The sequence below is a fragment of the Glandiceps talaboti genome, chromosome 13 (genome assembly GCF_964340395.1).
Source record: "Glandiceps talaboti chromosome 13, keGlaTala1.1, whole genome shotgun sequence".
Taxonomy (NCBI): Eukaryota; Metazoa; Hemichordata; class Enteropneusta; family Spengelidae; genus Glandiceps; species Glandiceps talaboti.
In genome coordinates, this window is record NC_135561.1 from 435,960 (window position 1) to 508,048 (window position 72,089).

The 72,089-nt window shown below is 37.7% G+C and overlaps 2 protein-coding genes across 3 annotated transcripts; both read right to left on the bottom strand.

The window, feature by feature from the left end:
• Positions 1 to 18,529: 18,529 nt before the first annotated feature.
• LOC144444862 (frizzled-7-like) lies at positions 18,530 to 19,075 on the bottom strand. Its single transcript, XM_078134413.1, has one exon. The coding sequence runs from the start codon at positions 19,073 to 19,075 to the stop codon at positions 18,530 to 18,532; it is 546 nt and encodes a 181-aa protein (XP_077990539.1).
• A 1,690-nt stretch (positions 19,076 to 20,765) lies between these two features.
• LOC144444162 (cullin-associated NEDD8-dissociated protein 1-like) lies at positions 20,766 to 54,895 on the bottom strand. 2 transcript variants are annotated; one of them, XM_078133573.1, is made up of 36 exons: positions 54,716 to 54,895; positions 52,447 to 52,548; positions 51,505 to 51,572; positions 51,049 to 51,161; positions 50,321 to 50,421; positions 49,033 to 49,099; positions 48,124 to 48,222; positions 47,536 to 47,662; positions 47,031 to 47,139; positions 45,932 to 45,988; positions 44,294 to 44,397; positions 43,547 to 43,701; positions 42,981 to 43,095; positions 42,168 to 42,353; positions 41,071 to 41,182; positions 40,367 to 40,460; positions 39,473 to 39,590; positions 38,464 to 38,629; positions 37,853 to 37,952; positions 37,517 to 37,602; positions 36,123 to 36,237; positions 35,240 to 35,325; positions 34,249 to 34,323; positions 33,990 to 34,085; positions 33,046 to 33,113; positions 32,293 to 32,387; positions 30,674 to 30,777; positions 27,519 to 27,586; positions 27,248 to 27,362; positions 26,830 to 26,904; positions 25,875 to 26,063; positions 25,480 to 25,551; positions 24,857 to 24,967; positions 24,176 to 24,236; positions 22,936 to 23,082; positions 20,766 to 22,307 (listed from the first exon to the last, which is right to left on the bottom strand). In XM_078133573.1, exons 1-36 carry the CDS (start codon positions 54,755 to 54,757, stop codon positions 22,177 to 22,179), a joined length of 3,729 nt encoding a protein of 1,242 aa, XP_077989699.1. In that variant the 5' UTR covers positions 54,758 to 54,895; the 3' UTR covers positions 20,766 to 22,176. The 2 variants fall into 2 exon arrangements, with proteins under 2 accessions (XP_077989699.1, XP_077989700.1); XM_078133574.1 differs by having other exon boundaries at positions 54,663 to 54,744.
• Positions 54,896 to 72,089: the final 17,194 nt, after the last annotated feature.

Here is a 72,089-nt window from a genome sequence, read left to right on the forward strand (position 1 = left end):
TTATTTAATTTCTTAAAAGCGCACTACACTACATCTCAGAGCTCTTTACACAACAAAGAGGATTGCATATAAAAGGTACCAAACAATAAAAAATAAAAAATTGACATATAATAAAGTACTAAAATGTGTCATACAAAAAAAATGAAAAATAATTAATTATTAATTATAAACTAAACTATATTAACTATAAAACTTTTTCATACACTTTTGGTTGTAGAGTTATTTCAGGATTTAAAACCACATAAATTTCACAAAGTTAAAAATTGAAATTTGATTGGTCCATTTTTGCCTCATGGGACTTTAGCAGACATGCATATGTATTAGATGAACACTTAACATTCATGAATCCTAAGTGTGCATTACTGATAAATACTCACATGATATTATATTATATTACTTATAGCTACCTGCAGTAATCATTAGCTGCACCCTGGCCTTGTACATCGGCCCATCCATGAAACATAGCAGGATTACCCACATCATATATATCATACCGTCTTGGTGCAGGAGTTAGTTTCTGATCTACAAAATATTCAAAATTACACAAATACAACAAACAGGACACACTTGTTATTGAATTACAGTCACAAATGTAGAAATTCTTACACACCCATATTGAAATCACTGGCCTGCTGTCACACATACAGTAAATCTTGCACACTGCTACATTTTACAGTCGACAATGCAAAACTTTAACAACTGTTATTTGCAGTTGCAGCACTGAAGTTGTACACACTGGTATATATTATGTTTTATTGCAGTCACAGTTGCAGCATATTGTATACACCTGTATTATCCTGCAGTCACAAATACAGCAACTTTACACACCTATCAATTGTGCAGCAAATTGTATACACCTGTATTATCCTGCAGTCACAAATACAGCAACTTTACACATCTATCAATTGTGCAGCAAATTGTATACACCTGTATTATCCTGCAGTCACAAATACAGCAACTTTACGCATCTATCAATTGTGCAGCAAATCGTATACACCTGTATTATCCTGCAGTCACAAATACAGCAACTTTACACATCTATCAATTGTGCAGCAAATCCAATATACCTGCATTCTATTGTGGTCACAAATACAGTAACTTTACATACCTGTAAATTGCACTGCACTCAGTTGCAGCACATTCTACATACATGTAGTTACAGATGCAGCAAATCTCGCCCACTAATACATGTATGTATTGTATTGCAATCACAGGAGCAGTATTGAAAGGCTTCAACACACCTGTTTTGCACTCAGTCAAAGATGCAGCAAATCTTGCTGACCAATGTATTGTAGAGCAGTGTTCAGTTTCAGTCAATCTTAGACACCTGTATTGTACATACTGCTTTCACAAATAACTCAGATCTCATACATCTTAATTGTAATTTCAAATTACCTGTTAGACCATCTTTTTCATGTTTTTTGACAGACTTGACATTGTTGTTAGGTAGACAGATGAATTCCCCAGAAGCATCAGTAGGAATTTCTTTAAAAATCAGTTTAATAGCAGTAGATATATTGGTATCATTGTGTATCAATCCATCGTCTGGCTTTTCTGGAATATGAATATAACGATACATTATAAGTCCTTAAACGAAGAAACACTCAACTCTACAGCTGAATCGATTTGAATTGATTTTGATTCTATGAAGGAAAGAAATTTAACTTGTAAAAACCTACCTGTTACTGAAGTCCATATTTCTTTGTACAGTACATTGACATTGCCAAAGTCATAAGTGTAAATGCATTACCAACTAGATGACAGTGGACCACAGCAAAATTGTATATTAGTTGACTATTCTCTAGCCAAATGCCTATCACTTCAGTAACAGTGTAATATTAACAGCTTCTTGTTACTTTCCTAAGTTCTTAAAATTATACATTTGTTATAAAATTTTCTGATGCACACATATATAATCTGAAGTTATTAATTTGAGAAATAACAGATTGATGATACTATGCTATCAATATTTCTAGGGGTGTCGATATAAGAATCAGTGAGACAAAAACAACTGGCTACCCTACCATGTTTTGTCAGCTATTTTTCCAGGGATTTGTTTTGAAATTCTTTGTCATTATATTTCCATCAAGGGACAGATTTAAGAGTCTCATTCCTTAGTTTTAATACCGTCTACTATTCAATATTTTACCTACTTTTCAAATAAACTACATCCCTGAACAACATAATTATATATGTAAACAAGTGATCTTGCAAGTAAACACTTACCATTATCTGTCATATCTTCAGTTGATGCAGTACTAAATGTAAAGAATCTATGCATACCATCTTGATAACCATCCCAGCCCCACAATTCTACTGAGTATTGTGTCCCAGGTTCAAGATTGGTTATTTCATAGCTAAGATTATTTGCATTCACAGTTTTTGCATCTCCCCAGTCCTGGGATACCTAAGTAAACAAATTCATCCGATACACATTATGAGTATCAGTGTAATGAATTGAATATACATCACTCACTTTTCAAATTAAGTTTTGCGTGTCCATAGATTTAATTTGCATTGTTTCAAAATTGACTTTTGCACATTTACATATTCCATTTTGTTCTATTTCAAAATTATGCTCTGCATGTTCACAGCTTAGTTTGCATTGTTTCAAATTAAATTTTGCATGTGAAAAATATGTTTTAATTGTTGTCAAAACATATTATAAGGTGTTTCTTTTTTAGAAAAGTGCTGGAAATTTGTTTAATCTTGTCACTTAAGGGCCACTGTATTTCTTAGCAAGCATGGAAATATGACATAAATTACCTCTTTAAGCCGCAACTCGTAATGAATGATAGAGTCAGAGCCATCAGTTGGTGCTTCCCATTTCAAGACATAGCTGGTCGGTAAAAGAGAATTATCTGGACTTGTTATGAGTGGTGGAGATGCCTTGGCTGGGGAGATTGACACAAAAAACAGTTAATGAAGAAACAAAGAGAAAGAAATTAAAATGACTAATTTTAATTTATTTAATTATTATGTCTTCTATCACTACACTACATTACTATATTGTAGTTACATTAAATAGTATCCCATAATATTCTTCATTCAGCCACGGTAAATATGAATGACCTAAGGGGCCATGTCAATATCAGTTGCTAGGTGAGTAGAAATAATTATTTTCTGGCTGAATGAAGAAAAATATCTGAGAATAATATAATCATACCTCCTCAAGCTTAATTTGTGAAAAATCTGGAAGTAATGGCAGTTTTGAACGAGTTGACTTATATATTTTGATCACCGCAGAACCAATGATAACTTATAGGTTAGACAACGGTTCTCATGATGCTGAATGACAAGGGTGTGTAATTAATATTATTTTGTTCCTGCAAAAACTAAAAGTGTATAGTATAATAGTCTTATATCACTAAAATTTATGTTTTTTGTTTTTATCTCAAATATGGCGCAGTCTGGGAAATGTTATACTATTAGGCTAGTTTAGATAAATTGAGTAACACCACCTAACAGCTAAATATAAATTAATTACAAATGAAATTTTAGTATAATAAACCAAAATATCAAGTACATGCTCCGTGTTCTCAATATCATAAGACTGGCAATACGAGAACTAGTGTTTAGTTAGTGTTGACCATTAAAGTTCATAAAAGCATTTGAATGGGTAATGATATACATTATTACAATGTCGGTGTTTATACCAATGTAGGGTAATGATATACATTATTACAATGTCGGTGTTTATACCAACATAGCGTAAATCTTGGTAATTATATACAAATTAAAGCTTTAAATTCGTGTAGTTTGATACATATAGTAATGATAACCTGTTGGATGTTACTTGTTGATGTAGCTTTTATATCCGGCATTCTATCTTTATATCTGGCCCAGTATACTTACGGGGTATGGTAGTTGTGAAGTGGTAGGGCACTGACCCAGTATACTTACGGGGTATGGTAGTTGTGAATTGGTAGGGCACTGACCCAGTATACTTACAGGGTATGGTAGTTGTGAAGTGGTAGGGCACTGACCCAGTATACTTACGGGGTATGGTAGTTGTGAAGTGGTAGGGCACTGACCCAGTATACTTACGGGGTATGGTAGTTGTGAAGTGGTAGGACACTGGCCCAGTATACTTACGGGGTATGATAGTTGTGAAGTGGTAGGGCACTGACCCAGTATACTTACGGGGTATGGTAGTTGTGAAGTGGTAGGGCACTGACCCAGTATACTTACGGGGTATGGTAGTTGTGAAGTGGTAGGACACTGACCCAGTATACTTACGGGGTATGGTAGTTGTGAAGTGGTAGGGCACTGACCCAGTATACTTACAGGGTATGGTAGTTGTGAATTGGTAGGGCACTGACCCAGTATACTTACGGGGTATGGTAGTTGTGAAGTGGTAGGGCACTGACCCAGTATACTTACGGGGTATGGTAGTTGTGAAGTGGTAGGGCACTGACCCAGTATACTTACGTGGTATGGTAGTTGTGAAGTGGTAGGGCACTGACCCAGTATACTTACAGGGTATGGTAGTTGTGAATTGGTAGGGCACTGACCTAGTATACTTACAGGGTATGGTAGTTGTGAAGTGGTAGGGCACTGACCCAGTATACTTACGGGGTATGGTAGTTGTGAAGTGGTAGGGCACTGACCCAGTATACTTACGTGGTATGGTAGTTGTGAAGTGGTAGGGCACTGACCCAATATACTTACGTGGTATGGTAGTTGTGAAGTGGTAGGGCACTGACCCAGTATACTTACGTGGTATGGTAGTTGTGAAGTGGTAGGGCACTGGCCCAGTATACTTACGTGGTATGGTAGTTGTGAAGTGGTAGGGCACTGACCCAGTATACTTACAGGGTATGGTAGTTGTGAAGTGGTATGGCACTGACCCAGTATACTTACGGGGTATGGTAGTTGTGAATTGGTAGGGCACTGACCCAGTATACTTACAGGGTATGGTAGTTGTGAAGTGGTAGGGCACTGACCCAGTATACTTACGGGGTATGGTAGTTGTGAATTGGTAGGGCACTGACCCAGTATACTTACAGGGTATGGTAGTTGTGAAGTGGTAGGGCACTGACCCAGTATACTTACGGGGTATGGTAGTTGTGAAGTGGTAGGGCACTGACCCAGTATACTTACGGGGTATGGTAGTTGTGAAGTGGTAGGACACTGGCCCAGTATACTTACGGGGTATGATAGTTGTGAAGTGGTAGGGCACTGACCCAGTATACTTACGGGGTATGGTTGTTGTGAAGTGGTAGGGCACTGACCCAGTATACTTACGGGGTATGGTAGTTGTGAAGTGGTAGGACACTGACCCAGTATACTTACGGGGTATGGTAGTTGTGAAGTGGTAGGGCACTGACCCAGTATACTTACAGGGTATGGTAGTTGTGAATTGGTAGGGCACTGACCCAGTATACTTACGGGGTATGGTAGTTGTGAAGTGGTAGGGCACTGACCCAGTATACTTACGGGGTATGGTAGTTGTGAAGTGGTAGGGCACTGACCCAGTATACTTACGTGGTATGGTAGTTGTGAAGTGGTAGGGCACTGACCCAGTATACTTACAGGGTATGGTAGTTGTGAATTGGTAGGGCACTGACCTAGTATACTTACAGGGTATGGTAGTTGTGAAGTGGTAGGGCACTGACCCAGTATACTTACGGGGTATGGTAGTTGTGAAGTGGTAGGGCACTGACCCAGTATACTTACGTGGTATGGTAGTTGTGAAGTGGTAGGGCACTGACCCAGTATACTTACGTGGTATGGTAGTTGTGAAGTGGTAGGGCACTGACCCAGTATACTTACGTGGTATGGTAGTTGTGAAGTGGTAGGGCACTGGCCCAGTATACTTACGTGGTATGGTAGTTGTGAAGTGGTAGGGCACTGACCCAGTATACTTACAGGGTATGGTAGTTGTGAAGTGGTATGGCACTGACCCAGTATACTTACGGGGTATGGTAGTTGTGAATTGGTAGGGCACTGACCCAGTATACTTACAGGGTATGGTAGTTGTGAAGTGGTAGGGCACTGACCCAGTATACTTACAGGGTATGGTAGTTGTCAAGTGGTAGGGCACTGACCCAGTATACTTACGGGGTATGGTAGTTGTGAAGTGGTAGGGCACTGACCCAGTATACTTACGGGGTATGGTAGTTGTGAAGTGGTAGGGCACTGACCCAGTATACTTACAGGGTATGGTAGTTGTGAAGTGGTAGGGCACTGACCCAGTATACTTACGGGGTATGGTAGTTGTGAATTGGTAGGGCACTGGCCCAGTATACTTACGGGGTATGGTAGTTGTGAAGTGGTAGGGCACTGACCCAGTATACTTACGGGGTATGGTAGTTGTGAATTGGTAGGGCACTGGCCCAGTATACTTACGGGGTATGGTAGTTGTGAAGTGGTAGGGCACTGACCCAGTATACTTACGTGGTATGGTAGTTGTGAATTGGTAGGGCACTGACCCAGTATACTTACAGGGTATGGTAGTTGTGAAGTGGTAGGGCACTGACCCAGTATACTTACAGGGTATGGTAGTTGTGAAGTGGTAGGGCACTGACCCAGTATACTTACGGGGTATGGTAGTTGTGAAGTGGTAGGGCACTGACCCAGTATACTTACGGGGTATGGTAGTTGTGAAGTGGTAGGGCACTGACCCAGTATACTTACGGGGTATGGTAGTTGTGAAGTGGTAGGGCACTGACCCAGTATACTTACGGGGTATGGTAGTTGTGAAGTGGTATGGCACTGACCCAGTATACTTACGGGGTATGGTAGTTGTGAAGTGGTAGGGCACTGACCCAGTATACTTACAGGGTATGGTAGTTGTGAAGTGGTAGGGCACTGACCCAGTATACTTACGGGGTATGGTAGTTGTGAAGTGGTAGGGCACTGACCCAGTATACTTACGGGGTATGGTAGTTGTGAAGTGGTAGGGCACTGACCCAGTATACTTACGGGGTATGGTAGTTGTGAAGTGGTGGGGCACTGACCCAGTATACTTACGGGGTATGGTAGTTGTGAAGTGGTAGGGCACTGACCCAGTATACTTACGGGGTATGGTAGTTGTGAAGTGGTAGGACACTGACCCAGTATACTTACAGGGTATGGTAGTTGTGAAGTGGTAGGGCACTGACCCAGTATACTTACGGGGTATGGTAGTTGTGAATTGGTAGGGCACTGACCCAGTATACTTACGGGGTATGGTAGTTGTGAAGTGGTAGGGCACTGACCCAGTATACTTACGGGGTATGGTAGTTGTGAAGTGGTAGGGCACTGACCCAGTATACTTACGGGGTATGGTAGTTGTGAATTGGTAGGGCACTGACCCAGTATACTTACAGGGTATGGTAGTTGTGAAGTGGTAGGGCACTGACCCAGTATACTTACAGGGTATGGTAGTTGTGAAGTGGTAGGGCACTGACCCAGTATACTTACGGGGTATGGTAGTTGTGAAGTGGTAGGGCGCTGACCCAGTATACTTACAGGGTATGGTAGTTGTGAAGTGGTAGGGCACTGAGTAGTGACCAATACCCTTGCTATTCACTGCTGCCACTTTCACCGTATATGTAGTGTTTGGATTTAAACCAGCCATGTGGAACGTGTTACCTGATGATTTAATAGTTCAATGTGTTATTCCATGTATTAAGTGGATAATCAAAAGTCTAAGATCATGTCTATGCTGTTCTATTGTATTCTATTGTATTATGTTATTATTCACTTATGTCGTCAAACAAAGGTCCAGTAATTCTAAACCTAGCTGCGTATGTATATAGAGCAGAGGTTTTATTAAAGGAATTCTGCTAATTTGTTTTCTGTACACTTCCGTGATATTTTGTAATCTAGTACTGGAATTTTTTTTTTTTTTGCGATATGGGCTGGAGGCCTTAAGAAGCAATAAACCATTATTGTTTATATATATTCTATTCTGTTGTATTGTATTGTATCGTATTGTATTGTATTGTGTTGTTTTGTATTGTATTGAATTGTATTGTATTGTATTGTATTGTATTGTATTGTATCATATTGTATTGTATTGTATCATATTGTATTGTGGTGTTTTGTATTGTATCATATTGTATTGTATTGTATCATATTGTATTGTATTGTATCATATTGTACTGTATTATATCATATTGTATTGTATTGTGTTGTATTGTTTTGTATTGAATTGTATTGTATTGTATCATATTGTATTGCATCATATTGTATTGTGGTGTTTTGTATTGTATCATATTGTATTGTGTTGTATTGTTTTGTATTGAATTGTATTGTATTGTATCATATTGTATTGTATTGTATTGTGTCGTATTGTATTGTATTGCATTGCATTGGATGGTATTGTTTTGTTTTGTATTGCATTGTATTGTATTGCATTGTTATGTTAGACTATTCTATTCTATTCTCTCTATTCTTTATTTGCTCTTCTCTTTTCTTCCCTTCCCTTCCACTACATCTATTCCATTTTAGTCCATTCTATTCCATTCTATTCTATTCTATTCTATTCATAACCAATACCACTGTGCACTGACATGTCCACCTATGTCATGTATTGACATAACAGAATAGAAGTGTCTCAGTAACATCAATACCACTCTTCTCTGGTGATGTTATAATAATTTACTGATCTGTGATGTATACTTACCCATCTCAAACTTTCTTTCCTGGTGCCCAGACTTTATTCGGATTATGTATCCAGTCACTGGAACGTCATTGTGGTTTTCAGTGACTTCAACAACAACACCATTGTGAGATAAATCTGTAAACTTGACATCCAGTGGAGGGTAAGGTCCTATGGGATAACACATTGTGAGATCAAATCAGTAAACTTGACATCCAGTGGAGGGTATTATGGGATAACACATTGTGAGATAAATCTGTAAACTTGACATCCAGTGGAGGGTATTATGGAATAACATAAATCATGCATATCACAATTAATTGGGTTTAACTTTAAAGAGGAACAAAGATTCGTCCTAACAGCTCACAACTTCTCTAAAATGGGAAAATGAATAAAGTTTTAAAATTACTCATGGGCTGACATCTGTTCACTTGGGTAGGGAATTCTGGGTATGGTGCCCATTCTAATGTCATCAAGAGCATATAGTGACTTTATGTATAGTTGTTTCCTACCCTACAGTTCGACAAGGTAGAAAGACTGATAGAAATTTAGAGTACTGGTGATATGAGCATGATAAATACATAATGCCCAGAATTTCCCCCACACCAGTGTACAGGGGTGGTAGTTGCTACAAGTTATCATTTAATTACTGGGGTCGATGAACTTTGTGTTAGATAGAGGGTCAGAGTTCAAGGTTTTCACAGTTCGACATGTTGATATATATATATATGCAGTGATGAATACTTACATAGGGAAATTACTATAATTTTGTGATGTGGTACTTTTACAACATATATGGCTGTAGATAGACAGTTTATCGAGTCGGAGGTGGCATTTCAAAGTGGCAGGAATGAGTGATGAAATCCTAGGTCATAGGTCATCATGATTAGACTTCATACCCATACTTAGATAGGAAGGTGCATTTGTATGATAGCACACATTTCCAAATTGTTACAGTGGCTTCTGTTTACTAAGTCCATACACTAGTAATCCATTGATGAGTATAGATCATACAAACCCTTTACAGAATCAATATATGTCTGTCAATGGATGAACTTGATTTTTTTGTTTAGAAATTGTCAACATTGTCTGCTATACTATAATGTCAGGATTAGCTTGGTGTTGATAACTGACCCTGAAGGTCAAGGTCAAGGTCATAAGAGAAAACTTGCACTTGATAATATGAGGAAGCATGCACTTGCTTGGAGTTTCTATGTTAAAACTGAGGTGTGTAGTAAATGTTAATTTACCATGAATATGACTGCCATTCAGTCAATTTGCATCTCTCACAAAACAAAGTGACATGCCCATGTTTCACCTGTGTACCAAGTTTGAATGAAATTGAATATTGCATATCAGAGAAATAATGTGTTATGGACAGGTGGATGGACTGAACCCATTATAATAGTTCCTGTGGGCGGATAAAAATGAAATACCCAGCAATAAATGAATAAATAAATGAATAAATGTATACATGCATGAATGCATACATACATACATACATACATACATACATACATACATACATACATACATACATACATACATCTTCCATTTTTATGTATGATAGCTCTCCAAGGCGATTGAGCACTCTACTTGGCGAAAGAAGAATGAAACTCTATGTACATACATACATACATACATACATATACATACATACATACATACATACATACATACATACATACATACATACATACATACATACATACATACATACATCTTCCATTTTTATGTATGATAGCTCTCCAAGGCGATTGAGCACTCTACTTGGCGAAAGAAGAATGAAACTCTATGTACATACATACATACATACATACATATACATACATACATACCAGGGTTCTCCACAATTTAGAAAAATACAGGGGCGCCCTAATTGGGTGTAAATGTGTCATTTATTGTAATTGCCGTCTGTCTAGGGATGACCTCAGTGTTGACCTCTTTGGTATGACATCATCGTTTAGTATGTTAATGTAAGAGTAAGCCCTGTACTGCGCATGTGCATGAATTTACTTTTCATTGTAAACTTTCAATCGGTCGTGTGTGGAGCTGCTCAGTATTTTGGGGCAATAATTTCTCTCATATGTCCCTCCGACTTTGTACCACTTGTCGCAAACCTATCCAGGGCCACCAGGGACTAAGTGGGAAGCTTTGTTCTGTCAACATGTCAGGGAATTCAAGCGATAATATGGAAGGGGCGGACGTCAATTTAGCAGGTCCGAGTACAAGTACCAGCGACCAGGCCAACGGAGGCAAGCATAAGTCAACAGCCAAGTCATCTAAGGACAGGCTAACCAGCCGAGACGACGGTGCAGGTATACAGAGACAGGTTGACAGGTTGGCGGACCAAATGAAAATATTAACCGAGCATGTAATGGGGAACACCACATCACCCAAGGAGGAGGTAGACCGACCTCACAACTCCGGTACTCGCTACGATCGCCCTTCGATGAAAGATCTACGTAAAGAAAAAGTTTTACAACGTTCAGTAGCGAAATTGCTCACGCTAGAAAAAGACTCATCATCTTCTACCGTAGATTCAACGGCATCATCGACACAAGATTTCAGCGACTCCGAGTCAAGCGATGTACAATCGAATACAAATTCGCGCACATTCAAGACAAGCAGGAAATGTAGCAATACTAAAAGGAGCGGGAAACCAACGACGCGACGCCAATCGGCAAGTGCGGCCTCATGTAAAAACAAAGGTAAGACTATGAAAAGTGGAGCTCAAAGGAGGTCATCTGACAGGGTAAAGAAATATGTACCTTGGCCACACGAGTTTGTTCAGGACCCCAACCCGGGTCAGTTAGACGAAATTAGATATGAGGATCTGTCATTAACTCAGTTCGTTATAGGCGAGCTAGAAATCATTCAATCCGCGACTTTGACCAGAAATGAAGCTAAGCACAGACTCGCACATCTGCAAGATCTCATGACAGATGCATTATTATACCCGTGGGATCGTGTACGTAAATTTCACAGTATCATTTTGCATGCCCTCGAATTACGTCAACTACATTGGGGTGATAGTTTCGACAACATACATGCAAAATTTGTTCGGAACCCACCAACTAATAGTAATAGTAACACTAATAATAATACAGTTACGCACGTATCCACAACATCCGGGTATCAGAAGAAAACACGCGTACTACGATACTGTGCAGCATATCAGTCGAACACGTGTGCTTTCAGCAAAGATCACACAGTGGACGGACAGTTGGAAAAACACGTCTGTTCAGCCTGTTTACGCTTCAGACGTCTGGAAAAACGTCACACTTCATTAGATTGTCCTTACAACGACAAATCGTTCAGAGAACAACAACACAAAGACAAAACAATCAAGGAATGACAATCGGAGAACAATAACATTGAGAGTAGTAGTATGAACATTAACGAGTCTGTTAATTTTTTTGACAGTTTAAGTATACAATAGACACCGGTGGAAAGATAAACAACAAGGCGGAGCCGCGTTGTTTATCTTTCCACCGGTGTCTATTGTACTTATGCCCGACAAGTTCACAGGATGGCAGGATTAGTCCATCTCACCCTTGCTAGACTAGATTAAGATAAAGTACACACTGTCTCACCCCTTGCCAGGCTAGGTGATGATAATAACTGAGATAAAAGTGTACACATTCGGGTGAGGACACACACAGCATGCAGTGTTCACGGCGAAGAAATAAGCCATACAACATTCACAAGCCCTGATATGACTGAACAACGAGACGTGTCTAATATTATAGTGTAGCTCATCTGAAGATCTGTGTAAAATTCGTTTTTTAAATGTTTACCGTTTCTTTTGAATGGTAACAGTTGTGCCCTTCATCCTTAAACCCTTACTGTGCAGTCACTACTCCATTCATGGTACAGTAGTAAAACTAGTATGACTTATTTTTAATACTACTCGCCACAACTATTTTTCTCCGTAATTAAGTTCTCCTCGTAATTTTGGCAAATTATTTTGGTCCGGGTCGTACTCTTGCATTTCATTCTTGAGACCATGGAGGCTCCCCTTCTATACTTCCATGTGCAGGCATATGGTTTTTGACTTTGCCGGACTGGTTTTACTTGAACTACAAAGGTCAACCCAATTCACACCTTCTAAGTCCCCCTTTGTCTTACACTATCCAATACTGATAAGACTTCAGCGGCAACTCAGACAAGGAGGTGGTTATAACCCGCTACACAAACTTTAATATTAGCTCCGGTAGAGGACTGCTAATCCCGTACATGTCAAACAATGTGTCAACATTATGACAGATAAAGGGCATAAAATGTGTTAGTGACTCTGGTTTTACTTTTTGTGATAAGATTCGTACAAGGGATGAGTTAGATTTTAATTTCCAATCAACTCACTTGCCACTTGGTAGGGTGAGTAGTGTTTCTGATTTTTATTTTGATTTCCAGTCCACTCCTTCACAAATTTTGAGTGGGGAGACAAATTCACATACTAGTTACTGTTGTGATGCTGGTTGTAAGGAAGGCAACCAGTCATCAGGGGAAGTAGTATCTTCCGTACCTCCAAATGCAGCAAAGTTTATAAATAGTGTTTCACCGTCAAGTTTCAACAGTAATTCTGCAACTTTTGATGGAGACTTTTACTTTGAAGACAGTCTTTCAGTAAGACCCTGCATTACTACTAATGACAGTAACACTAGTTTGCCGGTGTGTGGCAAGCACAATGATTTTTACAGTGACATTTTTAATGGCATATTCCATGTTCCTAGTTTAATACCTCAAGTGTTTACACCCTTTTGTGGTGAGAGTTCATATTTTCTTAACAACACCGGTTGCAATGTTAGTCACTTAAGTACAGTTAAGGGTCATAGTATGATTCATAATAGGCAGTCAGCCGGTCCAGCTAGCAATCAGGCGCGCACATCACTTAGCGAGTCTACATGCGGGCAAAGTGTCTCGCGTCGTAACCAGCCCCCCATTTCACCAGGTACACCAAACCCAAGCTTTTTGTATCCCAAGTACAAGAACCGTAGTATGGAAAACCTAACTTTACATGTTCAGTTTCCAGAGTTACCCAGCTGGATAGCACCACCATCTGTTACTTGGCCACCTGCACAAAATATTTCCATAGCATGGCTACGTGATGTGCATTATCAAGTGTTACAGTTGGGAAAACCCAATTTCTTAGGTGCTCGTTTACCAGTACACAGTGGATTAAATATTCCGGAATGGCGTTCTTGTCTCCGGGGTTATCCAGATTATGGGGTGATAGAATTTTTAGAGTTCGGTTGGCCAGTCAATTACACTTCCCCTTACTTACCAAAGACTACTAACCGCAATCATGCATCTTCTTTGAATTTTGCAGAGCACATTGACAAATTTATTTGCAAGGAGGTTACTTTAGGTGCCACAGCAGGCCCCTTCTCAGATAACCCACTCAAATTGCCCATTGCTACCTCACCCCTCTCTTCAGTACCCAAGAAAGGGAAAGATGAACGCAGGATGGTAATGGATTTGAGCTTTCCACATGGTACTTCAGTAAACGATGGTATTCCCCATGACACATTTTTAGGCCAACCTTCCCACCTAACTTATCCTAATATTGATGCACTTTCAGATATCATTCGTGACCTGGGCCCAGGTTGTCTATTGTTCAAGCTGGATTTGCGAAGAGCATACCGCCAATTACCCGTTGACCCGCGCGATTTTCACTTGCTGGGATTCACCTGGAGGGGGTCACTTTTCATTGACACTAAGCTGCCCTTTGGGCTGAGGTCAGCAGCAATGGCCTGTCAAAGGACAACTAATGCTATCATTTATATCTTTCAGCAGTTGGGATTCAAGGCCATTAATTTCTTAGATGATTTTTGTGGAGCAGACTTGCCACACCGTGCACATTCAGCTTTCCTTGCTTTCCGTAGACTTTTAGTACAGCTAGGAGTGGAAGAGGCAGTGGACAAAGCAGTAGCCCCTACAACTTCTCTGTCTTTCATTGGCATTTCAGTGGACACCGTTACAATGACCTTGCGAGTAACTGAAGACCGACTTACCGAGATCAAACAATTGTTGGTCATTTGGTTAGATCGGAAGAAGTGCACAAGAAGAGAACTGCAAGTTTTAATAGGCAAACTGTCATTTGTTGCAGGTTGTGTCCGGCCAGGAAGGCTCTTTATGAGCCGCATGTTAGCAACTTTAAGGTCAGTTCATTCTTCTAGGCACCACATTTTCCTCAATGGACAATTTCGGAAGGACTTGCAGTGGTGGTACTTGTTTATATGTCGTTACAACGGTGTGTCTATCATACCTGATAAGGCTTGGTCAACAGCAGATAGTATAGTGGCTACTGACGCATGCCTCTCTGGTTGTGGTGGCATTACTCATAACCAGTTCTTTCACTGTGCTTTCCCAGATTTTATAGCAGCACAGCACTTGGGTATTCACTGCTTGGAAGCACTTACCATTGTCGCCGCGGCGCGTTTGTGGGGCAACAACTGGGCAGGGCGCCGTATACTTGTATTTTGCGATAACATGGACGTGGTACTGGTCCTGAATTCTGGCAAAGCACGCGACTCCTTTTTGCTCACTGCAGCCCGCGAACTTTGGTTTTTAGCGGCACTTAACGAGTTTGAACTCAAAGCAGTTCATCTGCGTGGTTCGGACAATAGATTAGCAGATTGCCTTTCTCGCTGGCATTTAAGTAATTCATATGCTAGGTCATTTTTAAATAGCACTAGGCACCTAGGGCTAGCAGAAGTGAATATTCCCACTGATCACTTTCGCTTTTGCAATCCGTTTTAATCTCATTGCAGACAGGAAACATCAATTACAGCTGTTGCAAGAGGACTTGCGGCTTACTAGGTTAGCAGCTTTCAGACCGGGGACTCGTCGCAACCTGGTTACCCAGTTTCATGCATTTGGACTATTCTGTTCACATTTTGATTTCAAACCACTTCCAGCATCATCTGAGACACTCTCATTATATGCACAATTTCTCTCTCGTTCATTCCGTAACCCAGCATCTATTGGTAACTATTTGGCTGGTGTCAAGACTTTGCACATTTTACTGGGCCATCCAGTTGATTCATTCTTGGCTTTAGAACTGAAATTAACATTGGCAGGGCTGAAGAAATCCAGCACGCACACGCCATTGCAAAAATTACCTATTACTCCTGCCATGTTAGCCAATATCCTTAAGTTGATTGATCGTTCTGACACTTTTTACTCAGCTGTCTGGTGTGCAATAATAACAGGCTTTTTTACTTTTCTTCGCAAGTCTAATCTTGTACCACTTTCACAGAAAGGTTTTGACCCTTCTCGGCATCTTTGCCGAAAAGACATTGATGTTCAAAGGGACTTTGTTATGATCGCTATTCGTTGGTCCAAGACACTTCAATGTCACGAACGCATTTTATTGCTGCCCTTAGCACGCATTTCAGGCAGCGCACTTTGCCCAGTGTCGGCGTTCAAGTGTTTATTTAGTAAGGTACAGGCGGCTGGTGAAGCGCCAGCTTTTACCTTCCTCAAAAAAGGGAAGCTTGTTCCACTTACACAAGGTATGCTCTCGCGCGCTTTCAGCAAACTGATACAAATGCTTGGGGAGGACCCACGTCTGTACTCTCTGCACAGCTTGCGGCGGGGTGGCGCAACACTGGCCTTCGAGGCCGGGGTACCGACTGACCTTATTAAGCTTCATGGCGACTGGCGGTCAGAGGCGTACACCTCTTATATCAGGGTACCTTTGCAAGCACGCCTGTCGGTTTCCAAGTGTATGGCAGGTCTGGCATGTACTCAACTAGCGCAATAGTAGCATTCTCGGTTGTGGACACTGTCTGTCCCTTATTAAGACTTTAAGTCCAGTGCACAGCTATGTATTATATGTAAATGAGATGTTATTGCAGTTTGCACAACCAAATTTGAGTGGGTCAGTTTGGGTGACGTCGTTTAGTCACAGTGTTTGTAATTCGTTAGGGTTTAGGTAGACTTTCTACCCCCTTTTTAGAGAGTTCATTTTGAAAAAAGAATTGTTTGTTAATTGCATTATGTCACAGGGTCATACCGCACACAGTTGGATTGCACGGCAAGCCAAACTACATACCTTAGCCTTACTCAGGCCCTAGCCAGCTTAAACTATACACTAACACCAGCAGTGCAGCCACGGCCTCATCAATAACAAAATTTCATTTAAAATATATATTTTTGGCGGCTGTTTGTCTGGTGGAGTTCATAATTAAACTTCTTGAACTTCCGGTATTTGCCGCCAAACTTACACCAGTATCCGTGTCATTCATTTAACTGCACCTTCTTTACCTTAGGAGGGTAATTGGGTGTAAATGTGTCATTTATTGTAATTGCCGTCTGTCTAGGGATGACCTCAGTGTTGACCTCTTTGGTATGACATCATCGTTTAGTATGTTAATGTAAGAGTAAGCCCTGTACTGCGCATGTGCATGAATTTACTTTTCATTGTAAACTTTCAACCCACCCACCCACTGCCATCATAACCGGTAAGAGCAATGTATTTGTAGGGTGACAAATTTTGAAAGATTTATATTTCTGAGATTATTCAGACTTTTGCCATGTATTGGTACTTTTGCCATGTATTGGATTTGGTGGAGTTCATAATTAAACTTCTTGAACTTCCGGTATTTGCCGCCAAACTTACACCAGTATCCGTGTCATTCATTTAACTGCACCTTCTTTACCTTAGGAGGGTAATTTGCATATTTATTTGCATATCATTAGCATATTTCCAGATCATAATATTAGGAAGTGAAAAAAGTTTCCAAAATCAAAAACTCCTATTTTATTCATTCAGCAAACTAAAATGTACTGAAATGTATTGTAATCACCAATTTCCAAACCTTTCACATAATTCACAATGTAAAAATTTCAGGAAGGAGGTTGACAGTTACACAAACGATGTTATAGTAATGTTGGCAAGCATGTTTTACACACAGGAGTGACAACACATGGCATTGTTGATGTACATGTATGCACCTCTAGGCTAGCTATCACTTAGTTTTGAGTTGTTGGTTTCACCTTGTAAATGTGCATGTCATTCATAAAAATTAATTGAAAACAATTCATTTTCCTTTATTTCTCTAAAATTTGATATCCTTTTAATTTTCATGAATGGAAAATGATTTTTCATCCAAATTTGCCGGAAATACGTACATTTTTAATGTGACGAATTTGGGCTAAGAATAACCGAATACGTTCAGTGCAAATGTACAGTAACAAACATGGCTGCCACTTCGGAGCTACCTCGTGGTACTACGATCGCGATTCACATCCAAACGTGATCATTTAGGACATAAATTTTACCATGGAACCGTACCGGAGTAGTTATTTCTAAAGAACATGTATAAATTTTAGGATTTTGTTCGTATTTATCGATACAATACGAAAATTGCCGTGACATCGTACATCGTATGCGTACTGTATTACGTATACGGGAAGGCTTGGAAATTACCGGCTTGATATACCCGGCCATAGAAACTACCAACGTACCGTCTTCTACTTTACGACGGTACTACATTTACTGTTTTTGTTTCGGCTACCATTGTTATAATCAAGGCGATAAATAAGTTCATAAATGATGATAGACGCAGTGTCGCTGTTTACTTCCTTCATTAACGGCATTGAATAGAATCTCTTGAAGACGTTCACACCAAAACAAAGGGGCGCTGAACGCAAACAGAGGGGCGGTCCATGAAAACAGAGGGGCGGTGCGCCCCTCAAAAACCCCTCGTGGAGAACACTGCATACATACATACATACATACATACATACATACATACATACATACATACATACATATCATTCTATTTTCACTGTTGACTGCAAAAGATAATTTCTGATTGTAAGATATGTATTGATTCAATTTTAGTATATATCAAGTAATTATATTTACCGTGTATCAATTGTCATGTACTGTTATGTTAAGCTGTATTGTCTTGTCATATTTTAAAATTACGCTAATATGTTAATACTGTGGTTGTTCTCAATAACATGCTTACTTGCTGATGGATCATAACAATGGTACGTTGAAGAATCCATCCTTGATGGCAGTGAACTGCAATCCAAGGTTTCAGGCCATTGGAAGCCAAATCTATTCATCAGAGCGACGCATCCCGATCTGGCTTGTTGACACAGTTCTGCACATGGTGGATACACAACATTGGCATAACATCTTGGTGAGTACATGGCACACAGGAAGTCTCTCAGGTATGGGGAACATTCCACTTTGACAAGAGGAAAGAACTGATGAACCTCAAGACCAGCATCTTCTTGAATACGATGGTTTAAAAAGTTTGGGAAACCAGCGTGAGTGTAGTTATGGAGATCTTTACATAGTGGTATTGTAATCTCTTCACATGTCCTAAATCTGACAAAATCTGTTGATTGGGGACTTTGCTCACTAGTAGACAGACCGGTGTCACTTGATACAATCAACAGGTGGCTCTTTCTAACAAAGTGAAAAAACAACAATATTGTACACTGTTTGAGAAAGAACATGGCTGTATCAAATGTATGGTAGCACTGTGGTGTAGGACAGACTATCGTGACATGTTATGCTGCTCACATCGATCTGAAAGACATAACATGGCTTATCTTATCTCTGAAAGTACCATAGTGATTTAGCAAACAACAGGAAGTCTCCAGTCAGTTGATAAACGGTTGTCAAGGTTGCTACAGCTATTACTAAATATTTTCAAAAACTGAACAACAGTTTGTGTATTGCACTACTTGCTTTGTGTACAAGCTCTGACATACTGTAACAAGATGTGAACTAAAAATTCCAAAGATTGTAGTTTGTCAAGGCTGAAGATATTCAATTGCAAAAATCATTTAATCAAACAGTTAATTATTCAGATCATACAAATTGTACTTCTTTCCAATATTATTGTACTTCAAATGAATTTCATGTATAATTAATCTCACGTTAATTTTGAATCAGTTGCATATTTTTAATATTAGAGTTTATACCCTTTAGCTGTCAAAATGTTGACTCGGTTTTTGACATGTACAGGATTAGCAGTCGTCTACTGGAGCTAATATCAAAGTCTGTGTAGCAGGTTATAACCAACTCCTTGTCTGAGTTGCTGTTGAAGTCTTATCAGTATTGGATAGTGTAAGACAAAGAGGATTTAGAAGGTGTGAATTGGGTTGACCTTTGTAGTTCAAGTAAACCAGTCCAACAAAGTCAGAAACCATATGCCTGGACATGGAAGTATAGAAGGGGAGCCTCCCTGGAGAATGAAATGCAAGAGTATGGCCCGGACCAAAATAGTTTGCCAAAATTATGAGAACCTCATTACGGAGAAAAAGAGTTGTGGAGAGCAAGTGGTATTAAAAATAAGTCATACTACTGCACCATGAATGGAGTAGTGACTGCACAGTAAGGAGGACACAACTATTACCATTCAAAAGAAACGGTAAACATTTAAAAAAGAATATTACACAGTCTTCATATGAGCATGGAGGTATAAGGGGAGAATGTTGTATGGCTTATTTGTTTCGCCATGAACACCCGGGGGGGGGGGGGGGGGGGGGGGGGTGTACTCCCACCTATTGGGTATGTGCCGCCCTTTGGGGTAGGGTTTTTCGCTCTTTGGTCTGACATGGGTACTGTCTTTTGAGAGCTAATGAGTCTAAAATGGGGTCCACATTTCACAATTTTTTATTTTGTTTGGTCTAAAATGGGGTCCTGGAAGGAGCTCCTTAATAAATTCTGGACGAGTTCAGGATTCCCCCCTTCTAATTCACTGGTTGAGATAGCATGCACACCCCCCCTGAAACGCTTGGTTCTAGATATCACCCCATAATGCATTGTTACGGTACCTGCGCATGCGCAAAATTGCATCCTTCGTTCAACCATGCATTCAACATTGGTCTAAAACGGGGTATTGGTTTTGGGTCAAAATTGGTCTAAAATGGGGTCTGGGGTTGACAGCATTGGCCACACACCCCTACCAGATCTGGCCAGGGGTACCCCAACATATGCAACTCCAAATTTTAGAAATGTTCTGCCTGCAGATAAAAGGAAAGTTTATGTCTAACACATATCTGATGAAGTGTGATTCATGTCTATGGTTATCCATAGACCCTCCACCCATATGTATTGGTGGAGGGTCTATGGGTTATCTATGGACTTACAAATGTTTATATTTAGTTACACCGAGTCAATTTCTTTGGAGTACACCATTTTTTTATTTAACCTTTTTCATTGGTTGTTGACCAAGTACATTATTTCACTCAAGAAGAGAGTCCACTACATCTAGTATTTTGCAAAATTGTGATGTCATATACAAAATCTGTCAACTGTAACAAATTTTACTAACGTGCAAACTTATCATCCTGTTCACACTTTTGAATACAATATAAGCCATAAAACCTGGAACAGACTATCATCTAGCCTGATAACAATCATACAATCTGTCACAACAACAATGTATGCACAATTGTTACAGTTTGATCCTTTTTAAGGGTGTGAATCACACAAAGGAAATGTAGCAATGTTGGTACGAATTTTATGCCAGATAGTGAAATGAAGCAATGTTCATAAGATTTTTGTTATGCCAGACATAATACTCTGTTTCAGGTATCATATAAAATGTATCCGCCATCAATGATGTACTTTTGTCATACATATTTCCTATTGTGGGTAGATAGGTATACATCATACTCCTGATAACATTGCTATTTAGCAAAAGGACGAGATTGTTTGAAACAAAGAGAGGACACTTCAGACAATTTTAAAAGTAAATTTTGCTGAAGACTTTTGTGTGAATCTGATAATTACACTCTAACTAATTTACTTTGTGTGTTGCTCATTTCTACTCTATCAGAAATGTTGTTTTACTTATGCTAGGGGGTCAGATCAGTTGCCAGGTGTCATTGTTTTTTACTTATCTATGCTACTAGAAATGTTATTTTACTTATGCTAGGGGGTCAGATCACAGATGCCAGGTGTCAATGCTTTTACTCATCTATGCTACTAGAAATGTTGTTTTACTTATGCTGGGGGGGGGGGGGGAGGGTTCAGATCATATTGCATTATGGGATAGAACTCCCAGCACTGTGCCAAATATTTGCTATCTGTCAGTCACAACACTTTTGCAAATTTTTTCTAACTCTAAATTTTTTGTGCAAATTTGAGTGTCATGCTTTTCCTTCAAAACTCACAAAATAGCTGTCGATCAGTAAATATATTCCTATTTTTGAGGCCAATATAGTTTTTAGCTTCTAAGAATTTTCAGGTTATGTAGTACATTTAATTTAAAGTGAAATTTCCCTACATTTCAGCATTATTTGTCACTACGTTTGCAAAAGACTGATTTCTTAGCAAACTGTGAGTTCTCAGTTTTTCACTATTCAGCTAAACTTGACACTATAATCACTACTGATGTCAAAAGACCGTTTTTCACTGACTGCTGACTGATTCCATAACTAACATACAGTTCAGCACCCTACACCAGCAGTCAATGAAAACAACAACAAAAAACTGTACAGTAAAAAGGGCAAAACTCAAAAAAGTTCAAAGTGTCTGAATGAAACATTACTATGCTAAAATTCTGCATTCTAGTATATTTTTTTGAATTGTCTAGAGCTCATATCTAACTGGTGTCCATAAGTGAGTCGGTACTGACACTTGCAGCAGCATCTTTTTGAATACTATCAAACATAGTTGACATCTCGGGACTGGACCGAATCTGAGACACAAACTCATTCATCAATGGATTTTTGTCTGAAATAAACAAAGACAGAAAATGAAGACAAGTTAGAACTAAGAGAGTTAATGACCAAACAAGTAGATTTTATTACCAAACATTCTTCTTCATTCAGCAAAGGAATATTTAAAGTGATCAATAGGGCTTTGTCACCATGCACCAAAGACAAGTAATGATATTAATCTACATCACAAGTACTATCAGTCTCAACAGTTTTATATACTGTGATAGCAAGCCCAAAATATACGCTGCATATAACTTTATTGTATTGCTATTTCACATGTAAGAACACAATACTGTATCACTTGTGAAAATGACTTGTTTATGCCCCACCATCCACTATGTGTTGATAATCAGATTACTCTCACTGGTGCATAGGTCTTTATTTTTTTAAGCATGCTGTCATAGTTTGACTGCCCTCACTGGTGATGCCATGTACTTCATGTGTTTAACGCCCCATCATCTGGGACAGCCATCAATTCAGTCACAAGTACCATTAGCATACTGTACATTTACAATGATGGCAGATGGACTGCACTTATTTAATTAGTTTGCCCTCACTGGTAAGGATGTTATTTACTTTGATAATTAGATTGCCCTCACTGGTGAAAATGGTGATTACTTTGTTTTGTTTTTAAAACTCACCACTATCTGGGATAGCCATCAATGCTGCCACAGCTCTCATTGCTGACCTCTTTAGTTCATCTTGTTTTTCAAATTCCTGTTTGACAGAGTTGGCTTTCACCTTTGTTGTACAAGTTGCCCTTAGAGGCTCTATCAACCTGTCCAGACCTGTAAACAGAAATCAAGTTGTGAATTATTAAATATCATATTTAAACAAGGTTGTCAGTGGTAGAGTGGAGTGATTAGCTTGTATATCTCTTATGCCTCATACACCACTGCAGATATGGTTCAAACAAGCCCACAATCAACCATGTTGAATGGTGATGCTCAGTTTGACCCTACCAAATCGTACACTTTTCTCAGTGTACTCCTGCAGTAGGGCACCATGGCACTACACAAGTGGCAGCCAGTCATATCTCAATTTCTGAATTGGATTACAAGTATAATTTACATATGGCTGCCATTCAGCCATTATCACAAAGGTGATGAAACAAAGAAATTTGATGTACCTGACATATGGGTGTAGACACTCAAATGAGGCCTCTATCTATTAAATTTCCAGAGTTAGTGGGCAAATTTGAAATTTTAGAATAATTATGGCCGCCATTCAATCATTATCATTATGGTCGCAAAACAAAGTAAGGTGACATATGTGGACTACTGTATCTGACATTTGTGCCAGGTTTGCTTGAAATTAGCATAACCAAAGTGCTCAAAGTGTACATGTACACATCTGACACACTGGTTATCTGACCTTGAAGATAAGGGTCAAGGTCTCATTAGAAAGCTTACCATAGATATTATGGATGTAGACACTGAAGTGAGGTCTCTATCTATTGAGATTTTGGAGCTAGTGGGCAAAATGTGAATTTTTATGACAAATATGTCCCCCATTCAACCATAATCGCAAAGGTTGTGAACAAAGTGACATTCATATGCTGACTGTATCATCTGACATTTGTGCTGGGTTTGTATGTCTGAGATAATGGGGATAATGGATGGATGGGCACAAACATGGACAGGCAGAGGATCCCAACATAGCAATCACCATACATACGCAGAATATACTCAAGAGTGCAAACATAATATCTAGATACATGTACTGTGTTCAAGAATTCAAACTGTATTTAGTATGTGAGATAAGGGAGTATATCAACAGTGTATACTGAAGTAGCTATGTTGGAGGTAGACACATTTGAAAGATTAAGTATACTTACGTTGCAGTATAACACTTGGGCTGAGAAAAGAGAATTATACTTACGTTGCAGTATAGCACTTGGGCTGAGAAAAGAGAGTCTGGCTAACATTAGATAAGTAAGCATCTGAAAAAATAAAAAAATAAATAATATTGTGTCAGTTATCATATCATACCATATGTATAGCAAGGTATACACTTCTGACTTGCTGCCAACAATGTAGCCAAGTAGATGAAAGTGACCAATCAGCTCTGGGGTTATACCAGTCAATGTTTCAAGACATTGATGTTTCACATGCTATTGTTTTTACACATTAAAATCACCATACCATAGACTGAAACCCACCCACCTCTCCATCCAGTGTTTTCTTAGGCTAATAGCCACACAATACAAATCAAACAAAGGTTGTAAAGACAATGCCGGCTACTTTCTTTGCATCCCAGATGGGCCCATTCGGTAATGTCCGGCATGTGGACATCCTTGTGATTTTGGCTATTTGTGTATTAATCATAATAGAAAATGATTCAACTATATATTTCATTTTCATTGAGTGTGAAATAAGTACATTATCATTCTTCAAGACAAAGAGTTTAAGACTTCGTTTTCATTTTCTATACTTCACCCCACTATAACTTATAAGTATCAATCAATGTACACACATAATCTTATCAAACCAGAGAATTTACAATATTGGCCAGCTCATTTGGAAGTTTCAATCAGATGAAAGAAATCAGACATAAGTTTACCTTGATATCGTAGTGGTCTTTGAGACCGTCTTCTACGTGGTTAAGAAATTCAAATATGTCTATCCTGTCTAGACATGCATCTAACAGTGTGTACATACATTCAAAGGCAGCCTGTAGATGAGAGAAAATACAATTATTATCCAAGACACAAACAGTCAAATTTTACCAGCACATTGTTGTGATATTGATGGACTACTGACATCAATGGTTTGCCATCTCATTTACCACATCCATTTCAAGAAGGACATGAGATACATCTGCTTGCAAGAGCTTTCTAATTTTTACATCGATCTACTATCGTTCCTGTTCAGTGTCATAAAACGTTACATCGCACTGGATTATGGTGCTATACAAATACCTTGATTGATTGATTGATTGATTGATTGATACAGATTCATCGCAACCAAGATGTCATAATAAAATTCCCTACATTACTGCCTGGGGGAGCATTTTGTAAACATATATATATCAATCCTAGGGAAGAGGCTCCAGTTGTATAAGTTATGAGTTCTGTCCTCCATTGTCTACAGGTACAGGTTTTATCACAAAGTCTTTCCAACACATGATTATTTTCAGACACAATTCATACATACTTGAGTAATGATATACACATATAAACTGACCTTCCTGATGTCCAAGCCATCATCTACTGTATGTTTAAATGGACCCATCTCTACTTCACGAATCAGGTCTTTCTGTAAGAGAAATCCAAACATCAACTGAGTGTTAATGTTATCTGTGTTATTGATACGTACGTAACAATCCATGTGCAAGTGTGTAGTGATAGCAAAGAGTTGTCTGATTAACAGTTTGCCTTCATAGTGTTTGATAAGGTAAACTTTACTGAATATAAATGGAGGAACTTGTCACAAGTGGATCGTGTGTTAGCACACCTTGTGTTAGGCAAACTGGGAGGGTTGGAAAGATCAGTGTTGTATTCTACAATATCGGTCACAATGCATTACTCCTGTAAACAGACAATCTTGGATTACAGAATAGAATTTGTCTAAAGACTTACCCTGACTTTAGTTTCATTGTAGAGGTGTGGTAGGATATCATCCAGTAAGTCTCTGATAAGTGATGGTTTATTATGTGCAGCTGAGTTAAATGTTACCAATGCCACACGTCTTACGTTCAGATCTTTATCTTGCATGGTATTCAGGAAATCAGCTATGCAGTTTTTCAACAGTGAATCTACAGGCTGTGACTTCACAAACAAAGAAAAACAGAGAGGTTATTTTAGATCAAAAAACCATCAGGATGGAGGAATATAATCTTGTTGTTCTCGATAAGACTTCACTCTACAGTCACCATCCTCTTCCCATACCTTATTGACAAAATGAATTTTGAAGGAATGGTAAGGTTTCCGTCAACATCACCAAAGTTTATCATACTACGCTAATAAATAAATGACAAAATATTTGGTCTTTTAAAAACTGCAATTTTCCCAGTATTTCCCAGTACGTGCTGAACATTCCCTGGTCTGTAACTAAAGACTGGGGTCAAAAATCAGGGAAGAAGACATGACATCGACATCATAAATTCTCACTGATTCCCCTAAGCTAATTCTCTTGCTAGACATCCAGCTTACCACTCTCTGAAATGCTTGTTTTTCAATCTTCGAATAACCTGTGCAGTCTAAAAGGGGTATTGAGCTTAGCACCCCCTGAAATGCTTGTTTTTCAATCTTTGAATAACCTGTGCAGTCTAAAAGGGGTATTGAGCTTACCACCCCCTGAAATGCTTGTTTTTTAATCTTTGAATAACCTGTGCAGTATAAAAGGGGTATTGAGCTTAGCACCCCCTGAAATGCCTGTTTTCATTCTTCTAATAACTTGTGCAGTCTAAAAGATGTACTGAATTTGGGTCAAAATGGGTTTAAAATAGGTTCTGGGAAGGTAGGATTGGCCACACCCCTCCCCCATCACAGGGTATGACACTTACAACATTGTAGTTAATCACAGGATACTCACATGATCAGAGATAGTAAACTTGACAGCAGTGACCACAGTACTCCTAGTATAGGGTGATGATGATCTCAAGTTATCCTACAAAAAAAACATTAGAAAGCATGCATTTTACAGATTTTTCTTCAGACAAAAACAATGCGTGTTATGCTTTATTACTAAGGTTCTCATTTTATCTATTTAACTTGTATGTACTTTATTCAAATTAATACAAGTCTAATTATGGATGCATTGGTTTAGATAAAATAAATAAATAAAATACATTAGATAAAACTTCAACAGTTCCAATATGTCATAGAGCACTGGTTAATTCCCTACAATAATGTTTCAGAATAAATCAGAAATACCCGTACTCGGAGACACATTAAAACTGAACAAGACCCTTTCCAGTTAATAAACCAAACTAAATTTTAATAACACCTACCTTTAGTTTTGGTAGTAACGCAGCAGGATCTATCAGAGTCAATTTTCCAAGACATTCAGCAACTACATTCCTTGTTCCTTCTTCTGGACATTCACAATGATTAAACAATAATTCCCTGTCACACAATATAACAATACAGAGTTAATATTTTACTGTTTACAATGTGCCATACCAATTTCAATTTCATGTGAAACATCTGTCAAATATTTGTGCACCATGGGGTTCCAAACTAGTTTGATAGATAGTTGAAATTTAGTGTGTCTAAACTCACCAAATATTACCAACAAATGGTTTTATGTGTTCCACAGCTTTCGCACTCACAGATTCACAAGCAATGATCTGAGGAAACACAAAATATAAAACATGCATTAGGAAACATTCACTAATCTAACAAATCTCTTATGATCAATATAAAACCAATCACATATCAATATTATCTCTTTCATCTTTATGCTATAACACATTTCAATCCAGGGATATTGATAACAGAATGGACGATAATAAATCAATATGCAAATCAATTAATCATTAATATGCACAGATCTGCATCAAGACACAAATCAGATGGTCTTAATTTTGTAATGGACCCTGTACATCACATTTCATTACCATGTACCATTTGTTATGACATCCATGCTGACATGGACAAATACAAAGATGGACAGATTTGACAAATAATAGAGGAACACTATCAATCATCACTCACTCACTTACCCACTCACTTACCCACTCACTCACTCACTCACTCACTCACTCACTCACTCACTTACCCACCCACTCACTCACTCACTCACTCACTCACTCACTCACTCATGCATGCTTGCATGCACACACACACACACACACACACACACACACACACACACACACACACACACACACAAGCTCACTTCCCCACACACAATGTCACACTTTCTTTCACATACACCAGTATACATGTAAGTATCATTTTACATGTAAAAGGGTCAGCACAATTATTTTTCAATTTTGTCTTCATATACAAGGAAATAAGAGTAAAGAACACCACTTTGACATCAAAATATAAATAGTACAAGCGACCTATCGGTCAGAATAGCTCCGCTGTTTTTTTTTTAATTTTATTTTTTATTTTGGTGACACGTAGAAGTGGTTCAGTTCTTCAGCTCTTCACTATGCAGTTTTGTTTTAGCGATGCAATAAAGTGGTTAGTGGTTCATATGATATCTCACTGTAAAACACATTTTACACAGAAGTTGGTAAATGTATTGTACTTTTATACCATAGTCACCATTTTATAACAAAAATCTACTGTTATGAAAAATTGCACAAAATCTCAGAAAAAAAATGACTGGGAAATGCACACAAGAAAAAGAAAAAAAAAGATGATTTTGAGGTTGGCTATAAATAATTCCATTGTCTTACAGCTTTAACCCTGGGAAATTTTAATGATGAATGAAATAAACTAGGGATCTAAAATAATTTTGAGGCAATTTGAATTTCAATTTTCTAACAAATTTACCAAGTCAACAACATTCAACTAGTACAAGTTGAGTAGATATATATAGGGAAGAAATGTATTAATCGCCATCTTAGTTTCCGGACGGTGACAATCCCCGCCAAGTACCAGAAAGAGAGTCATTCTGGCAGCCATACGTTACAGTGGTAACACTCGTTCATGTTCTATTACCTTTCATAAAGAAAACACAACGAAATGGTTGAAGTGATCTTTTTTTTAAATTTCTTTTCATCACAACAACAAAATCTGCGTGATCAAAAGTGTTGTAAACTAAACCAGAAAGAATTATCGGACTGGCTAAACTTCCCGATGAACTGGAGTAAGGTCCAAGTCCAAGTAAGCCTCGATAGTACGTGAGAAAATCGTCTCAAACTAGCGATACAACTTTCAAAATATAACTTGACATGTCTTCATTTGTTAGATTTATACAATTCAAGACGCGTTTTCACTCGAAAACAACAATTCTGTGAATAATGACACTCTGAACGCAGCGATTTCTCGGACGATGTTACCACTGTAACGTATGGCTGACAACGACTTGCTTCCGGGTTAGTCCCTCGTGCATCCGGGTACCTGGGGTTGTCGCCGTACGGAAACTAAGAAAGATGGAATTTACAGTGTTTCTTGTGACCGGCGCGGCGCCTGTCAGCAGACTCGGCCATTTTTTTTCATCATTCCATTGTATTTAAACCTTGTACTTGACATTTCGCAATATTTATAATTCTCAACAAAATACCTCAACATGCCTCACTTCGCTCGTACTCAAAGCAGCCCCTCGCGGTATGATCACTGATGACATGACGAGAGAACCTTTTCGGATTTACATGTAAAACGGGGAAAGATACGCAAAACATAATGCAAAGTCTGAAGCCAAATTAAAGTTGTGATTATTTTAATTATTTTTACTTGCCAAATATTTGCATTTTGGAAATGGCAAGACACGTTCATGTCGTTTAACTTTACATGTGAACTGTCGGCCAATAAACAAAAATTGGTTGATTCACAGTCCGCAGTTAGACTGCTCTTGCATAACTTCAACCGCATGCCTTCCTTACGCAAGTTGTCTTAATTCTGGTTCACTGTCACTCCAAATTGCACGACAATATAGAATTAATCACAAGTTACATGTTATCTGAAAACATCACATTTTTATAGTGGGTCTGAAGATTTTAGTGAGTACCAAGAACGTCTTGTGTTGTTGCTTGCTGTGGAAAATCGCCCGGTCAAATGAGGTCAGCTTCAGCTTCTGGTCGAATCAGGATAGAGTATGCAAATAAGGACGTTGCGGACTGGCTGATTATGTAGAAGGGTGCAGAATTTGGATTTGAAGTTTACAACCCTGTTTCGAATAAACGCTTGTCACTTCATGCATTTGGGCGCCCAATGCGTAGAATTATGACTATAGCACATATTACAATGCTTGTTTGCTGTCAATAGTGTCTTTTGAAAAGTGGCAGTTTACTTAAAGTCTCGTCGAATGATTTCCAATATGGCGTCGGTCATTATCCTCATTAACATATTCATTTTTTTTTCAAATTACAAAAAAAAAATCATAAAAAATAAAAATGAAGATGTGCTGACTTGAAATTAACAAACCTGAGTAAGCTACCCCCTGCGCATCAACACACCAGATATCAAAGCAATCTGACAATAAGTTTTGACGGAGATGATGAAAATGACATTTTATGAAAAAAAATCATAAAAAATTGAAAATGACACAGATCAACTTGGCATGAACAAATCTGAATAGCCTCCCCCCAGGGAACATGCACACCAAATATCTAAGAATACTGACTGTCACTTCCGGAGAAAATAATGAAAATATAAAAGTTTGACGGACACCTATGATTCACTCTACTCTCTATACTCTATACAACCTATACCTAAAGCTACGCTTTCAGCTTTCGCTGACAGCGGAGCTAAAAACTCACCTCTTTGAGAGAATGTAGTAGTAGATACTGTCGTTTAGGTTGAGTTTCAATTTCATGTAATACAAATGGTAAATACAGGGACAAGTTACCAACACTAATGTTACCTGAAAAAACAACAAGCAAGACACATGAGATGATCATAAGAATTGAAAGATACAAATTGTACATTGAGAACAAACAAACAGTTGTTGTCACTCAAATATCTGTGTCTTATCAATCAGGTAAAGTATTATAAATATCACATATTATTACATATTTGCCAGTGATTATTTTCACTGGTGTACATGCATACTCGCAGGATTAGATGTCCTTAGGATGTCCCAAGAATGTTTACCTACAGAAATACTTAGATGGACACCACCTGGAAAACGTAATGGTGTTAGACCAAAGACTACCTGGCAGTGGACAGTGATGACTGAGTTAGAGGAGATGAGCCTTAGGTGAGGCAAAGACTGCCTGGCAACGGACAGCGATGACTGAGTTAGAAGAGATGGGCCTTACATAGGGCAAAGACTACCTGGCAGTGGACAGTGATGACTGAGTTAGAGGAGATGGGCCTTACATAGGGCAAAGACTACCTGGCAGTGGACAGTGATGACTGAGTTAGAGGAGATGGGCCTTGCATGGGGCAAAGACTACCTGGCAGTGGACAGTGATGACTGAGTTAGACGAGATGGGCTTCAAGTGGGGCAAAGGCTACCTGGCAACGGACAGCGATGACTGAGTTAGAAGAGATGGGCCTTACATAGGGCAAAGACTACCTGGCAGTAGACAGCGATGACTGAGTTAGAAGAGATGGGCCTTACATAGGGCAAAGACTACCTGGCAGTAGACAGTAATGACTGAGTTAGAAGAGATGGGCCTTACATAGGGCAAAGACTACCTGGCAGCAGACAGTAATGACTGAGTTAGAAGAGATGGGCCTTACATAGGGGCAAAGACTACCTGGCAGTGGACAGTGATGACGGAGTTAGAGGAGATGGGCCTTACATAGGGGCAAAGACTACCTGGCAGCAGACAGAGATGACTGAGTTAGAGGAGATGGGCCTTACATAGGGGCAAAGACTACCTGGCAGCAGACAGGGATGGCTGAGTTAGAGGAGATGGGCTTTACATAGGGGCAAAGACTACCTGGCAGTGGACAGTGACGACTGAGTTAGAGGAGATGGGCTTTACATAGGGGCAAAGACTACCTGGCAGTGGACAGTGACGACTGAGTTAGAGGAGATGGGCCTTACATAGGGGCAAAGCTCAATTCGGTGCCAAAGACTGGTTAAAGTGGCATAAGTTGGTGGTTGCCTTATGTCCCAGCTGGGACCATGTGGATTAGTTAGTTAGTTTACACATTAATTTTATATGGGGTATTTTGTTTGTACACAACTAACTTTAAGTTGGGCAAAACAGGAATAAGGCACATGTAACAATAACTCGTTCTACATTGACCCTTCTAACATGACGTGCACACAATATAGGTGCCGAGAGTTGCTAGACTTCTGCTCTATACACTACACATGCATTTTAATAGGTACATGTGAGAATTAGTTGATACTCTTGTATATTTTGACCCTCTAAAATACTCTCAGGTATTATCGTCATCTAGAACTGACAAATGTACCTACCTAGTGCATAGGATGCTGCAGACTTCACTTCTTCATTGGGTGAAGAGAAAGCATGGATTATAACAGATTGTAAATCAGCTTGGCTACTCAGGTCTCTGTCAGACAAAAATGAAATGAAATAATCAGTCACTTATCAGTGTCATATGTTTCTTTATAATACAAGTCTTCATCGAATACATAACCTCCCAACTACTGATTGGGAAACAAAACGACATACACATGCAGACTTTAGTGTCTGACAGTGTTACTAAGTTTCATAAAAACTGCTTTACATGTTAGATATACAGTGGAAATGGACGTACTCTTGTATGGATGGACAGGACTTAAAGTTATCAACACCATCAGGCTTTATCCCTTGGCAGCTACAAATGTTAAGTTTATATCTGATTGTATGCATCTATATCTGATTGTATGCATCTATATCTGATTGTATGCATCTATGTACACAAATATTATGAGCATTTATCATAAATACATCTGATTATCAGTTTTTCCTAAGGTGTAAACTCACTGGTGACAGATATAGGAAGTTCGGGTGAAAAGAAATGTTCATGAGTACTCCATCTTTGGCATGTCAACAAAGGGGAGTGAAATGTAAACAAGAAAAAGTCAGTGACAATGTGGATACTACTAATACAAATGTGGACATCTTCATAGTTCTGTCTATCAAACCCTAAACTGACATTCACAGAGTTTCGTATTGTAAACACGGTAAATTCATATCTAGATCCGTGTATGTTATTGGATACTTACACATGCTTGCCAATCTCTCCAAGTGCTAATAATGCAAATAGACGTATGGAGTCTGTAGACTTGGGATTCTGTAATGAATAGTACACATAATGAGAAATAATGTATTCTGACAATCTCTGCCAGTCCGTAGCAAGACTAATCACTGTGGAATGATGGGACACCAATATATATCTATATTGCTCTTAAAGGCCACTGGCCCAAATTGCACATTTACAAAAACAAGCAGCAAGTATATATAATGGTTAGAACATACAGAGAGAAAAGTAAAATAATTTTACATACATGAATGAAAAAACTAAATAATTAAATACATTCCTTTCTTAATTTGAAAGATTTGTACACAAAAATTTCCAAGTTGATTATTACAAAATTCTTGTTACTTGACATGAGCACATAAATTTTTTCTATAGTAGGTTGTCTATATGACAACTTCAGTAAGTATTTTTCCCTTCGATTGTGGTACAGGGGGCAAACTGAAATGAAATGAAATGAAATTCGTCCTCAACATCTGTTGACATACAAATTTTACAACAATGGTCCTCAAAATTGATGGCCTGGGACCTGCCTTCCTTCCATGGGACACCAATACAAACTGTACAAGGCTGTATTAGTAAACACTCATCTGTTCATTGATATGTTAATGCACAGTATAATCTGAAGTATTATCTCCACAGAATATCAAGTCCTGACTCAGCCTTCTGTAGTTGCTGCTTGGAGATCCTGAAGGGAGCGTCTTGAGTGTGGTGGCTCTTTTGACATCACAACATAGGTGTTTACATTGCTCTGGGAGAACACTGAAAACTAGGCTTGATTGATACATACCTTGACATTGCTAACAAACTGTACTAGAACACCAGAGGGGGCTCAGTAAGTACAAGAGAGTGTAATGCCTTTTTTTCCTTTATTCAGAGATAAATTGAGAACACTGAAAACTTGGTACGTACCTTGACATCGCTAACAAACTGTACTACAACTCCTGATCCTTCTCCTGAACAGGTTATTGTCAATGCTGCCACACACTTGGCAATTGAGTGGAATGCCTGCAATCAAAACAAACACACATATAAATGAAGAACCAAACATCGAAAAAAAATACATCAGTTACTATGATTGATACTAAATGATTTAATTATACTGCACACATCTACTTTTATACACATTCAATATAAATACCTCTTTCTGTGAACTGTGAAAACCACCTACCTGTTTGTGTACAGCAAAGGGTGAATTCATTGGTTGAGTTGCTTGACTTGGTTTGTACACTGGACTTATCAACATCTAGAAGAAGACAAAACATTAAATTATCAATAATCTCTTCACTAAAACATAACTTCAGATAATTCAACTTTTCATCACACAGCGTTAGCTGGAAAATGTACATGTTTTCCTATGTGTATGTAGTGTGTTAACATAGACATCTTTTACTTACTTGATGATATGCTGTTAAAAGGGTGGAAGCTAGTCAGAACTTTTAGAAAACCTTTATTTGAGTTGAGTTTTGTTGAGCCCATGCAGTTTTCAATAGTGTTTTTATGTATGTACACATAAAAGATCAAAACATATATTCAACAGAACAGAACTACAGAACAACTGCAGTGCACTGTTCTGTTCAGTGGTACTGACTGGTTAGACTATACCATATGCTTTGCTAAACAGATTAGTTTTAGTTTTACTTTGAAACAAACCAGGCTAGAGGTCCATGCAATATATGTAAAACACTACTGCAAAGAAACCAGTGTCCATGATAGCTGTCTGAGGAATAAATCATCTGTTATGTGTGAGACCAATATGATGTAGTGTACATGTCATGGATTCTTTTTGGCTGTTACATTTACTGTCATTTGTTCTTTTGTGAGCACTCGTTATATACATCTGACACAATACCATAGGTTTTCCCAAGCCACATGAGAGCGCTGAGTGAATTCATTCAATGCATAATATGCCGAAACATATGGGTACCATACTGTTATCGTTATTGTTTGGTGGTTCTCTTTCTTTCAATTTCGAATGTTGAGTGTTATATTGTAAGACAGATTCTGGTTGGCTACTTGTAAGTACGAGATTGGCTTCGGGAAAACCTATGGCATTGTGTCAAAGCTGACCAAAGAACAAACGACAGTAAACGTAACAGCTCCAAAAAAATCATGACGTGTACACTACATCTGATTTTAATCAGATTGTGTGCGAGACATACCTGTAATAATTCTCTGAAACCCATTTTAGGTGATCCAGTAGCTACTAGGGCCTGGAAGAATTCCAACATGGCATGTAATGCACTACCTGTAAATAGCAAGTATGGAAATAGATGTAGGGAGTATTACAATAACAACATTACACAAATCTGTCCTGTGTGTCAATATACCACCCCTTCCTGTCCTTTGAGGGGTATTAGTCTCAAATCTGGGGTACATGTCTTCACTTCCCTTTGAAAATACAGAACCCCTCCCTCTAAACTAGATGTGTCAACTCTCATCTGATGATTTTCAGTTCTTCTCTGTTATTTGAGAACATAGATTCAATCTTCCTCCACACTGCTATTACAAGTATAGCCCCATTTCCCTCCCCACTCCATCTGAGGATGAACCAATCCCAATCCAACAGCAATTTGAAAATCTTTCCTTCTCTGTAATTTGAGGGTCCAGTGTCCCCTTATGCCATTTGAGTATACGATTCCTCATGGCTATTATTAAAATAAATTCCAAACACCTCATACACATACGTCAATTCTAGAACATGTGATAAACTTCATAATGAACCCCACAGTCATTTAAAACTTTGAAATCCAACATACATATGTATTCGAATTTACAACACCTCATGGCCATTTGGACATACATCAGTTCTACATGACATGATAAAGAACCCCCCACAGTCGCTTTAGTCTTCAATGTCCAACATATACTAACCTTGTAGCAATGGTGATCTAACAAGGGTGAAAACTTCAAAGTCCAACATATACTAACCTAGTAGCAATGGTGATCTAACAAGGGTGAAAACTTCAATGTCCAACATATACTAACCTTGTAGCAATGGTGATCTAACAAGGGTGAAAACTTCAATGTCCAACATATACTAACCTTGTAGCAATGGTGATCTAACAAGGGTGAAAACTTCTGGTAAAATTGTCCTATCAATGTTAGCCATACTGTTACTATGTACCTTGGAGATAGATGTCAGTAGATTCATTGTCAGCTGTAACAAAAACATCAATACAATATTACACGTATGCAAGACTGTAGAAATCAGTTTTAATAATCCATGTTAATTGTTGTATTTTTGTTTATTTAAACTATTAAGTTCATCCCTATGTCAAGTTCTACTGTCTGTACTGATAATTAGAATTTTTTTGTTTTGTTTTGACGCAATGGGAAAATATCTATGACACTGTAATTAACCAGAAATTCAATTTTTTTCAATACCTCTAGAAAAATGTCACAGCTTTGACTATACTAAAGGGCTGTATAAACTAAATCAACATGAGGAATCATTGTGAAACATCAGTTGTAGGGTACATCAATAATGATGGACAAGTTTATTTGAAACTAAACATGACACATAGCTTTGATACATGTACAGGTCTACAGTTTATCTGCTTACCTGTGATACATGTACAGGTCTACAGTTTATCTGCTTACCTGTGATACATGTACAGGCCTACAGTTTATCTGCTTACCTGTGATACATGTACAGGTCTACAGTTTATCTGCTTACCTGTGATACATGTACAGGTCTACAGTTTATCTGCTTACCTGTGATACATGTACAGGTCTTCAGTTTATCTGCTTACCTGTGATACATGTACAGGTCTACAGTTTATCTGCTTACCTGTGATACATGTACAGGTCTACAGTTTATCTGCTTACCTGTGATATATATACAGGCCTACAGTTTATCTGCTTACCTGTGATACATGTACAGGCCTACATTTTATCTGCTTACCTGTGATACATGTACAGGTCTACAGTTTATCTGCTTACCTGTGATATATATACAGGCCTACAGTTTATCTGCTTACCTGTGATACATGTACAGGTCTTCAGTTTATCTGCTTACCTGTGATACATGTACAGGTCTACAGTTTATCTGCTTACCTGTGATACATGTACAGGTCTACAGTTTATCTGCTTACCTGTGATACATGTACAGGTCTACAGTTTATCTGCTTACCTGTGATACACGTACAGGTCTTCAGTTTATCTGCTTACCTGTGATACATGTACAGGTCTTCAGTTTATCTGCTTACCTGTGATACATGTACAGGTGTACAGTTTATCTGCTTACCTGTGATACATGTACAGGTGTACAGTTTATCTGCTTACCTGTGATACATGTACAGGTCTACAGTTTATCTGCTTACCTGTGATACATGTACAGGTCTACAGTTTATCTGCTTACCTGTGATACATGTACAGGTCTACAGTTTATCTGCTTACCTGTGATACATGTACAGGCCTACATTTTATCTGCTTACCTGTGATACATGTAGATCACTTTCATTTATCAAAGGTGGACATTCTGCTAAAATACCATCTATCATAGTTGTGGTCAATGATGAACCTGAAAAATTCAAGATTGAAAATCAGTCTTTGAGAACACTACTGTAACAGAGTATGAAATGTGTTAAAAGTTGCATAGATTTCTGTACCCTGTTTTTCGCTGGGAAACCCCAGCCAAATATCCAAGGAATACCTAATTACTTTGGTAGACATTACATACCACCATATTCGATCTAATACACCAAGAGTACTCTATTTTCCTCTACAACTGTAAATAGCTCAGTTTATTAAAATACTTTTGTCATACTTACCATAATTCTTCATAAGGACATCAAGACATTGCAGAGTGCTTAGTTTCAGAGCACGGTGGTTTTTACGAAGGAAGGAGGCCAGAATAGGTACACCTTCTCCCTATAAGATATAATGTCATAGTGCTGTCAAGATAATGTCATAGTGCTGTCAAGTGTAATAGTAATAGCTACTCCTTACAAACAGCCTGTGTTGTTCATTCATACATTTGGTAGTTACTTGTTGATTTGACTATCTCTTATTTGACCCGATGTTCTTTCAGTTTTTTGTTCATTCATTTGATACTATTATATGCTAATTCTTGCACATTCGCAACTGCAAACACAGTCTAACACATACATCCATATATACACTCAAATACATGTAAATACACACACACACGCACGCACGCACACACACACACACACACACACACACACACACACACACACACACACACACACACACACACACACACACACACACACACACACACACAATGTACACACATGGACAGATCCATTCCTATCACCACTTTGGTTATCATCCAGTATTACATACATCCTTCACCTTCTCTTAAATCTTTCAGTTTGTCTAACTAACAAGGCTGTATTGTTTACGAAAGCTGTCTTACCAGAATTGGCCTGAGATCTATTTTCAATGGTGATCCAGCTATTAGAGTCAGTGCCTTGACTGTTGTCAATCGAGTAATTTCATTCCTCAATCGATCCAAAAATATTGGCAGACAAGTCCTTAATTCATTCTTCAGTTGATCTCCAAGGTTACAAATAATCTGACCCCTGTAATGGAAATACGGTTATGAGAAAACTGCAATTTGAATGACAGACATTATACTGTATTGACATTTGTTTTGACACTGGAGGATTTTGGTTACAGCCAAGGATTACTTTAGACCCCCTATTACATATTAACTAAAAGTTGTATTAGATACAACATGTATACTACAGCAAGTGCATCAACAATTCTACAGATATGAATTCATAACCAAGCTAGGGAGACATGGATAGATCCTGTATTTAAATAGTTAGTTAGGGGGTCAGATTTCAGATGTCCATTGTTCTGCTTGTGATTTAAATCATTATAGACTACCGGGGGTATTACCTGAAACATATTAATAATATACCGCCGCCATTAAATATTGAAAAGGCCAGTGTTGGATTAGGGTTAAAATTTGGGTTTGAAAAGCAGTTGTTCAGCAGAGCTATGGAACCAGATAGTCCTGAGCCAATCTGGCATGATTTCTTTATTTAACTCGTACTTTTATTGTTGTTTGTTCTGTGAGTGCCTGATACCTACATCTGATACAATACCATAGGAATTCACATACAAATCTCATACTTACGAGTAGCCAATCAGAATCTGCCTTACAATATAACACCAAGAATTGAAATTGAAACAAAGAGAACCACCAAACAATAACAATAACATAATTGTCTGCACTCTGCATGCAAGCTCTTTTGAACAGAGTGTACTTGTATGTTTCGGCGTATTACATATTCTCATTTTTTAAGTGGATCCATTCAGAGCTTGAGATTTGTACAAGAATTCCTATGGTATTTTGCATCAGATGTTGGAACAAGGGTTTGAAAATAGTTTAGTCTAAGAACACAAATATCACTCACATGCATGAAATGGCTCTTTCTTTAACCTCCTGGTCGATATCAGCAGCCTTCAGCCTAGTAAATGTACATCCATAGAGATCCAACACATAGGGAGCAAAGTCAAAATCACAACGAATGTCTGCAATAGAAAACATAGGAAGACTGTACAACTGAAGGTATAATAACTGATGTAAGGTTGTATATTTGTTACTGACTCCCTGTGGTGTAGTGGTTAAAGTCCAACTAGAGACAAGACATTGTCTGTCATCAACCCAAACCCAGGGTGAGTGTTCTACAGACTTGATGGTGTATCATTCAGTCATCTCTCACTAACAAGACACATGCAACTTTGGAGGGTCCTCTCTGAGTAGTGACTCAAACCCAGGGTGAGTGTTCTACAGACTTGATGGGGTATCACTCACTCATCTCTCACTAACAAGACACATGCAACTTTGGAGGGTCCTCTCTGAGTAGTGACTCAAACCCAGGGTGAGTGTTCTACAGACTTGATGGGGTATCACTCACTCATCTCTCACTCACAAGACACATGCAACTTTGGAGGGTCCTCTCTGAGTAGTGACTCAAACCCAGGGTGAGTGTTCTACAGACTTGATGGGGTATCACTCACTCATCTCTCACTCACAAGACACATGCAACTTTGGAGGGTCCTCTCTGAGTAGTGACTCAAACCCAGGGTGAGTGTTCTACAGACTTGATGGTGTATCATTCAGTCATCTCTCACTCACAAGACACATGCAACTTTGGAGGGTCCTCTCTGAGTAGTAACTCAAACAGTCTGGGATGGTTGCTCATTTAAGGGGCCCACAGATTGTGTGTGTTGCTAAGCCTAGGTGACTCCCAGCTAGACTGTGAACTGACTGAGAAAGCCTTGAAATATTTGACATATGTACTTACTCAGTGGCCTGATCACCTTCACCATGGTTTGTGTCACCAGGAGAGCTTCCGATGTAATCTTGTAAAATGGGTCACCAACAGAGTTGACAACAGGCTGGAAAATAAATTACATCTCAAAATTAATCACTTGCCTGACTTGTAGACTGACTAATGCACTGACTTGTGGGTAGATCAGTGATATCTCATGTGATTCAATAGTAACTATGATAATGGTGAGGTAGAAATTGTCAATTCATACATACAACAACCTATAGGAGATCTTCTGAGTTCATTTTGGAAGTTATGGAGTTTGGGATAAATTGATGTCCATAAAACCATAACAATATTTATTTTTTAAAACCATCAGTAGAAACTAGATCATTATATTTACAGTAACATACCACAATCTCACCCAGGCACTGACTTCATTTTCAATACTGAACAAAAGCAGTCAATCGAAATTTGAATTCTCTATATGAAGCACTTTTTCATGTAGTATGGAGATTCTCATGTCATTAAATATATGGTGTAGTTTGTCATTACAAACATACAAGAGATTAGTTGCATTGTTGTACATGATGTATTTGAACTACAGTGCTCTTGTCTTGTGGTGTTTTCTGCTAGACTATTGCAAGTCAATGGTTACAGAGAACACCACATCACACATGCCAATACCAAGAGTATGTCATACTAGCATATAGGGTTCTGACAAATTATATACTTACTGGTAATAGTTGGCTGACGTGAGGGTGGAACACCTGTGGTGAATGATTGGACATAACTGTATGCAAGAAGGCTAATGTATCAATCTTCATATTAGAACTGGTGTTTTTATCCCTATGAAAAGAAATAATAATTCATATTTTTAATTGAAAGATTTAGATACTGGTTAATTAATTCAGACTCCAAGACATACAGGCATTCTAAAACTATAGGGGGGGGGGGGGGGGAAACAGATCTGTAACTTGCCCAAGACATACAGGCAATTCTAAAACTATAGGGGGGAAAACAGATCTGTAACTTGTCCAAGTAAAAACTATACACGTAACGGTAAACCTAGGTACATCAATGTGGTCTAACAGTACACCTAGTATAACATTGACTATCGTAGTTCTTTTACGTAATACGTTCATGACAACTATACACCTGGTTTTACTTACCCTATTGAAAACTGTACACCTGGTTTTACTTACCCTTGTGAAAACTGTGCACCTGGTGTTTACTTACCCTAGTGAAAACTGTACACCTGGTTTTACTTACCCTAGTGAAAACTGTGCACCTGGTGTTTACTTACCCTAGTGAAAACTATACACCTGGTTTTACTTACCCTAGTGAAAACTGTACACCTGGTTTTACTTACCCTAGTGAAAACTGTACACCTGGTTTTACTTACCCTAGTGAAAACTGTACACCTGGTTTTACTTACCCTAGTGAAAACTGTACACCTGGTTTTACTTACCCTAGTGAAAACTGTACACCTGGTTTTACTTACCCTAGTGAAAACTGTACACCTGGTTTTACTTACCCTAGTGAAAACTGTACACCTGGTTTTACTTACCCTAGTGAAAACTGTACACCTGGTTTTACTTACCCTAGTGAAAACTGTACACCTGGTTTTACTTACCCTAGTGAAAACTGTACACCTGGTTTTACTTACCCTAGTGAAAACTGTACACCTGGTTTTACTTACCCTAGTGAAAACTGTACACCTGGTTTTACTTACCCTAGTGAAAACTGTACACCTGGTTTTACTTACCCTAGTGAAAACTGTACACCTGGTTTTACTTACCCTAGTGAAAACTGTACACCTGGTTTTACTTACCCTAGTGAAAACTGTATACCTGGTACAAGGACACCAATGTGGTCTGATAGAACACCTGGTATTACATTGACTAACTCTGTCAGCAAAGCAAAACATCCCTGTCTTGTCTTGATACTCTTCTCTTTCAACTGTTTATGTAGGGCCTTGATGATACCAGGAACTTGACTACGTAACATTACAACAGGTCTATCAAATCAAGTACAATCACATATTAGCAGACTAATATTTTAGCAAAACTTGACTGTACATTCACAACAAGTGGTAATCTCTGAGAGTTCTTTTCTCTCTTGACTGGCAGTGGCATCATTTTATTTCCCAGTAAAATGTTGTATTTTGTATACATCTAAAGACTCTTTGTATCATTTTAAACTGAGCTAAAATTACTTATAGTTACACATGTAAATGACCAACATACTGGGCTCTACTCTAAATGCAGAAGTCTCATACACCCCTAAGACATGTAATGTTCCACGCAAAGAGGGACATTCATTCATACCCTGTCAAGAATTGCCATCCTAACTGCCAATGTATGGCAGCAACTGATTCTTGAATTTCTTGATGTGCTTTTTTCCAGTCTTAGAAAGCCTAGAGGGGGTAGACTATAGAATGAATGAATGAATGAATGAATGAATGAATGAATGAATGAATGAATGAATGAATGGAGGAATGAAGGAATGAATGCAATAGTACTGTAGGAATACTAAGTGTAACTGAATGAATGAATGAATGAATGAATGATATGAATGAATGAATGAATGAATGAATGAATGATATGAAATACAATAGTACTCTATTTGACTAAGTGTAACTTACGCATCTTCTTCCTCCATAGCATCAGGATCAACAATACCACTTTGTATAGGTTTGGTTTGTTTTAGTAGAGTTATATAAGCATGAAAGATATCAGACTTTACATTCTCTTCACGTTCTACAGGTAAGGAAAAGACTGAACCTCAGAAACATGGGAAGTTAACAGTCCACTTTAGACTTAGAAACAATCCTCCCCACCCAACCCCATCCCCACCCCTGGGTACACTCAAGTACAAAGAGTGACTCATATAGATTCAGTTTCCCCAAAGGGTACTAAAGGAGTCCAAATTCCTTCATAGAACTTCCGACATTACAGAAATTCAAGGATGCCATCGAAACATAATAACTTGTTCTTATCTTATTATTACACTAATAGTAGAATATAGATGTATGTAGATGTGTTTTGTTGGTATAAATACTCTTGACCAGTTACTAGATAGGCTTTGACAAGATTTAGAGATTTAGAATAGAAGATGTTGCTTATACATCACAGAAATATAACATAAAGTATGATTCTCAGTTATATTGTAGTTTGGATTATCATTTTCAACTGCTTTTCACTGACTGACCTTTGAACCTAGTGATCAATGCTGATGATACAGTTTTGTAGAAATCAGGTAACATTTCATTACGGCATGCAAAGATAGCATCTAGACATTTAGCAGAGGCACGTCTCACTTTCCAACTCATATCATCATCATCACTGTATTCATCATCACTTTCACTAAAATACAAAAATATGAAAAACAATTTTTTATGAATTACAGTTTTCTTAAAACAAAGTATCCCGCGAAGCATTTAGACTACATGCACTGATGAATAAAAATGCAATTTTTACAATTATAGATTACAGTTTTCATACATTAAACTTCCATTTGGGCAATTGATTACAAATACAGTGATCACAGTAATACCATTCTTTATTTATTTATTTATTTATTTATTTACACCCGATAATCCTTGAAGTTTTGCAAACTTGTTTCAAGAGGTGTTCACTGTACATTTACGTTACTGCTGGAGCAAATAGAGTACACAGTCCAGTGAAACAGACTGACATCCTTCTAATTTACATTTATAGACTGTCAGTGTTTACATATCAAATCAAAGTGAGCGTGAGTAAACTGTTGGCAGGTTGAAAACATAGACTGTGATCCAAGGCATGTGAACTATTTGACCACTGTCAGCTTTAAATATACAATCTAAGTAAAGTCATGATTCACAGTTTTAAAATCTCTCACAGATTCATTTACTTCAGCTACAGATATGTCCTATGATACAATTTCTTGAGTTTTACTCATTGCTATGGCAACACTTACGCCTCCTCGTCTTCTTCTTCTGCATCCATGGCATCTTCATCTTCATCACTTTCATAATTGTAATTAGGATCATAACAGATGTACTCCAAGCATAACTCAATAATCTTAGAAAGAAATCGAAGAAAAAGGCACAGAACCATGATTAGAAAGAAATCAAAGAAAAGGGCAGAGAACTATGATTTGCCTAAGTCTTCATTAATGTCAGTGACTCAGGTTGTGATAACATTAGATTGAAAGATTCACAATCTCTCAATTACTCACCATAGATTTACACTAGTAATAAGTATCACACCAGTTGTGATGTGTATATACATGAGGGCAGCACTAGAAATGGTGAAGTCAGTTGATTTGTTTTGATAGATGGAGAACATACAATGGTGTGTGTACAGGTGTGTGTGTTAAACAGTTTTATGGTATTCACCTTTAATAGTACTCCATGTGAGAATGAATGTTCATTGAGTCTGAAAATTTCTACTCAAGAGTCAAAACATTTCTTGAAAGCAAATCCCAAATTTTTGCTAACATCTCGTCACCATCATCAGGGGTGTACTACTGAGATATATGACAATAGATCATTGTAGTACATCCCTAATGATGCTAACATCTCATCAGCATCATCAGGGGTGTACTACTGAGATATATGACAATAGATCATTGTAGTACATCCCTAATGATGCTAACATCTCATCAGCATCATCAGGGGTGTACTACTGAGATATATGACAATAGCCCATTGTAGTACACCCCTAATGATGCTAACATCTCATCAGCATCATCAGGGGTGTACTACTGAGATATATGACAATAGCCTATTGTAGTACACCCCTAATGATGCTAACATCTCGTCAGCATCATTAGGGGTGTACTACTGAGATATATGACAATAGCCCATTGTAGTACACCCCTAATGATGCCAACATCTCATCAGCATCATCAGGGGTGTACTACTGAGATATATGACAATAGCCCATTGTAGTACACCCCTAATGATGCCAACATCTCATCAGCATCATCAGGGGTGTACTACAATGGGCTATTGTCATGTATCTGAGTAGTACACCCCTAATGATGCTAACATCTCATCAGCATCATCAAGGGTGTACTACTGAGATATATGACAATAGCCCATTGTAGTACACCCCTGATGATGCTAACATCTCATCAGCATCATCAGGGGTGTACTACTGAGATATATGACTATAGCCCATTGTAGTACACCCCTATTGATGCTAACATCTCATCAGCATCATTAGGGGTGTACTACTGAGATATATGACAATAGCCCATTGTAGTACACCCCTAATGATGATGAAATGTTAGTGCATATTTGGGATTATCTTCCATAAAATTTGTTGAGTCTGAGTAGAAATTGTCATTACTAAATATTCCACTAATTCTAGATTTTGCACAAACTTACTAAAAGTACAGTATAAATGAGATTGTTGTAGTTAGTTATTCTAGTTAGTTAGTTATGGTACGAGGATAACAAAGAGTATGTGTGTGTACAGTAGCTGACTAATTAAGGCATATGCTATCAAGCTACTCTGAAAATCAAACCATACATACTGACAAGCCATGATTAAAGTGATCATTAAATAATAACTTCAGAACAGTAGACATTTTGATAAAAACACTTACTGTAATAACATGAGGAGAAACCTCTTTAGGACATCGTCTGACAAATGATTCAAAAGCCTGAAAAAAACCCAGAAATAGTGCTGAAATGATCATAGAGTAAAAAATGTTGTAATACATGTATTATTGGAAAGTAGAGTTTCTAATCTTTTCTGCAAGAGTTACCATCATCCAAATGATAGTATTTAAGTTTAACCATAGGTTAGTGGGTAAAGGAAATACAGCGGATTTCCCCAATATCAGATATTTGATGGTGGATTTCCCCCAATGTCAGATATTTGATGGTGGATTTCCCCAACATCAGATATTTGATGGCGGATTTCCCCAATATCAGATATTTGATGGCAGATTTCCCCAATATCAGATATTTGATGGTGGATTTCCCCAATATCAAATATTTGATGGTGGATTTCCCCAATATCAGATATTTGATGGTGGATTTCCCCCAATGTCAGATATTTGATGGCGGATTTCCCCAATATCAAATATTTGATGGTGTTTTTCCCCAACATCAGATATTTGATGGTGGATTTCCCCAATATCAGATATTTGATGGCGGATTTCCCAATTATCAGATATTTGATGGTGGATTTCCCCAATATCAGATATTTGATGGCAGATTTCCCCAATATCTGATATTTGATGGCGGATTTCCCCAATATCAGATTTTTGATGGTGGATTTCCCCAATATCAGATATTTGACGGCGGATTTTCCCAATATCAGATATTTGACGGCAGACTTCTCCAATATCAGATATTTAATGGTGGATTTCCCCAATATCAGATATTTGACGGCAGACTTCTCCAATATCAGATATTTAATGGTGGATTTCCCCAATATCAGATATTTGATGGTGGATTTCCCCAATATCAGATATTTGATGGTGGATTTCCCCAATATCAGATATTTGATGGTGGATTTCCCCAATATCAGATATTTGATGGCAGATTTCCCCAATATCAGATATTTGATGGCGGATTACCCCAATATCAGATATTTGATGGCGGATTACCCCAAAATCAGATATTTGATGGTGGATTTCCCCAAAATCAAAGACATTTGACCTTGACCTCACTAAAAGACATATCAATGTCATATACCTGTATACAGTATTCTCTGAGTTCATCATCTTCCTCTTCTCTACAGAATTTGATGATTAGTGGTATAATTCGTTGTAAGTGTTCACCAATACGATGACCAGCTTGACGACTATAAAACCAAAAACATGAGTTATATTGTTAATGTTACTATATTTTGTGAAAGTAAGTTATAAACTGCAAGAGTTCACTAACACATTGACAACATTAAGAACTACAAACAAACATACACTGTTACCATTCAATGTCTTCAAATATTGGTTTCCATACCATTTGGTACACCATTTACTCCAAAAAATGTTCTAATCTACACTCGTTGAGTCTGTTGGAAACACTCTATGCATGCACACATGTATGTTCCGTAAATACATACGTATGTATGTATGTATGGACGAACATATACATACACACACATCCAGGAGTTTAAAATCCTTTGGAATGACAAGCTGTATTATTGTAATTTTCCTATGTTGACTGTAATGGCAGATATGGCAATAAATAGACTTACCTGATAGCACCAATACACTGTATGTATGTTCTAGTAGTAGATACACTAGCATTCTTTGCCAGTTCTCCAAGCAGATTGTCCATCAATTCAACAAATAAAACATTGTTACAACTTACAACCAGGTGACCTGAGGGAGAAACAATTCAAAACCCTAAATCAGAATTGGATATTTGTAGGTTATATTTGACATCATATGAGTGTAAGAATGCCGCACTCACGGTATTTGCTGTACTCACGGTATTTGCCATACTCACGGTATTTCCCATATTCACAGTATTTCCCGTACCCACAGTATTTGCCATACTCACGGTATTTGCCATACTCACAGTATTTGCCATACTCACGGTATTTGCCATACTCATGATATTTCCCGTACTCACGGTATTTGCCGTACTCACGGTATTTGCCATACTCACGGTATTTGCCATACTCACGGTATTTGCCGTACTCACGGTATTTGCCATACTCACGGTATTTGCCATACTCACGGTATTTGCCATACTCACGGTATTTGCCGTACTCACGGTATTTGCAATAGCTACAATGGCACCCACTTGTTAAAATATTTTATAGTTGATCAACACTTACCAATGGCTATGATAGACCTCTTCCTTACAGCTAGTCTAGGACTGGTTAGTTGAGGCAGTAAACTGGCCTGGATGGATGGATGAAAACTTACCAACAAACCTACATCAAATAATACAGCAATCATTTTATAAGTGTCAAACTGTCAGACGATGACACACACACACACACACTAAGTCAGCACAATCACAAGTTGATTGAAACAATATCCTGTGATGAATAATTATCTGTATTTCTTGAATTGGTAAATACCAGTTTGTTATCTAAAACATTCTATGAACACAGTTTACAAGTAACGGTTACTAGCTTTCCAATTTCATTACCCATTGCAATGACACAGGTGTTATTGAGTTTATATAGTGTCCATTGCAATGACACAGGTGTTATTGAGTTTATATAGTGTCCATTGCAATGACACAGGTGTTATTGAGTTTATATAGTGCCCATTGCAATGACACAGGTGTTATTGAGTTTATATAGTGCCCATTGCAATGACACAGGTGTTATTGAGTTTATATAGTGCCCATTGCAATGACACAGGTGTTATTGAGTTTATATAGTGCCCATTGCAATGACACAGGTGTTATTGAGTTTATATAGTGTCCATTGCAATGACACAGGTGTTATTGGGGGTTTATATAGTACATATGAATGCATTTGCCTTCAGTCTTAGTTGCTGCATCCATCAAGGAAATATATATCTGACATGAATTATATTTTTGCCTATGCAGTTGTAATTAGTTTCTTGCTTTCTTTCACTTGTGAATAATCCTGTCAGCCATTCTTGCTAAAATCTCCCATGGATACATTTACAAATGTTTCATGGCTCTTCTATTGTAAATTACTCACACCACTACAACATGCTGTGGTGTTGACATTATGGTGTATGCTTGATTGCGTTCACTTACTTACCCCCAAATCTACTCAGTAAATCACCAAGGATATCAAGTGCTTCCAACTGTACAGCAACATCCTCTTGCTATCAAAGATAAAAGTACAAAAAGAAACTTATCAAATTCTATACATGATACAAAAATGTATTGACAGTCAGTTCCTTAGTCTGGAAGATACGATGTGTCATGCCAGTCTATCATTTTACTGTTATTTAGGCAAGTCTACACAGAATGGAAACATTTACTTTCCAGTGTTATGTAGGTAAGTCTACACAGAATGGAAACCTTTACTTTCCAGTGTTATTTAGGTAAGTCTACACAGAATGGAAACATTTACTTTCCAGTGTTATGTAGGTAAGTCTACACAGAATGGAAACCTTTACTTTCCAGTGTTATTTAGGCAAGTCTACACAGAATGGAAACATTTACTTTCCAGTGTTATGTAGGTAAGTCTACACAGAATGGAAACCTTTACTTTCCAGTGTTATTTAGGTAAGTCTACACAGAATGGAAACCTTTACTTTCCAGTGTTATGCAGGTAAGTCTACACAGAATGGAAACATTTACTTTCCAGTGTTATGCAGGTAAGTCTACACAGAATGGAAACATTTACTTTCCAGTGTTATGCAGGTAAGTCTACACAGAATGGAAACCTTTACTTTCCAGTGTTATCTAGGTAAGTCTACACAGAATGGAAACATTTACTTTCCAGTGTTATGCAGGTAAGTCTACACAGAATGGAAATATTTACTTTCCAGTGTTATGCAGGTAAGTCTACACAGAATGGAAACATTTACTTTCCAGTGTTATTTAGGTAAGTCTACACAGAATGGAAACATTTACTTTCCAGTGTTATGTAGATAAGTCTACACAGAATGGAAACCTTTACTTTCCAGTGTTATGTAGGTAAGTCTACACAGAATGGAAACATTTACTTTCCAGTGTTATGTAGGTAAGTTTACACAGAATGGAAACATTTACTTTCCAGTGTTATGTAGGTAAGTTTACACAGAATGGAAACATTTACTTTCCAGTGTTATGTAGGTAAGTTTACACAGAATGGAAACATTTACTTTCCAGTGTTATGTAGGTAAGTCTACACAGAATAGAAAAATTTACTTTCCAGTGTTATGTAGGTAAGTCTACACAGAATGGAAACCTTTACTTTCCAGTGTTATGTAGGTAAGTCTACACAGAATGGAAACATTCACTTTCCAGTGTTATGCAAGTAAGTCTACACCTGGAATGTTCAATTTAATAAAACAACAACAGTTAAAGAGAAATAAACCAATCATTTCATCACTTACCTTAGCAATGGCACTAGTTAATCTACCTGTAATTCTTTTACAGATATTAGCAGCTAATGGAGATGAGGCTGGAGGTAGTTCATTAATGACTGTCTTCAAACCTAGTCAAAGGAATACAACACGTTAAGCTTAATCAACACACTCTATTGCCATCTTTACACTTGATACAAATACCAGCCTACCACTTTGATAACAGCCACCAGCCTACCACTTTGATAACAGCCATCAGCCTACTGCTTTGATTACAGCCAAATGCTGTAGGTTGAGATATTTTTGATAATATACAATCCAAAGTCTCAGTCGTTTTAAGAGTACATTATGTAAATGCTGGATATGTTTCATTGCATAAAGATGTATACAGTAGTGCATATCCTTTACATGCATTCTCATTACCTGAAGTTAACTGTACCATGTACTATGATGTAGGGGAGTCATGAAAGTAACAATCATTTAATTTCTTGGACGACACCATTGCTTCCACTCAAATGCTACATATGCTACTACAGGTGCAGAATAAGTCACTCCTATTATTCAATTTTGACTCCCTAGCATGAGGTAAAATGTTATTGCAGGTACTGAGAATTGAATGTTATCTGTGGCACAAAATCCAGTTACGAACACACAAACCTATCTACATGATTTCAATCTTTTGTAATACTAATTATACAAACATGTCGATTACAAACATGGTAAGTGACTATTTTTGTAACAAGATGTAATAAACTTACCAATGCTAGAAATATCTCTTAGCTGTTCCTTGTCTGATAACATGTTACTACATAGTGTATCCACAATTGTCTCTACTTGGTATTCTTTCACCTTGCTTACCAAAGGACCAAGACTAGATGTGGAAAGTTGTAAATAACACAATATAGTACACTTGATTAATCTGTATTGCCTAAATATAAGGTTGATAGAACTAAACAGTCAGCCAGCCAGCAAGTTTGCTGAGTATTGGGAAGGCAAGTAACAGTATGTCTTGGGACTGCACAACAAATATTCAGGGTAAGGGTATGTAACAGCTGAACTATACATCTTTACAGGACAAAAATATCAAACTTATATGGCCATGCATTTTATTCTAACCAAATGATGAATGATATAGCTTATATCTTTTTGAATATTTTAACCATTAGAACTGCTTCTGGCTAATTTAGTATGAAAACACACTCATTTGGACTTACCATTTGACAGCTAAGTTTTGAACTTCTCCATTTTTATCTTCAAGCAGTTTTAACAACATCTTTACTACCTATGTAGAAGTCATGGATAACACAAAAATGGAATTCAGAGTCTCCTACCTATAGACTTGAGGGACTATCGCTACTACACTACATGTATCTGCTACCTTAACTATAGTCTACCTGTAGACTCTACAGGTAGGCAACAGTTAGGATAGCGGAATAGTGTAGTAGCAATAGTCCATCAAGTCTACAGGTAGACTATAGTTAGGATAGCAGAATAGTGTAGTAGCAATAGTCCTTTGAGTCTACAGGTAGGCTTACATGATCATGTGATTGCAGCTAAACTGTCAAGCAGTAAAACAAACAATTTTGTTGACAAGACTTTGCAAAAAACACTTTGATTTTCTCAAAGACAGCAATGATAATGAATAATGAATAACATTTCCATTGTCATGATAACCATCTTGTATTTCTTTAGTTTTCGAGAGATGTTAGGATTGGCCACAGTTGAGAACTCTGAGCATACAATAACAATAATGGTGGGTTCTTATATAGCACTTTCTCACGCCATGATCAAAATGTTTACAACCATTACCCATGGCCCGGATCAGAACAGCATAATGGCCCCCTAGTCTTCCTCAACTTTCCGGGGAGCATAAAATACAATGTCATTTACATTTACCACTTAACATAACTGTTGTCACAGTAGTTAGCATGTACATTGTAGACATCAGAGACAGGGTACCATTGTTACATAAATTGAAGCGGTTTGATGGGTGATTTTCAATATTATGAAATGAGTGCTCGAAAATAACAAAAGGGCATGGTATCTTCTAACCTTGTTCAGGGAGAACACAGAAATTACATGAGGGTTTGTTTCTTTGTTTACGGAAATCAAGCAACTGAATAGTCATGAGGATAATCACAACTGCAAAGTTTTACCTTTCTCTCGCTATCATCATCTAACTTGATAGAGTCCTTCTGGAGTTCAGACATCAAATCATTGGTAGCCATGAACCTGAAATCTTTATCACTGGATGTCATCTACAGAAAATTAGATAAATAATTTAGTTACTGTCATGATGTTACAGCTGAATGAATACTAGGCTGCACAAAAGAGAAAGCAAAGGGGAAACTATTATAAAACACAACATTTTTATACTTTTTCATAACTTTATACCCATTCTGGTACAATGTTCTAAAAGTTTCTTTCTTCAAAAACAATCAAAAAAGTGTCAAAAGTTGCTTGTATTCATGAAGATTATAGTTCCTGCATGCTTAGTGGGAAACTTCTGAAGGTATTAACTAAATTATTTTCAGAATCATTTTTGGTATCTCGATTGTATACATCAATGGTTAGCCAGTACTTTGGTCTGTCTGGCATAATGACTTTAAAAAGTATTTATTACAGTAATACAATCTTAGTCCTCGAATTGTAAATTTTTTTCTCAGTTATGTAATACTTTAACTTTAAGGCCAGTGGCCTATGGTATTGTAATAAATATTATTATTACAATCTTAGTAAGTGTTGAACTTCAGGTAGTAAGAATAAAATCTATCTGAGCTTAGTTCTCCAGTTATTTCACCATGGTTACCAATCAAAACAATAATAATAATAATAATAATAATAATATAATAATAATAATAATAATAATAATAATAATAATAATAATAATAATAATAATAATAATAATAATAATAATAATAATAATAATAATAATAATAATAATACAGGACACATAAATCTACAAAAGTTTGACAAAATACATTGAAATGCTGGTAGATATGACCTATCTATTATCATTTAACACCAACAATGTCAAGCTGCACTTTGTAGTTGGTGGGGGTGGGGGTGGGGGTGGGGGTGGGGGAGGGAGGGGGCATCAACTTCAATGACAGTGACACCATCTCAGTGGAGTAGATATCATGGTGTCATAGAGTGATGGCAAGAGTGTCACTGTGTAAAACTGATAACTTTAATAGCAAGGTTTCCTACTGAAACTATGGCTGGAATGTACAGGGCATAACATAAATCATACTAAAGGCATCCAATAAGTCATCTTGATTCCAAATCTAAGTAAACATAATATATCATTTTAATACCCCCATGTTGTCATGGCACCATAATTTCAAGTTCAATAAGTTGACAATGATGCTACAGACAGTGATAAACAATTCCAAAAAATTACTATGTTAATTTCTATCATAATCATTGACTACTTTGCTTGCTACAACAACACATGACAGTGACAAGAAAACCAATCATTGTAAAAAAAAATTCACACTCAACTCCAGCATGAATTTCTATGCTAGGGATACCAGCCCCATAAATTTGAGATACAACTTTTGTTTACCATAGTCTAAAAAAACTGTGGAATGATAAACACCACATAACTCATAAATAAACCAGGGGACAAAGTATATTTGCTCAAGACAACCTACAAGACGGTGGAGCTAAATTCTCCAAGTGAGGACAATAAAACAAGTATGCATCCTGAAAATGTTTTTCCAGCATATAGAAATTGGTCAAACAATGCATATTAAAGTTATAATTGTTGAATGAACTTCTATTACATGTGTTACACTGAAAAACCATGTTTCTGTCTCTATAAAGTTTGTCAAACTTTCAAATTCCTTGATGCTGGAATAAGGTTTTCGAAACACTGTAAACTTTATAAAATCCAATGTTACTGGTGACGGGTGTATCATTGTGTATACCCATTCACATTCAACAAATGTTTTGTTTTGACTTTGTTTTCTTTGAATGCAATATAACTGTCAAACACTACAGAACTCACACACTGTCCTATTGTTTTAATTCAATAGTGGCATTGAAATAAATAAAAAAGCCAATAAAATTTGCACGTTTCATGGCATACAGACCGTTTGCATGTCTACTGTAAACAAGTTTTAAAGGAACACATGTAGTATGACATTGCAAACTTGTACGTTGTAGACTAGAGCCATCATTAAAATTGCAAAAATTCTTCTCGTCTTACTAATAAAGTCTGTTGTTATAAATAATGTACATGGTCATGAACTTACACGAATTAAACCAATTTATTTGTCCTTGCAAAATATATCAATGATAATTGACAACCTTGTCGGCTAATATATTATAACGTGGACAAATATAATCATCAGAAAATGTTCAATACCACATATCAAAACAAGATGGCTGCGCACATAACATCGTGCGGAAGCAACTTACCTTCTCCAAAAGGTTGGAGATATGGTAAGAAACCGATGCCATGTTAGCTTATTTTGAGCCAACTTGTCCTCGTGTTGTTTGTCTTTTACTCCGTTATCGCACGTTTAGTATTTTCTTCGCTTAAACTGCATAAACACGCGTTGAAACGCAACCTCCGAATTTAGTTTTCACGTTGATCCACTGGGCTCGTGGATGAGCTGTCTGCGACTGCGCAATTACACTTTCGCGATGTATTGTGGGTGACAATCAAGCATTTGCCATGCTGGGGTAAGCCACAAGACTTATGACCCGAAGTTTGCTCGGTAAAATTTAACGTGGTTTGCTGGCATCAGCGATGAAAGACATTCATCTTCAGCTTCCCCGAAACCCGCAAGATCGTCCGGGATGGGTAAGTCGTTTGTTCGACCTATATCATTCCAAACTACACTCGCGACATATTGGACGCCCAACAGTTTCATTGAAACTTATGCGTAGCATGATTGGGTGACGTTTGACAATACACGAGTTTCTTGCATGAAATCTAAGACTTTCAGATAAGAATTGTGGATATGTTTCCGTTGTATGTTGTCACGAGTGTCTCCTGCAATGTGTTAGATTACTGTCATAGTTACATATTTCATAAAACGGGTGAATTTTGATGAAATTCTACTGGTATATTTATTTCCCTACACCAATGAAACGCCCCCTAGAGTTCAAAAATGGTGAGGATAGTGTGTTTATGCAAATTTCACCATTTAATAATTCCCAAATTGTCAATATTTACATGCTTGTTATTGCAATCTGGATATGACTGACTTTGGTGTCATGATGACACTTGAAATGAAAGTTACATTGTTGCTTAACTGCTATGTTGTTTCACATTGATTTTCAGGTAGGAAACCATGATAAAATAGTATAAATTAAAATAAAAATAAATACCAATCCTCATCCATATAGTCGCTTTAAGCAAGTTAAACTTCAACCGCCACAAAATGGGCATAAGACGGTTTTGAGTGGAGTTGACTGAGTTATATGCCAGTAGATTTATTAATCAATAATTATATGCTGAACACAATCATCATAGATGCCTTGAATATATTGTGATAAGTGCAGATATTTACTCAGTGAATTACAAGTCTCTGACCTACAGGTATTCTGACCTACAGGTATCATTACAATTTACACCTCTACTCCAGACTAGTGAAGTACATGTGGTTCTTGTTGACCATAAACCATTACCACATGTACACAGTCTAGTATTTCTGATTTGCTTGACAAGCCCTGTAAGAGATACATGTATTATGCAACATGTGCACATTGTAAAATGTGAACAAACAAAATTTCCTTGTACAACAATCCTGTGCATGCTTTGCCAACCAGATGGTATTTAGCTTGGTAGCCTGTAGCTTCTTGTAATTAAAATAAAATGACAGACATGAATGGAGTCCCAGATGAGAGTATACTTGACTTGTTGATAGACAGTCATTCAGTGTAGATTTACATCATGAATGGAAACTCACTGGTATCTCTCATTTAGACTAAGGATTTGTTGGTGCAAGCATTCCAGTAAAGTTCATTTCATTAGCCAACAGTAAACTCTCATACTACTAATACTAGTACATGTACGTCCGATAGCTTAACAACTGAAAGCCATTTTCTCCGAGAATAAGACATAAATTTACATTTATATTTTGATTTTTAAAAAAAAAGATTTTTAAATCAAAATTGCCTACTACAACATGAAAAATATGATATGATAATATACACAGGTGTCAAATTTCATCATAATGTAAACAAACTATAATTTAATGTTTTTATTGTCATGATGAATATTAAAGGGGACAAACGCTGAAAATTTGGAGTCAATATCTTTATTTTTAACAAAGTTACAACAATATTTCTACAATAAAGAATTGGATGAAAAATAGCATATACAACAACCTTAACTATCTGGTGAAAATCTAAGTATCAAATTGGAATTATAACGACATTGTAGGACAAGTGCTCGGCAATTTACTGTAAATATAGGACCAGGGATTGTACGGTCCTGGAAAACCCTGGACAACCCTGGAATTTCAAACCCTCCCTGGAAAACCCTGGAAAAATGCTCCATACCCCTGGAAAACCCTGGAAAATGATCGTGATTGATTAATATTGATGATCGACATGTCTGTACTCGATCTACACATTCAAATGATTCACTACACTGAGTCTCATAAATGTAAAATCGCGAAAATATTTTAAAGTCTTTCGCCACCACAGTGAATCACGCTGATTAAACCCAGAGTCAACCGATCATTCCATGAGACACTTTGCCCACAGACCGTGCCTATGCGTAGTTGAATGGGCGCCGCTTTTTGTTTCGATCTTGCGTATTGCTACTCCAAGTCCAGTTGTCATTTCAGCGACATAATATTGTAACAGTCCCAGGGGTAACAGTAGAGCAAGATTATCGTAACATTGTAGCGAGTATCAAGCATCACCAGCCCGATCACCAACCACGATTAGAAATTGTTACAAGTTTGGGGCACGAGTCGACATAAGTACAAGCTCACGCATTGCAATACTAGGGCCTAGCCTAGGGAAGTGCAGTTGAATTTCCGGGTTGTGGAAGTACGGTTTTGACTTTTATATCGTCGATAAATGGGTATTTGTTTTACATGTTCTAAAAGTCTACTTTCTTTTTTTATGTTTGTCAGTACAGTACAGTAACATTCCTAAATGGTCAAGTTGAGTTGAGAAATCGCGATGTTCCGCAACACGTGGCGTCCGTACATAAACATCGAGACACAAGGGATGAACGTATTCAGCTATTCATGGCGCGAAATTTCGTTACGTAAATGACGTTTTTATTCAAAATTTTGAAGAAAAAAAATTATTTTGGTGACCTCTAAATCTATTCACATCAAACCGTACAATAATGAGGACAAACTTTAGTTTTTAATTTGTTTTTTTCTGGATATGTCTGACTTAGACTGACGAATGTTGCGACTAAAATCTGACACGATCAATGCACCAGCTTGACGAAACAACTACTTTTGGGATAGGACAGAGGTTTCTCCGTTAGTCTTAGCGTGCAAACATGGTTTTGAAACCAACATCTTGCATAGTGTCGATTGTCTTTAAAATGTTTTGTGACATATTATGGGAACCCTTGTTAATTTCTTCTCGTCCACAACTAGATGTCATTCAAAAAATATACTTTGGTGCTCAACACCCCTGGAAAATGGCCAAAATCAATACAAATACCCCTGGAAAACTGACGAAAAACCCCTGGAAAGTCCTGGAATTTTGTTTTGCTCCAAGTGTACAAACCCTGTAGGACGCTTTTGGGTAAACCATCTGTTATATTATCCTTGGCTATGCCTCGGATATTTACAGTAAATGGCCTCTGACTTGACGTATAATTATCAGTAATATATTTCTTTGTTTTGTTATTAGGTGGTGGTTGTTAATGATTCTCCTCCTTTTGATATCAATGTGTACATCGTCACCTGCAAAGAGTGTGCCAACATCAAGCCAAAACTTCAAAGTGAATTTGAAGAAAACGCTCGCCTAAAGCAGTCTTTAGAGCGACTTCGACGGGAGGTGTCATTGGACGGTCCGACAAAGGATAAAAAGAATACAAAAGAAGAAGTAGCAGACATAAAAGAGGAGGATGAGGAGGAGGAAGATGACATACAAATTGACTTCAAGAAAACAGTCAAGAAATTTGATCGCCTACAAACTGTATCTAATTCATTGCACAAAAGTGTTGTCTCTCCCGACTGTAAAGAATATACCAATTTGAAGAAAGCTGTCAGTGTCGCCGTGGAAACTGGAAAGATGCTCCTCAACAAGGTTGAGAGATTGGAAAGTAAGATTTCTAATGCCGCAGCAGAAAGTGATCGACAGCAAGAAATGATGCGAGAAATGAGGGCAGAAATAACTGATCTCCAGTGCGAAATAACGGAGCTGAAAAACTCCAATAGCGAAATAACCAAGGAGTTCAAACGAGAGAAGAAAGAAGCATTATCAGCTTTAGAGGAAACCAAAAACAGACATGCTGCTGCTCTGTACAAACAACTGAAAGAAATACAGTCACATACCAAAGACAAAGAACGACAGAATGCAATGTCTCGGGATAGATTACGCATACAGGTGGAGAAACTCAGTTTTATCACTAAGCAAGACAGGGAAAGGTTGTTCAACGTAATGAACAACCCTAGTATTGAGAGCTGTATAGCAAATATACTGGCTACTGCTGAGAAACAAATTCACAACCTTGCAGACCAGGTAAATGCAATAATGTTACAGAACGCCATGTCGCGCATGTGTGGTAGGTATACAAGGGGTCTTTGTATGAGTGCATGCAGTGCAGTGTGCCCTCTAAGGATAGCTAAATTTTGTTGTTGTGAGTCAAAATGAGAAAAACTGGGATTTCTTGTGAGTCATCACATAGTAAGAGATAGGGGAACACCAAATTTTGGTGCGTCACTAGAAATTGTATGCATCAGTGGTGCAAAATTGGCCTAGAGGGCACACTGATGCAGTGTCCTCTGTGACTGTACCTTCATGAACATAGCTAGTGAAAGTGCAGCAGAAAACACTGCCAGCGCAAGTGCAAATACACCTGTGTACCCGCTTTGGCACTCAGAGAGGTTCTGCTATTAATCCCCAACAGGTGAGGCCCAGAGGGCACTACTACATTGGGTCCCATCTATCTGTCTCTCAGTCCATTACCACCTGTATCTCAAACATCCTTGGGCTAATTTAAACCAAACCTGGCACAAATGTCATATGCTATAGTGAGCATACATGTATGCATGTCTTTTTGTTTGTAAAAATTCACAAAACTTTGGAAATTAGATAGAGACCTAATTTGAGTTTCTACACCTACGTTATTTCTGATAAGCTTTCTAATGAGACTTTGACCTTGACCTCTACATGTATGTTCAAGGTCAAATAACCAAAATTGTTCAAAGTGTATATGTTTACATCTCAAGCAAACCTGAGATATGCACATTACTTTGTTTCACAACCTTCATGATATTGGTTGAAAGGCAGCCATATTTGTTGTAAAAATTCACATTTTGCCCAAGTCTGGAAGCATAATAGATGGCAACCTCGTTTGAGTGTCTACACCCATAATATCGATATTTAGCTTTTGAGGAAAAAGGAGAAGAAATTCTTTGATCTTGTAAGATACGTCGTGATGTTTCGCCCTCACCGGCCTCCTCTCACACTGTGTTAGGGGTTGGCCGATGGTTGAGGGCGCCCTGTCACGGCGTACCTTACAGACTATGCATACAGCTGCACAAGTAGTACATTTACCTGCAGCTTATTTAATGGTGTTCAGGGCATACAATATTTTGACAAGGTTTATGAAAGTCATTGTATCAAACAGTTTCAGAAAATAGTCCACTTGCAGCTGGTGTAGCTTTAACAAGTTGAAACTATGAGTATGATATGTCTGTTTGAAAAAGCTAAGGTATAAAAATAGTAAAAAAACAAACTTCATGTCTTTTTTGTACTCAATCCCTACTGAAAAGTATAACAGTATGTCTGTATATATTCATCAGATTCGGTCCAAGGATGAGACAATACAACATTTTGTTCATGCTAAAAGGGCTGGTTCTAATAATAAGCTGATGGAAATTGAAAGTGGATCACGCAAGAGTGGAATACTTTATCTTCGTACTCTTGGAACTCATGATCGAGCCACTTGGGTGCAGTGTTCCCACCCACCAAAAGATACAGACAATGCTGTAAGGAACAAAACTTTCCTGGACAGAGTGAAGAGTCTCCAAAGGGTAAATAACCATCTATTAACTAGAATGTACCATGGAAGTAAACTCTTAAACTTTTAATTTATTGTTACTTTGTTTAAGAAAACTCCAACCCCTTCTCAATTAAAATCAAGGAAAGAAATCAGGGGTCAGGAGTCATTGTATATCTCAAGAAGCTCTCAACACCAGCAACCGAGAGACATGACTTGGTGTTACTATCTCAAGAAGCTCTCAACACCAGTAACCGAGAGACATGACTTGGTGTGACTATCTCAAGAAGCTCTCAACACCAGTAACCGAGAGACATGACTTGGTGTTACTATCTCAAGAAGCTCTCAACACCAGTAACCGAGAGACATGTCTTAGTGTTACTATCTCAAGAAACTCTCAACACCAGTAACCGAGAGACATTTCTTGGTGTTACTATCTCAAGAAACTCTCCACACCAGTAACCGAGAGACATGACTTGGTGTTACTATCTCAAGAAGCTCTCCACACCAATCCAAAGCAGATGCAATTTAGAAGTACAGAAATCTATTTTGAATTTGAAATTACAGTTCTGCTAAAATCTGAGTGGACCTTGATTGATGACTCCTAAGTGCTTATTCCCTTCAGTATAAAACATTTCTCATGAATATACATTGTTCAACTATGAGTAATCATTTCTGCTGACTCCCATGATGCAAAGATACCCTATAAAGGCACAAGATCAAATCTGAAATCACACATAATTGTAGGTGAATCTGAACCCGTAGAAAATGTCTGCAATTCGTGTAGTGGTATTCTCTTTTGAAAGAAATGGACTGGAAGAGATGTAAAGATTGAAAAGTAACAGAGAGCTTCCTGTGATAGTGATGATGACACATTTCAAGGCTTACAATTACATGGTCAGAGTTGGAATGTTTTTGTCTGAAATAGTCTTTCATTTAGTCTTTCGGCATGTGATATCTTCAGTTGTACCCCATACAAAGGACAATTTGGTGTTGACGCTATCAAAACTTTATATCGTCTGTCATTATTTTTTACCCCATACAAAGGACAATTTGGTGTTGACGCTATCACAACTTATATCGTCTGTCATTATTTTTTACCCCATACAAAGGACAATTTGGTGTTGACGCTATCACAACTTTATATCGTCTGTCATTTATTTATTTGTAGGCATGGCATGTGATATCTTCAAGTGCAACCCCTACACATGATGATTTGGTGTTGACACTATCACAACTTGTCAGAATGAATCCTACAGTTACAGCAAAAGCACTGAAAGAAGCTCGGCTACACACACTGATGAACAGTAAGGAAAATTTACACCACAGACTATTTCTTAAAATTTGTGTTTTTTACTTGCCAAAAGTCTTTAGAAGTCAATATTAAAAGTTAATTGTGTGTTTCAAATCAGGGGTATGTATATGTAATGATCTTTAATGTCTGGATATGGGGTTTGCGGACCAAGGTTGTACTTTAGGAGAGCCTGTAAGCCATACTAATGAGGTTCGCAAAACCCATATCCGGTCTGTAAAAGTGTTGTCATACACTCCATGTAGTGGCTTGGAAAACATCATTTTAATAAGGTAATCACATAGAGTGGCAGTGAAATATTATTTTATTTGCAAAAACATAAAAATAGTGAAGAAATTAATAAAGCCAAATGACTGAGTGAATGGATATCGATGAGCATGCCACTTGCCATATTTGGGCAAAGTGTGCCAGGGTGTGTGATATGTAAAATTATTGCCCAGGTTCGATGTGTGTGTTCTCCATTGAATTGCATTGAAATTGATACAGGGTATTTTGGGTAATCTATGCAAATGCAGGGAATTCAAACTGTCATACACAGCTTCCTCACAAATGTCTAGTGTACATATTATTTTTCTTCCCCCAAAAATATGGGACTCTGGTTATTGTGTAAACTGTTTTTGAATGCTCAAAGATTGCAAATTTATAATTAAAAAAACTTTGAAATTATTCATGTTGTTGGTATTATATAGCATAAAAACCATGGAAACAGAACCTATGTACTTATGCAAGTACCCAAAAATATGATGTAGAGTACACGTCACAATTTCTTTTTGGCTGTTACATTTACTGTTGTTTGTTCTTTTGTGTATGAGTAGCCAACAGAATCTATCTTACAATAGAACACTCAACTTTCAAAATTGTAATGAATAACATTATTGGCTCGGCTGTGCTCATGCACTTTTCAAACAGAGCACTCTGAAGTACTACTGTACCTGTACATTTCAGTGTATTACACGTTTTCATTTGTTGAGTGAATTCACTCAGTGCTCTCATGTGGCTTGGAAAATCTTATGGTATTGTGTCAGATGTATGTAATGAGCACTCACAAAAGAACAAATGACAGCAAATGTAACAGCCAAAATGAAATCGCAGCGTGTGCTCTACATCGGATTGTAATCAGATTGGCAAGTACCCAGAGTGTGCCACACTGTCACTGTTATGCCGTGAACTTCTGTCATAATATGTGATATTCCAGTACACCAACTTTACAGCCATTTCCAAAGGAAGGGTAAGGGTTGTGTAGGTTACCCAAAAAATTAGGGAAATGAGATCTGAATTTGTTGTCATGGATACCTACATGTACATGAAACTGTGAAGTTTGCATGTTTTTCTTCTTCACAGCACTAACAAAGGCTCAAACAATTGACATGAAGAATCAGCTGGGTTTGAGTACCAGGAAATTGTATGCTATGAAGAGATTCTTGTCACAACGAGACGTCACTGTCTTTCCATCTTTCAAGAATATCTCACCAGCCTTACACTGTATGTATAAATATTAATGTTTCTTAATTAAAATCTGATAGGAATGTCCAGCTAAAGTTTGTTATGTGTTAAATCACAAATTGCCAGGTCCATGAAATGATCTATCTTTAGGATGGTCCTAGGCCAATGTAAAGTGAAAGAAAGAAAGTATGGCTTGATAAATACAAAGTCCACCATTAGGTTTGTGCTAGGGAGGCTAACCCTTATCCTATTCCTAACTGTACACATAAAACAAAGTCCACCATTAGGTTTGTGCTAGGGAGGCTAACCCTTATCCTATTCCTAACTGTACATATAAAACAGTGTCCACCATTAGGTTTGTGCTAGGGAGGCTAACCCTTATCCTATTCCTAACTGTACACATAAAACAGTGTCCACCATTAGGTTTGTGCTAGGGAGGCTAACCCTTATCCTATTCCTAACTGTACACATAAAACAGTGTCCACCATTAGGTTTGTGCTAGGGAGGCTAACCCTTATCCTATTCCTAACTGTACACATAAAACAAAGTCCACCATTAGGTTTGTTCTGTTGTGCTACCCTCGTGTGTTAGTCATTATTATTATTATTATTTTATTTTACCCACTTCCCACTTCTTAATTTGTCATCATTTATTTTTCTGTATATGTTAATGTAAATATTGTAAATTTCCCTTACTCAACCTTGTGTTAGAAGAGCCTTTGGCTCAACAATTTATCGAGCTTAAATAAAGTCAAACAAACAAAAAAACACACAAACAAACTTTCCTTCATTATATATATGCATATCAGATAATGCTAGGGAGTCAAACCTTATTTCCAATCCCTAACCCTAACTCCCTAGCTTGATTATAAATGTTTATCTATCGTATAGCCAGTCATGTTCTAGAAATAATAGATTACTAAAGCCACCTGAGTTAGTCTTACTCTACATTATATAGTTTTGTCACCTGTTTTTTCTTACAGACAAAGTTAGTACATCTCCCAAAGTGGTTGACACTGGTTCCGAGATGCTACAAGCTGTCAAGCATGGTAAGGAACTCCGTAAGGTCAGTTTCTTGAAGGTCAAGAATGACCAAGAAGAAATGACCAAGGTGATTAACCATCACATCGATGACAACAAACTATTGATGCAGGGTCAGTTTAAGACAGAGATGTGGCTACAGTTAGCTTTCAGTAATTGTAAGAATTTCACTATGATGTCAATGAAAGTAGTAAATGGAGATCGTAAAGTAGAGGATAAGTTGTTAGCAGTGTATAAGGCTGCAGGCACATATGATAATATCAAACATATGTTTAGTCCACAATTGAAATCACATGTCAAGGCTTTGATCAACTGTGAGTGGGCTGTCAATCCAACACCCAAGTCTCGATCTAAGTTGTCTACTAGAATGTTCTGTGTAGGGGAGTATGAGTACCTATGTAATGTAGTAGGTCATAATGGTGCAGTGTCTAGATACCCTTGTCTATGGTGTCTTGTGTCACATGAAGGCTTACAGAACGAGAATGCAGCCCATACCCCATTCTTGCTCAATAATGCTAAGTCTACATGGGCACCCCACCCACAATGTACCTACGCCAAGAGACAGAAAAATTCTGTAGAGTCATCACTTGGTATTATACATGAGAAGTTCATTCCACTTGCATATCAGCAGCTTGTGCCCCCTGTAGAACAACTTATGACACACTTTGGAACAAAGATCTTCATTCTGTTACATCAGTGTTGTAGGACCCTTGATCAGAGGAACCTGGTAACAAAGCAGTTGGAGCGGGTTAAATTCCAGGATGCAGAGTTAAGCAGGGTTGTCAAGGAATACAAGGAAATCAAGGCAGAGCTAGAGATTGCCCAACACGAACACAAGGCTGCTTGGAATTCTTTAGAGTTGGTTAAAAAATCTGTAAAGAGGGCGAAACCTTTGCCCAGTGCTTGTGGTTTCTGCGTTTGCATCGAAGAAGGTGATGCCAAAACGGAAATGCAGAAATGCATTACCTGTGGTGACAAAGTTCACAAAGCCTGCGCTGGGGTACTACAAGGGCTTGCACTTCTCAACAGTAAGCCCTACACATGTCCTAAGTGTTGTGGTCTCTGTAGCGATGCCAGTGATTTTGTGGCCAAACTCACTGATAAAGTTAATTTCCTCAGTGTCAACAAGCTCACATTGGAGAAACGACTTTACCAAAAGCAGTCATCTAAGAGTAGTATCACCAAGTCTCGTACCATTGGACCTTTAGAGTTACTTCTTTTGAAGCTTGCCCATAATAGGTTGAAGCTAGAGGCATCTCCATTTCCGGATTCCCAGGAGCTTACATACGACCAGGTCAAATTGATGTTCTTACACTCAGAGCGTTTGACCGATATGTTATCAGCACACAGAAAAGAGAGGGGCATATTCCGTGAATTGCTGACCCAGGTTGCTGGCATTCATCGTCTGGTAACCATGCAACGATTCCTCCACCCTCATGAAATTAAGACCCTGTGTCACATATGCTGGGATCTGGGATCATGGTTCCCAGCTCAGTTTCCAAACAATGTCAGTTTGGAACTACATATCATTGTGTTCCATATTCCAGAGTTTGTGATGAAATGGCATACCATTGGTTTGTTAGGACACCAGGGAATGACAGCATTGCATGAGAATTTCAAGAAAGATATCGAGTCCAACAATCACTTGCCAACTGTGGAATGTCTTAAGATCTGTTACAGCAGGAATGGAGCAAGAGCTGTGATCCCCCCAAAGCTTCTAAAACCCAAGAAGAGGAAGAAGACCATAGACATTGACTCTGCTCCTGTTGCTAAGAAACCAATGATGGCTGATTGTGATGATGATGATGACGATGATGATAATGATAATGATGATGATAATGATTCCACCATTTCAGTCACTTGTGGTTCAGACATAGGACTCCCCAGCACAAGTCATTCACCACCTTTTACACAGAAAGTAGTGATGGCAGTCAACATTAAAAAGATGAAGAAGTGAGCAGTGTCTTGAGAAATGACATGATAAAATTAACTGTAGTGATTTCCAAGACAATGTTTTGAATGATGTGATCACTGAAATACTGTCTGGTCTTTGTCTATGCTAACAATGCAGAATGAATCCAATGTTATATTTCATGCGGGATTTGAGATCTGAGACTGTTTACAAAGTTTAATGTCTGTTGACACCTCTGTATAGTCATTGATGCATAGCCTAGAGGTGTTTGTTTTCACCAGGGTCTTGGTGGTATCTACATTATTGACAGTTACATTTTTCTGTTAATAAAGACAGATACGCCCCTACTGCATAGTGTGTTTGTAGACCAGGAAGTCCCAAGAAAGATACACCCCTACTGCATAGTGTGTTTGTAGACCAGGAAGTCCCAAGAAAGATACACCCCTACTGCATAGTGTGTTTGTAGACCAGGAAGTTCCAAGAAAGATACACCCCTACTGCATAGTGTGTTTGTTGATCAGGAAGTTCCAAGAAAGATACACCCCTACTACATAGTGTGTTTGTTGACCAGGAAGTTCCAAGAAAGATACACCCCTACCGCATAGTGTGTTTGTTGATCAGGAAGTTCCAAGAAAGATACACCCCTAAAGCATAGTGTGTTTGTTGACCAGGAAGTTCCAAGAAAGATACACCCCTAAAGCATAGTGTTTGTTGACCAGGAAGTCCCAAGAAAGATACACCCCTACCGCATAGTGTGTTTGTTGATCAGGAAGTTCCAAGAAAGATACACCCCTAAAGCATAGTGTGTTTGTTGACCAGGAAGTTCCAAGAAAGATACACCCCTACTACATAGTGTGTTTGTTTGTTCATCAGGAAGTTCCAAGAAAGATACACCCCTAAAGCATAGTGTGTTTGTTGACCAGGAAGTTCCAAGAAAGATACACCCCTACTACATAGTGTGTTTGTTTGTTCATCAGGAAGTTCCAAGAAAGATACACCCCTACAGCATAGTGTGTTTGTTGACCAGGAAGTTCCAAGAAAGATACACCCCTACAGCATAGTGTGTTTGTTGATCAGGGAGTTCCAAGAAAGATACACCCCTACTGCATAGTGTGTTTGTTGATCAGGGAGTTCCAAGAAAGATACACCCCTATCGTATAGTGTGTTTGTTGATCAGGAAGTTCCAAGAAAGATACACCCCTACCGCATAGTGTGTTTGTTGATCAGGAAGTTCCAAGAAAGATACACCCCTACAGCATAGTGTGTTTGTTGATCAGGGAGTTCCAAGAAAGATACACCCCTATCGTATAGTGTGTTTGTTGATCAGGAAGTTCCAAGAAAGATACACCCCTACCGCATAGTGTGTTTGTGGATCAGGAAGTTCCAAGAAAGATACACCCCTACAGCATAGTGTGTTTGTTGACCAGGAAGTTCCAAGAAATGATGTCACATATTATGTGAATACTCCCAATTAAAAAGTGTTCCCTGGAAATTGATAGTCCTTATATTGGTTAAGCAATGATCTTTGACTTTTGTTATTACTTCTCAGTGCAAGGTATTAGCATTCCCCACCCCACCCCAACCCCCCACCCCCCCACTCCCCCCCCACACACATACTAGTTAAATATTGTAGAATTTCTTTCTGGTGACATACACTAATGTACAAGTCTTGAGTCCATTATAAGTTATCACACAGTTTATCACAGTCCTTATACATAATAGTAGTAGGTGAGTTTTGAAAAACAACACATTTTATGCCAAATATTTAATGCAACAAATAAAATAGTCTTATCCAAAGAAAAGTTATATACAGTATAGGACTTTGATGGATACCATACTCCCCTCACTAGAGTTCCAGTTTTACTGCAAGAATTTCATAGTTACAGATTTAAAAAATCAACTCAGTCTGACATTTTTGGAAGTGAATGCTCATCAGAATGTATTACACAGTCCATTTTAGTGAATCCACATCAGGAATGTATTATGCAGCCCCCTGGCAGTGGCAGTGCTGATGGGAAAATTTGGGGTTGTCTTCCAAAATATTTTGACTCTGAGAGTCAATATTTTCACTGATCTTCATCAAGAATTCAAACATTTTGAGAAATTAGGGGTGTAAAATATTTAAGAAAACATATTTTTCAGTTTTTACCAATTATTTTGACTTTGTTAGACATTTACTGCAAAGTAGTTGATTGTTATAGTTTGGAATAACCTGGTCTTGTATGATATGGAGTGTCTAATCGTCACACATTTTAATATTTTACCAACTTGGAGAAGGCAAACCATATTTTTGACTGTGATATGTTTGGGAAATTGATACAAATATAAAATGTGATTGCATTGAGAAATATGTATGGAAAATACGTCTTACTATGGAGAAATATGTCTTACTATGGGAAAATATGTCTTACTATGGAAAAATATGTCTTACTTTGGGAAAATACATCTTACTATGGGAAAATACATCTTACTATGGAAAAATACGTCTTACTATGGGAAAATATGTCTTATTATGGGAAAATACGTCTTACTATGGGAAAATAACATTCTGTGATTTGACATAAATTACAAATTGAGAAAAATCATGAATTTGGCCAAATATTAGAAATTGTCTAAAAATTGTTGATTTCAATACAAAAAATGTTAATCATGTGTTATGTAACTTGAGATTAGTGCAGTTTTTAGGATTTGGGTAAAAAAACAAAAGAATGTTAGAATTTGGGTAGGGAAGCTTAGGGAGATGTTAGATTTTGGTAAGGAAGCAAGGGAGATGTTAGATTTTGGTAAGGGAGCTAGGGAGACATTAGATTTTGATAAGGAATCTAGGGAGATGTTAGATTTTGGTATAGAAGCTAGGGAGATGTTAGATTTTGGTAAGGAAGCTAGGGAGATGTTAGATTTTGGTAAGGAAACTAGGGAGATGTTAGATTTTGGTAAGGAAGCTAGGGAGATGTTAGATTTTGGTATAGAAGCTAGGGAGATGTTAGATTTTGGTAAGGAAACTAGGGAGATGTTAGGTTTTGGTAAGGAAACTAGGGAGATGTTAGGTTTTGGTAAGGAAACTCGGGAGATGTTAGATTTTGGGCAGGGCTGCCCAGCATATCTCCAGTTAGTAACACTCAACACAGTGGATTTACTCAACTGTACTTTGTCCTGAGTAATGGCAAATAATTTATGCAATAATTCAAGTTTGAAAAAAATTGAAATTTAATGATTATATTTATGAGGTGCTGATAAAATTGACATGCCACTAGAGTTGTGGAAAGTGCAGAGTTTTGTGTGGCTTTTGCAGTCTTTGTGTGAATTGAAAAGAGACTTGAAGGCTTTGTATATGAATGAAATGTCAATATTTATATGCAAAGGATTGTCCAATTTGTTACAAAGCCAGTGTTTTGTTAAAATTCATAGTTCCTTGAAATAAGGAAAGGAGATTGGAAAAAATGTACTCTTTTCTATATGCATAAATGGGTTTTGAGATGAACTTTGGTGAAATCACTGGTAGATTTGACCTACTTAAATTATAGTTACTCTAGATCTGTTCAACATTTTGACTTGAATTATGCATGTAGACACACAGAGTCATAGCTATTTATAGTCTATTATTAATAACAGGATAACACTGTAGATGTCTGGATTTAGAACTTGAAAATGTACCCTCTGTAACTATTTCTTTGAAGATTACATCCATTGTGTGGAGATAGTAAAAAATATGTCAAAAAGAAATTGTAAATGGAAGTCTAAGAAGTTGCAGAACTTGTCATTTTTTGATGCAACTGCAAACAGTAGACAGGGGTTGAGACCAAAGGTTCTGTCAAGGATGCTCCACACCACGTTGTCTTGCCATTGTGAGGATAAATGTTTGTTTACCTTTGTTGACAGGGTATAAACTAAAAAGGAGTTCATGTGTACATTGCCAAGATACACAGGATTTTACCCTTGACAATGTTTATCATTATTGTGCATGTCTTAGCTTAAAGTTTTGTAATAGTTTCAGTACTGGTTTTGTTACTTTTACATATTTTTTGAATTTCATTTATATGTTATCTTTAGTTTAGTCTGATATTGGTTATAAATGCCGTTATCTTAACCAAGAAAATAATTTAGATTAGAAGGAGACTTGAGAGCCAGAGTAGAATTTTGGAGATTTTGAAGTAAAGGCAACCAGTCCTATGATTATCAATGTGATCAAACACTACTAAGCAAGGTGAAATTTGATTGGGACACCTTGTGAGGGCGCTATTTTGTGTCTCATTTTCACTACTCTACCTTGTATAGAAGTAGTTGGATAACATTTGGGATTCATGAATAGCTGTGTAGATCCCTTGGTTGATAGATCTAATGTATTCATAGAATCATGTCTTGCAAGAAATCATATTAGAAAAGTACTAACTGTTATCCTTACAACTTAAGGTACATTATCTAGTGTTCTCTCAGAGTGACAGTCTACAAACTATACATCACAGTGGACTCAATTTTCTCTGATATCCTTCTCCCCATATATAGTCAAATGGACAAACTCTACCGAAAATCTAGCTAAATCTGATGACAAAATTGTGAACAGTACATGTCATCAGACACTGACAGGAAATTGTAATAGGTGACTTCATCCAGACAGTTGCTCATTAATATTCAATACAGTATCACTGTGTTTTGACTGGTGGTGGTGGTGGTGGTGGTGGTGGGGGGGCAGGGGGACTCCACCTCCAGTCAGAAGTAAGTCACATGAGGACACGATAATGTCATCATATGTATATCTAACAGCATTAAACTCACTCTCAGTGGTAAGACAGAATGTCATGCTAGAGAAAGCCATTTGACTAGATGGTGGAGCGAGAACTTATAGAAGCCACTGCACAATGTATTGCTACTAGATTAATCTAGAGTAAAATACCTTCACTGTTTTTCTGCAATGTCTGCCAGGAAACCACAGTACATTCCATTCTGATGTCTGTGACTCTCATCTCTCATCTCTCATCTCTCATCTCCAGAATGGATGCCTTGTCACCATAAAGTAAGTTTCCCTGGTTTACTATCACTCATATCACTCATAGTTGGTGCAAACAGTGAAGAATAGTATAACCATATTGTGTTCCTGTTCACAGGAGTTTAAGGAGACAGGGTCATAGGTTAAAATCATTAAGGACACCATGAAGTCCTATGTGATTGGTAGGGGTAGCTATTTCATATCGTTTATAAACACTTTGAATCAGTTTTGTTGATTTTCTAAATATATTCTAGTTATGTATTTTTCATGTATTTCCTAGTTTAGTTGAACTTTTTACCTATGTTAAGCTGTCATTGTATGTTTTATTTTGTTTTGATGTTTCACTGTAATTATGTACTTAAACAGAAAGTAATCACCTGTAAACCAGACAATTTCTTATCAGACCATAATTTCTAAAATATTTACCATATTTACTGCAGTTGCCATGGTTACTATATTTGCTTTAACCATGGCAACTGCAGTTACTGTTACTTGAGTTACGATCGTTACCATTACTGTCACCTATCTTCAGTGTATTTCGTCTGGCAGTCTCTACAACAGACTTTATTTCACACACAGTTTACCAATATGTCAGATGTTACTTTCTCCAAAAATTTGTACTACATTGATGTAATACACTAGAAATACAAAACAAACATAACATTTTCTGAAATTGTGTACATGCAAATATTTAATAAGCCCGGTTTATGATGGAACAGGTTTGTCAAAAAAATCCTGTTTTGTCTGTATTTATAGAAATAAACACATTCAGTACATAGCAGTATGTCTTACATCAAGTATATAGATTACTTTAAATCATGACAGTAGTACTTCACAGGATCCATGTTGAAAGTTAAAGGGGCACAGTCTGTAACTTTATAGTCAGGATGGGTACTTTGTTTCGTACTTAAATGTTGATTCCAATGACCTGAGCATGTTGACTTGT

Bases quoted from the DNA above. Each gene is read 5' to 3' on its own strand.
- LOC144444162 (XM_078133573.1), bottom strand. From the start codon at position 54,757: ATGGCATCGGTTTCTTACCATATCTCCAACCTTTTGGAGAAG. The intron at 51,162-51,504 runs GTAAGTCCAAAT...TTCCACATCTAG, and splicing joins CAAAACTTAGCTGTCAAATG to TCTTGGTCCTTTGGTAAGCA. The intron at 26,905-27,247 runs GTAGGTGTTATT...TTTTTTTTGTAG, and splicing joins CGTTACTACCAAAACTAAAG to GATAACTTGAGATCATCATC.
- LOC144444862 (XM_078134413.1), bottom strand. From the start codon at position 19,075: ATGTTCTTTCTCAAACAGTGTACAATATTGTTGTTTTTTCACTTTGTT.